Source organism: Mytilus californianus, unplaced genomic scaffold (assembly GCF_021869535.1).
Source record: "Mytilus californianus isolate M0D057914Y unplaced genomic scaffold, xbMytCali1.0.p SCAF_7, whole genome shotgun sequence".
Lineage (NCBI taxonomy): Eukaryota > Metazoa > Mollusca > Bivalvia > Mytilida > Mytilidae > Mytilus > Mytilus californianus.
In genome coordinates, this window is record NW_026262723.1 from 34,072,362 (window position 1) to 34,144,450 (window position 72,089).

At 32.8% G+C, this 72,089-nt stretch overlaps 2 protein-coding genes across 4 annotated transcripts; both read right to left on the reverse strand.

The window, feature by feature from the left end:
• Positions 1-1,154: 1,154 nt before the first annotated feature.
• On the reverse strand, positions 1,155-9,708 carry LOC127708035 (adhesion G protein-coupled receptor B2-like). 3 transcript variants are annotated; one of them, XM_052212833.1, is made up of 4 exons: positions 9,016-9,708; positions 6,969-7,142; positions 6,151-6,324; positions 1,155-1,924 (listed from the first exon to the last, which is right to left on the reverse strand). In XM_052212833.1, exons 1-4 carry the CDS (start codon positions 9,038-9,040, stop codon positions 1,272-1,274), a joined length of 1,026 nt encoding a protein of 341 aa, XP_052068793.1. In that variant the 5' UTR covers positions 9,041-9,708; the 3' UTR covers positions 1,155-1,271. The 3 variants fall into 3 exon arrangements, with proteins under 3 accessions (XP_052068793.1, XP_052068791.1, XP_052068792.1); XM_052212831.1 differs by having other exon boundaries at positions 8,931-9,708; XM_052212832.1 differs by lacking the exon at positions 6,151-6,324 and having other exon boundaries at positions 8,931-9,708.
• A 9,484-nt stretch (positions 9,709-19,192) lies between these two features.
• On the reverse strand, positions 19,193-23,743 carry LOC127708036 (uncharacterized). Its single transcript, XM_052212834.1, has 3 exons — positions 22,963-23,743; positions 21,437-21,610; positions 19,193-20,007 (listed from the first exon to the last, which is right to left on the reverse strand). Exons 1-3 carry the CDS (start codon positions 23,645-23,647, stop codon positions 19,358-19,360), a joined length of 1,509 nt encoding a protein of 502 aa, XP_052068794.1. The 5' UTR covers positions 23,648-23,743; the 3' UTR covers positions 19,193-19,357.
• Between the last annotated feature and the right edge of the window lie 48,346 nt (positions 23,744-72,089).

The window sequence follows — 72,089 nt, forward strand, 5'->3', positions numbered from 1 at the left end:
ACACTTAAAATTGAGGAACTCCTACTCTAGGGGCTTATTGAATTAGAAGTGGATACTAAAAAATTACAAAGATTTGTTAGAGTACATACAATATGGGTGTCTTTCCACTTGCATATGAAATAGTATAGTATAACAAATTTTGTTTCACAAGAAAAAAACCAAAAACAAAACAAAATAAAAAAAAAACCAAAACCAAACAAACGCCAACATAGATATATATTTCTTGTTTTAATAAGGGACATCAATTGTTTTGTAAACCCCACTCTGATTCAAACATCATCAAGATGCTTGACTTTTTTTATTCACAATATATTTGTTACGTTTGGAGGTTTTGTTTTTAACAGACAATTGACATTCCTACGGTAACCGAAGGCGTTTCTCCTCTTTTTGACTTTGTCTTTAATTTATTATGATACAGACTTCATAAAGGAGCTTCCCAGAAGAGTGAAATGAATTTTGCACTACCTTTTAACTTAACGTGCAACGCTTCTAACCAATCGAAGTTGAAATATAAGGAATACCAATAATGACCTTTTTATTTCTGCCTTGTATCTTGACGTACGCCGAACTGGACAATGAGGGTCGGCGTAGATAAAATTGTTTAGGTAAACGGGATAATTTCTGCTTCCTAATTGTAAGCATTCAACTCCTAAGTAGCAAATTCCAACAGCACCTGCATTTGGAAAATATATATCCCAGTTGCTACGATATATTCCAGAGCTCGGTTTCCCATCATGATTTCCTGGATAGATGGTTGCTGCTTACAAGGAAAAGCTATTGAATCAAAAGGTTAATAGCTGAATTGATCCATTTGAATGTGTTACAGACGCCGTCACGATTAGTTATTTTGTTATAAAATACGGATTTGTTCCCATGTCGTAACCACTATCTCGTCCTCTTTTTCTCGATTATTACATCATCGAATGAGCCTTACTGTATCACCAAATTTGTACTTACTATTAACAACATGACGGGTGCCCTAGAAGACCAGGAACGTTTTACCCTTACGGAGCACCACTAATCACCTAGACCTGCAATTTTTTATAAGGTTCGTGTTGCTCAGTCTTTATTTTGTATGTATTGATTTGATAACTTGTTTTCTTTTCTTTTCTTATCTTATTCGTATACGCATAAAATTATGAAAACTGCAATAGTAAATATAGAATAGTTTATTCCCTTCTCATTAAACTATATCATGTTAATTCATGAAAAATACGCAAGAACATTTTCTCTCTCTCTTCCCCCCTCCATTATCTCACCCTCTCTTTGATTTATAGTTCGAACTGTTCTTGTGTTACATCTCTACTTTCTAAGATCATGAGTTGAACATTAACTTTTCGTATATTATGAACTCCGAATACGGGACAAAGATTTTTGTTCGAGGCAACATTTTCAAATGAAGTAGCAGGTTTATGTGTATTTGAATTTTTCAATGAAAACTTATTGTGCTCTCTGTCTATAAGTAATTCAAATGTACCATTTTTCTGCAAGCCTACACTGTTCCCACTGAAAAATTCATTAGTTGTTAAATTTCCCAGATGTTTTGCCCTGAAACAAATACCTTTGTATGACGGCCCGCATTTGGCAAGAGCAAATGACCAACCATATCTCTGTTTCTGTCCAACAAAATCATCATGATCAATTTCGTCACGCTGTGAAAGACCTACTTCTAAAATAAGATTAGTGCCCGACAAAACAGTTTCCAATATATAGTTATAGAAAACACGGTAATATATTTTCTTTCCGTTTCCAAAACACTGGTCTGCAATGACTCCACTATACTTTTGTAGTGCCCCTCTATCAGGAGAACCTTTTTGTGTTTGCCTAGACCACTGGTTGCTCAGAATTCTGTTGTCTCTTGATAAATACCGGTTCGCATTTAGAGTAGATGAGTCGAACCTTATGTCCAGCGGTCGTCCGCTATCTAGGACAAAAATAATACATTCAAAATGATTTAAATATATCGTAAACATTCATGTATAGTGTTTTATAGTAATACATTTTATGCAAGGCCATAATTCAATCAGAATAATTGTGTATTGATACGTTAAAGTTTTATTCCCCTATAACTGCAATAAATCTATATAAGAATGAGAAATTATAAAATAAAACAAAATATTAGAAATATTGAAAATATGCATATTACTACATTCTGCATTGTGTAGTTTTATGTGACTTACCGAATTAGACTATTTACCGGATTTGTAATAACACAAGCAACACGACGGGTGCCAAATGTGGAGTAGGATCTGCTTACCCTTCCGGAGCACCTGAGATCACCCCCAGTATTTGGTGGGGTTCGTGTTGCTTAGTCTTTAGTTTTCTATGTTGTGTCATCTGTACTATTATTTGTCTGTTTGTCTTTTTATTTTTGGCCATGGCGTTGTCAGTTTGTTTTCGATTTATGAGTTTGGCTGTCCCTCTGGTATCTTTCGTCCCTCTTTTATTGAACTCCAATGGACGGAAAAAATACTTTGATTTGGTATACGTAATGCACATAATTAGAAAAGAAACACTTATTGTTCTCAACTCTTAAACCACTGTTTACGAAACTGTAAATTATTTTGGATAGATTCTGAACACCAATCGGCAGTAATTACATTTGAATAACATTTGCAAAAACTTATATCTGGGACAAAGTACTGCTTTACAAGAGACCGACATACTGATTTTGAATATTAGCCTGTTAGCTCCACAGTCAACAGTCGGCAAGGAATCATCGTTTTGTACCAAGTCAGGACTTTGACAGTGGTTTTCCATTCGTTTGATGTGTTTGAGCTTTTGATTGTGCCATTTGATATAGGACTTTCAGATTTGAGTTTTCTTGGAGTTCGGCATTTTTGTTATTTTACATTTTTTCAAAGCCGACCAATATATGATATTAATCGAGATCGACTTTAAAGTGTGGGTACTAATTTGAGAACTTTACAAAAGTAACGAGACGCCTAAGTGACATGAACGAGGCATTGGAAAAATTATATTACGCAATTTCTTGAACATGCATAAATTGAATTGTTATCTTTTCGTGGTTATATATAAATGCCTAAGAATGTAACTCTAACACGCTAATAGTTGTTATATTTTATATATTCACGCAATATTTCGCTAAACAAATTAGCGTCATCACGCGCGTGCAGCCATCCAGGTAAACTCAGATACAACTATTTTCATAACACTCATTAGCGTGTTAAATTTATATTCTTAGGCATTTTATATAATTTAATTTAGTAATTGCATCAGTTTATTTTCAAACTGATCAACGCCTAGAGAGATTGAATGTTATTTTGCTATTTTTAGACATTATATACATAATAATATATATCAGCACAACAATGTTAAATCTGTAAATTTGCGAAGTCAAATTTTTGTTCTTCCCTCGCCGGGATTCGAACTCATGCTATTGGGATATCGAGACATATCCCAATAGCATGAGTTCGAATCCCGGCGAGGGAAGAACAAACATTTGCTTCCGCAAATTTGCAGATTTAACATTGTTGTGCTGATATTTAGAGTAATTATGAATATAATATGTGTTTTCAGCCATGTATCACCTTCACTGGTGATCCAATAGATGGATCTGTCGTAGAGTTGTCACTTGTTAAGACGTACTTATCGATATAAATATATATATATATATATATATACTATATATATATAATTAACCTATACATTTACTATACACAAACATCTATATCTGTAATAACAAAATAAGAAACATAAACCGGATGTTGAGAAGTGATCTACTAACCGGTTTTCCATTGATAATACTTTTAGAAAATAAGGTTAATCAATAAACGATTAATATTCATAGAAAAATGATCAGTTTTATAAGTACGAAATGCTCAGGGCCATTAGGACGAGATGACGTCTATTATCTTCCTTGATGGCAACTTACAGCGAACAGTTTTGTGCAAATTGTGTGAGCAACATAACTGCCATACGTCCGATTTGTGCTGCCCTTGACATGCATTTCTTGATTAACCATATATCTAGCAACGGTTCTTGTGTCCCTCTCACATACTGATATATTATTGATTATTACAGTTTAAGAAAATATCTAATGTGTGGGTATTAATTTACAAAATAAACATTTATGAAACATGGAAAAACCAAAATGACCCAAACATGACTGTCAAAATTAGTTTGAAAAAATAATTTTTCTGTAAATGTTTTTGATACATGAAGATTTTGCATTTGATTGATAAAACAATTATTAAAATCATAAACTAATCATTGCTAATTACAGTTTTATTGCTGCTAAAAATTATGTGCAATTCTTGTCATAACATTAACGGTACCTGTTTTACTGAACAAGATGAACATTTTGACTCGTCAGTGACGATTGAGGCCAAAATATTCAAAATTCCAAAACCTAATACAAATGAAAAAAGATACAAACAAAAAAGGACATAACCTATAGCCAAATCCGGTCAAGGAATCAGAGAAGTGAGATATATTCCTTAATTTAATATAACTTCCAAATTTTAAAACAGGAAACTTTAATCAAACTATATCCTTAATTTCTTGTCAGTACCGAGGTACTTGCTATTGGGATGGTTATACAATTGGGAACTCACAGTCCATTAGTAGAAGTATCGATCCTGTGGTAAAATTACCATTTACTGTACCATTTTTATTGCAGCAGATGCGTATTTTAACAAATAATGAATATTCAGTGATGCTGGAGGCTAAAATATTTAAAAAATTCCAAAACCTAATACAATTATCGAAGAGCTGATCAAACGAAAACAAAAGGACTGCAGTATAGCTAATTTTGAACAAGAAATCAGAGCTTTGAATAAAGAAAATATAATTCTTAAGGTAGTTTCCAAAATTTATAACGGTAATTTCAATCAAAGGGTATCCGTTTTCTAATGCGAATACTGCAGTACTTGCTAGCTGGCTAGTGATAACCTTGGGGACTAACAGTCCACAGCAGAGGTATTGACCAAGTTTTAGTAAAAACATAAACAATACCAATTTTACTGCACCAGATTTGTATTTCGACAATTAATGTCTCTTCAGTGATACAAGAGGCCAACATGTTCAAAATTTTGAAATATACACACGTCAAGGAGCTGATCAAATCAAAAAAGAACCTTCAGTATAGCCAAATCGTAAAAGAGTGGTGCGCAAATGCTTATGTTTTTGCATAACTGGTTTAGATTGTTGCAAGTGAATAAACGTTAAGTACCGTCCAAGTGTTTGAAGAATGTCATGTTCTTTGCATCTTAAAGATCATGATTAACAACCGTTCGAAAAGTAACAGTTCAGGATATATTTCCTATCTACCTTTTTATAAAAGTGTTTATAAGAATTGGTTTCCAATTTGCCAAATATATGCTTTTCATATTTAATGACAAACAAACATATCTGCAATTTATTCCGTGTGTTCTATTATAATGAATATGAGTGAGATATTGAATGTTAACAATGCAATCAACATTCAACCATCATGCAGGCTGTTTACCTTTCAAAAATGTCCCTTTAATTCACATCACTATCTCGAAAAAGCTGTATATGATAGTATGGAAATCTTTTTGTCAGGTTTATTTATATGTATGCCTTATTATTTATGAGATACCTGTATTTTATTTTAAGCTTGGCCTTCGTAAAACTCTGTCGCAAATTGAGTTAACCTAACGACGCGTAGCGGAGATGGATAAACTGTTATTTGCGACAGTAAAACCATGTTTTACGTAGGCCAAGCTTGCAATGCAATACGATTATCTCCAGTAATTGAGCTAATGCAACTTCGACGAAACGTTCCATTTAATTTTTTTGGCTTCAAATTGTCATAAATAAAAAAATCCTCCAAACTTTCTAATTATTGTGACGTCATAGGAACACTCTCGGCATAAAACGTAAACTCCAGACATTTTTAGGTTTTGGTCTACATGATATAAATATTAACAAAAGTTGTTTTTCATGTAAAAAGTGACTCCTTGGTTAATTTTGAAGGTAATCACATACCCAAAAATTTCAGAATTCAAATGGCGGCTTGCCTTCGTGACAGACAGACTGTACACAAACTGTAAAATAAACACCCTCAATATATATGTATACGATCAATAAAATGTATCGTTAAACACTAATCGCCTTAGATTATTTATAATGAAACAACTTAAGCATGTTGAATTTTACATGTACCTTGGCAATGTTTACTAGTGCATGTTCTTGTGTCATTATCAGCTTTACCATTACATGTTTGTATTCTTCTATTTTGTTGTCTTTCTCTATATTGTGTACCAATTCCACATAAAACACTGCATTCTGTCCAGGAAGACCATGTGTCCCACTCGCATACTGATGTGTTATTCAACACTACAATTAGAAGTAGGAAAGTCATTATTAGTGTGGTCCATCATTTGATACATATATATTTAGGGCTTACTATTAGCTATTCGCTTATTGAACACTAAAGTAAGGAGTAGGAAAGTCATTATAAGTGTAATCCATCATTTGATACATGAATATTTACATATATGAAAAGCAGGCCATGTTTTGAGTGCATGTGATAGGCATAAACGTCATGTTTTCAATGGACTAATATTATATTAAATGTCGTCAATATAGCTCCTATATATATAGTTCCAACTTAAACCACATTTTGTCTAGAGGTAATTGATGAGTAAACTGGGGCAATGCACTTACGAACGAAACGAATTTTATGTTTTTGTATGTTTATATCTAATAAGGAGATGTACATGTGGTATGATTGGACAGGAGACAACTAATCAACAGATTCAAAATAAAATGGAAAATGTGACTAATTGGTTTATGTTGAAAAAAATCAAATACCTATAAATTTCGGAATTCGAATGGCGTCTTACCTTAATTCGAAACCGGGAGACTGTGAAATAAACACCCTCAAAATATATGAAGATGACCAATACGATTTGTCGTTAAAAACGAATTGCAATAAATTATTTCTAATGAAGCAAGTTAATCATGTTAACTACATGTACCTTGGCACAATTTATAAGTGCACGTTCTTGTGTCATTTTCAGCTTTACCATTACATGTTAGTAGTTTTCCATCTTGGTGTCTTTCTCTATAGTGTGTACCATTTCCACATGAAACACTGCATTCTGTCCAGGAAGACCATGTGGCCCACTCACATACTGATGTGTTATTCAACACTACAATTAGAAGTAGGAAAGTCATTATTAGTGTGGTCCATCATTTGATACATATATATTTAGGGCTTACTATTAGTGCTATTGATTTTTGATGTTTGTGCATTATTTACCCTCTACTTTAAATGAACAGAAATTAAATAAAGAATACTGACGTATAGTAACTTCATTAAATTTTTGTTTGCGATGTGCATGCTCGATTCCGTCTAATACAAAATACAAAAGTATTGTACTGTCAGTGTATCTGGCGTACGTTTCAATTAAGTTCTTACGAGTTACACTGAATGACCAGTAATATGTTTATAGTTGGATAGGGTATAAGACTTTAGTGAAGTGACAAGTCATACAACCTTTTGTAAAACGCGAAACTTGCTTGGAGTGCATACGATTCTGATAGGTATTATCGTCATGTTTTACATGTGCTTATTTTATTTTAAATGTCGTCAATATAGCTCCTATATATCGAATTCCAACTTTTTCATCACCCGACTACATATGTATGTGTTTTATAATATACATTTCAAAAAATATATTTCCAGAAAATATCAATTATTATTTTCATAAATATCCAATGTGTCCTTAATCACAAAAAACTCCTTTTGAATAATGTCGATTTATAATATCGTACTTTTTTAAACGTACTGTTTCATTGATAAGCAAAATTCTTAATCACTTATTCAAAGTTTCAATAATCCAGCATAATTACTGTCGACTGTTGATAAAATATTTTTAGAGCCGACCATTAAATATTCTTAACTCATGTTGTCATAATTTGCTCTTTGATTTCGTTCGTTATTTTGGCCTGTTAACTTGATTCTAGCGTCACTGATGGGTCTTTTGAAATGCGCGTCTGTTGTACAGACTTTTAAAATTTGTATATTTGAGTTTATTTACATTCATTTCTTATTTGTTTGCTCGATTCGAATTCAGATCTTGAAATGTCTTTAAAATAACACTACTATGCCTTTTTCAATTTTTGCTCTTTAACATGTCACTTGCCTTAACTGGAAAAATATTATCTCACCCGAACACACAAAAAGAACAATTAAATGTTCATAACTAAGTTTGACACAAAGTCGTTTCCGATCATATACAATGATATAATTGACAAGTTTATGAATGTCAAGGAAATCTCAATTTATCTTCCTGCCTCATTTATGTCTAGTGTCAGGGTATATCCTATATCTTGTTAATTATTAAGATTCTTGACTTTTCTACAGATCCCATGTAATAATGCAGCCAGGTTATGTAATATCGATCATGTACATGACAATGAATCATCATGAATATCTACTAGTAGAATACTGATAGTGATAAGTGACCATTTAATCATACATGTATGCTTTAAACAATGAAGAATAACAGAATTAACCTAACGTTAAGGTATCCTAGAAATCAAGTCTAACTACAGCTGCTATTCTGGGGAATAAATCTATTTTAAACAATCCTTATAATCCCTGGTTGAGATACTAGCGGTAGCGTGCTCACTGCGAGGCCTGAACGTCTTGGTTCGATCACCGACTTAGTTAAACAATACACTTCAAATAGTATTGGCTGCTTCTCTGTGGAGTTAAATTTATGCGTTAATGATTTTGACGCGTTTTACGCGATCCGAAAGAGAAATTACAAATTTTTAAGCAAATTGTTCCTAATCAAGTTCAAACTATGATACCATATGTTAGAAACTTACCAAATCCTGATTCAATTCAGTATGAACTAATTAATAAAAAAAACGAGTATGCAACTAATATTTTAGTGGTAAACAGATATATTATCAAAAAGAACAAATACCCTTCTCCGTAATGTTTTGCCTGTCTGGATCCTCAGTATTGATCTTCGTCAACAAAAAAGCAGCTGCAACCGCTATGGCACTTACAAGAAGAAGAACAAAGAAAACACATGCCAACCGTTTTCCTCGCTGACTATCGGAAATTGTCGGATTTTTGCAACTGCTAGCGGCATTTTTACGGGTTAAAATGCTTTGAGTGAGATTCAGTTGCTTCTCATCTACACTCTCATATAATTTAGAATCACAAGAAGTCTGGGTTTGCAGTTCGCTATAATAATCATCTTGCTTAACATCTGTAATATGATAAGCATCACAATAAGTATTATGATTGTAGCTTCTTGATGTTGGTCCTGAATTCACACAATTTTCTGACACATACATGTATTCTGCGTCGCCCTGACACTGTGTGGAATCATATATGTTCTGAGTAAGTCCACGTTCAATAGTCAAGCTTTGATAAGTTTGTTTCTGCTCCATCATACAATCATCTTGTTCCCTGTTTCTATTAGTCGAGTTTTTATAAATTTGTTCTGCATTTTGAATGTTTTGCAAGGTATCATACCTGTAATTCGATGTTTCAAAGTGCTGCGGCTTCAACGGTTCATACGTTTGATTTTCATCAAAACCGGTTTTTGTTGAAGTATTCCAATCATGATTAGAATATGATTTGGCCATCATATCAATGTTTCTCTTCCCTTCCAATCGCAAATTTAAGTTTTAATAAATAACTGTTTGATACATCAACCAACATTTACTCAAACTGACACCTATAACATTACACAGGAACAGATAAAGTAGTTTTATTTTAAACAAAGTAGATTTTCTTCTAAATGTTTTAAATAGGATATTTCAATTGGTATTTTCCTTGGGTTTTTTCTTTACATACAGAGAACGTGAACTATTTTAATATTTACACTATGAAAATCAAGATGACGCATTTTCCCATTAAACATAATTCTTGGTAAATGTATCTACAAGTACATGTATTTAATTGGTGTGAATCGTGGGACGTTAAAATAACTTTACATATCTGTACATATACAATATCAAGTCTATGACAGAAAAATATGATTTGTTTTATATGAGGCTTAAGCTTTAGGAAGGGCGAGCTTTACAATGCCATGACAGTTTCGTGCTGATTACAAACAGTTTGTTTTTTTCTGGCATTGATTTAATATTGTGTTTTATACTGCAGCTAAAGATAGCTACAATGTAACTATTAAATTTGTACACAAAGCAAATGTTTTCCAACCCTAGACGAGCCCCATATTTTGAGGAAAAGCTACGTGAATTAAATTGACTCTTCACTAAATAGAAATTTTAACTATATTTGGTATAAAAAAGACAATAGGAAAGGATTCGAGCCCCTGCTCCTATATATACATATATATGAAAGTTGATTATATATCTCTTCGCATGAAAGTTTCCAAAAGGTAATTAAAACAGTTATCGAACCTTTGCTTTAATGAAACAGTTAACGTCTTCAAATTACCAAACGATGATTTGAAAGCATACAAAATTCATAAATATTTCGATCATCAATAAATTAATTGACATATGCAGTAAATTCATGTCTGTCCGTAAAGAACTCCTTGGAGCTACACATTTTGCCATGCCTATGTTTTAGGCTCAGATTTTATACAATCATTCTATAGATAATATGATATACATTGTACTTACGTTAAATAAATAGAACTGGATATGATTTTAGCAATGAGTAAAAGTTGACATTCGTTTTTGATTAAACATTTTAAAAATATAAATAACACATAATAAATTGCATACGTCCCAGGTGCATTTCTGGGTTTACCTTCATCAAGAACTCTGTTGTTCCTGCTAATATAACGACAATTGAAGATGAACAAGAAGCTGGATAGTTTGATTGACAAGGAACAAGGAATATGGCTTGCAGAATAAACATTGATTTTGACACATGGAACGTGACGACAAACGGGAAAGCTACTTTATTTAACAAGCGAAAGTGCGAAAAAATGGACATTGCTAACTCGAAAATACTTGAAACAGTGTTTTATCCATAATATGTGATATTCGAGACAGATACTGCAAATGAAGTGTCAAAGAAATATATAAAATTGCCATTCATGACTGTTAACATTACCTCTTGATAAGCCGATTTCGCGAGACGCAGGTGACATTATATTTTACAGAATATTATCTCAGATCAAGGGAAACTTTAAAACATAAGTTGTAATGATCCTTTTTATTTATTTTGCCTTAAGAGTTCTCCTTTTTTATTTTGCCTTATCAGTTCTTAAAGTACATATATAATCATTCATATCACGTTGAAATGCATATAAAACATCACATTAAAACACCACTTTGTTGTTGTCTACCAAAGTAAGGCGACAAAAGTTTACCGATGTTTTAAATTCGTTAACCGATTGGGAGGAGCAAAGACATCTCTTGAGAGAAAAATGATTGAGTTGAAAAAATGAAAACAACTCTTTATAAATTTCAGCGTTCGAAGTGCTTGTCTTGATTTAACTTCATCAAGAAAGCTTAAAGCCGAATATTTGAAAGTCAAGGATGTATAATAATCGAAACAGTTGAAGAGCTTTGTGACCAAAAACACATACAATGATACCAAATTCATTCAACTAAGTCAGCTTTACCTGGGGTGAGTTGAAATCTAAGTCTTTGAAAAGTTAGATATAATTAGTTATCAAAGGTACCAGGATTATAATTCAATACGCCAGACGCGCATTTCGTCTTCATAAGACTCATCAGTGACGCTCAGATCTAAATAGTTATAAAGCCAAACAAGTACAAAGTTGAAGAGCATTGAGGACCCAAAATTCCAAAGAGTTGTGCCAAATACGGCTAAGGTAATCTATTCCTTGGATAAGAAAATCCTTAGTTTTACGAAAAATTTAAAAGGAAATTTACTAAAATGACCATATAATTGATATTAGTTTCAACACCGAAGTGCTGACTATTGGGCTGGTGATACCCTCGGGGACGAAACGTCCACCAACAGTGGCATCGACCCAGTGGTGTAAAACGTTAACAAAGGTACCAGGATTATAATTCAATACGCCAGACGCGCGTTTCGTCTTCATAAGACTCATCAGTGACGCTCAGATCTAAATAGTTATACTTATTATATAAAAAAAGTTGTAAAAAGGTCATTACTTTCATTGAGAGAAAACATTAAATATCGTAGTACTTTAAAATAGTATATCTAGCTTCTCTAGCTACTTCGCACGAAATTTTAGGACACATCGTCAAAGACCGTTCTTCTCTGGATCAAAGTGGTTTGTCAGGAATTATGACGGTATGTGCTTAATGGAACTGTACATCGTACTTTAATTAGTCAGAAAAGTCTGACTCAAATTTCGATCTCATTTATTCAAAGAAACAAGGATACGGTATAATGACGCGCGCAGCTATAATTATCACTATCAAAATCAACTTCAAATACAATTTAATGATTAATTTACGATGTACCTGTCATGGTTCAAGTTGGGTTGACTATTTCCAATTACTGTTTTAGTACCAGGAAGAACTATCCACTTCACATTAAACTTGTCATAAGCGTGTACAACAAAATAGATATTTGAATACTTGTCTCTTGTATGTATACTTTTAAAACATCGCCTAAATGTTAAAACTTTGTGAAAATAAGATAAACTCTAATAAGAGACTCGTCTGTGATTGTGTTTAAATCTTGAATATGAGTATAAGAAATATGGAGGGTACATAAATAAATTTCTGCAAAAATGTTAAAACTTTCTGAAAACCAGAAAACTGTAGTGACTCGTCTGTGATTGAGTTTTAACTTAGAATATGATTATAAAAAGTATAGAGCACACATAAATAAAGTATCTATACAAGAGTCAAGTATCTAACACACACTGTTTTGTTCATTAATATAAAGACTAGTGTGATGTATGTTTACACAGTTTTGGCTGCTAAATCCTAATTCTGTCACATTACCCTATTAGGCCTGTGTGGGTTTCTCACACAATTTTGATGTTATAACGGTACTACAAACAACATGAAAACCACACAGTATCTAACAGTAAAAAAGAAAAGTCAGATTACAGAAAATATCTGACAAATCTGTCATTATAACTTATATAATTCCGTAAAAAGAATAATATACGACAAAAAAAAACCAGCTGACGATGCTCTTGGATTTGGATAGGCACAAGTATGTGACGGTATAGATATTGGTTTTTTTGGGATGGAGAAGGGGGGGGGATTAACTTGCTTTAAATCTTGACTGATTCATTTGATTCCCAAACTAGTTGACTGAAATATCAAAAAAGAATATGCCAAAATTGAACAATTAATTAGAAATTTTTCGAAATCTTATTGTGACCCAAAATTAAAATTGCCAGGTGCCAAATAACTAATCGTCCCGCAAAGGTTCTTACAGACACATTATACCCTTTTGTGGAATTATTTAAGTTTTACAAGGAAAACAACTAGTAATTTCATAAATCAATATTTTGAAAAAAGTCGAAACTTAAACTAAATTCAAATCTTTTTTATATAATTTGTCCCTCTAAAATTAAAATGGATCTATCTTGTGAACTGCGAGAAGAGTTTGACAGGTGATTCTTAGGCGTAACTTTGTCCTTATTTCAATCAGACATTTAAACTGTTTTCAACAACATTTGACAGTGACCTGTAACGTCAACATTTTAGATCAGCATATTTACCTTGTTCCTATTATTCTTTTGTGGATTTGTTCAGATTTTTATTATCTTTTGTATTTAGTTGAAGTACCTATAGAATTTTCTTTATTTCATTACCATATAAGCTAGGTGAAAGGACTAACGAATTCAAATGAACGAAATAACAGTTGTATAATTCTTATATGATTTGCATATCTTCAAATACTTAAATAGCATTGGTCCGTTAGAATTTTTTTCTTGGTTTACAATTCGATTTACGATCTTGCCGAAACCACTTTCGGTACCCATCATGCGAAATACAAATGCATTGGATCCTTGAGTTCTACGAAATTAAAATATTTAAACAACAACACTACAGAATTGTTATTCTTGTCCAAATCCATTACAAATAGAAATAATGCAGAAGGGTTTGGAAAAACGTATGAATTCATGATTGAATAAAATTCCGCGAAATTTCATGAATGATCTTGGCACATTAACGTCGAGGCAAAACATGACGTCATGTTAATGAGAACTCTCAAGCTGATGGTTATGCCGTTACTTGTACGCTTCAATTTCGGATATTATCTCATTAAACATGAGTTTTTGAGGTAGGGGTTGTTTCATTTTCGGATTAAACACATTTTTTCTAGAGTTTATTTATATGCAAACTGGGGCGATTAACTCACAAACTTTACATAAAATTCCTTTGGACTTTTATTCAGTTGATGAGTTAATCGTCTCAGTTTACGCATCAATAACCTCTAGAAAAAATGTGTTTAATCCTAAAATATTTACATGCCACCCTCCGACAAAGAGTCGCGGGTATATATAAAAAAGTTTTATAAAAATATTAAAACATCTGTACAGGAAAAGTAAGGTAAATTTAAATAAGGATAAGCAACATAATTGCCGATTAGACAACTATCCATGTACAATTCAAAAGTAACAAGATGAGAATAATTACAGGTCACCGTAGACCTTCAACAATGAGTATAACCCTTACTGTACCATTTGTATGGTTAGTAAAAAGTAAAATAACAAAACTACCAAACTCCAAGGAAAATTCAAATCGGAAAGTCCCTTATAAAATGGCAAAAATAAAAGCTCAAACACATCAAACGAATGGAAAACAACTGTCATATAACTTTATTTTACTGGTAACTATAGCAAAAAAAATACACATTTCAGGAGAAAAACACTATTATGAAAATGTGACCGTAACATAGAATCTTCATAATATTTATACTCATAATATCGGTGACTGAACTTTAGTACATCTTATTAAACAGTTCAGGAAAAAACACAATCTCGTTTAAACAACCGCTAACAACTGGAGTCTATACATGCTATATTGCAATCAACTTGTCCATCCGTTTGTTCTTTAGTCATTATATTTATTCATTCGATAGTCAGACAAGTACTTCAGCTTTTATGAAGAACTGAACATATTTAATTTATATTTTGTCAGCAAGTCGACAATGATGAGCAGTATCATGTAAGAGCTTTTTTTATATCTGTTAGACAGTTTCTTCATGTTTTTCAATACTTTGAATTAAGAATGGGAGTATAATCTCTATCCTTTTCACGGCATCACGTACAACGTCTTATTGCGTTTGCCTACAATAGATTTATACCCTTATTTTTAGCTTATCGTTTCGAAGGAACTGTGAGCTTGACCCATCACTTGGCGTCCGTCGTCGTCCGTCGTCGTCGTCGTCGTCCGTCGTCGTCGTCCGTCTGGTGTAAACTATTTCAAACATCTTCTCCTCTGAAACTACTGAACCAATTCCAACCAAACTTAAGCTGTATGATCCTTAAGGTATCTAAAATCAAGTTTGTGTTTTATTTTTTGTTTCGTCAAAAACCATGGCCGCCAAGGCTAAAAATAGAACATAGGGGTAAAATGCAGTTTTTGGCTTATATCTCAAAAACCAAATCAGTTAGAACAAATCTGACAAGGGGTATAAGTGTTCATTAGGTGAAGTTCTATCAGCCCTGAAATTTTCAGATGAATCTAATAACCCATTGTTGGGTTGCTGCCACTAAATTGGTAATTTTAAGGAAATTTTGCAGTTTTTGGTTATATCTTGAATATTATTAATGATAAAGATAAACTGTGAACAGCAAATATGTTCAGCAAAGTAAGATCTACAAGTAAGTTTATATGACATTAATTGTCAATTGACCCCTTAAGGAGTATTGCCCTTTGAGGACAATTTTACACAATTTGTTTATCATGTTTTTTAACTTTAAAAAATCTTCTCCTCTGAAACTACTGAACCAATTGCAACCAAACTTTAGCTGAATGATCCTAAGGGTATCTAAATCACATTCAAAAAGTTGTTCTAACTTACGCCCTTTTGAATCATTTTACCCATAAACTGGTCCTGACAGTTAACTGGACATGTTAGCCGTAAACTGATCCTGACTGGTTTTCCTAAGAACAAGATTCAACTGCTCTACCTCTAGTAAAAGAATTTTAGCATGAGACGGTCATTATGATTTTAACATCATCTGACAAGTCTGGATAAAAAATAATTTAGTAGTCAGTCTTTCAGTCAATTTTCAGACTATTCCACGGCGATAAATTCAGTACTGGTCAGACAATTCGCTTGCAGTCAATTCAGCACTGTTCTGTAACTTTTCGGACAATTACGTATGCTTTTGTTGTTTGGGGAAAATTAAAATGTTCCTTATAAGAAGAAGAAGAAGAAGAAGAAGAAGAAGAAGAAGAAGAAGAAGAAGAAGAAGAAGAAGAAGAAGAAGAAGAAGAAGAAGAAGCGTGATACATGTAATATCTCTCTTCGTCAAAAGGGAAACAAATCGAAACAAAATTTGTAGATATTCTGTTGTGACAAAAAATAACCATAACATGAATATATACGGTTCTAATATGCTACTTCACAACATCTTTATGTAGTAATGACTATCAAAGTTGATATTTGGATTTAAACTATCAATACTAATAAGAAAAACTTGCAGGTAAAAATCATTCGTGTGAGCTTTTGATATCACTTGACGTTTGTCGTCTGTTTTAGTCCGTTAAATTTTACAAGTTTAATGTTAAGTTAGAATTTCAACAAAAGATGAAGAACTAGTTCTTCTTTTACTGTACTGGATACCTAAACTACATAAGTGTCCTTACAAACAACGTTATAATGCTGGGTCTTCCAAGTGCTATACGAAACCTCTTTCTAAATTATTAACATCAATTTTATCAGCAATCAAATCCGGGCTTCAAAGTTATTGTGCAACTACCTATTTTAGAGATGGCGTGAATCAGATGTGGATATTAAAAAAATCCAAAGATCTTTTAGAGTACATACAATCTAAGACTCTTTCCTCTTGAAGAATATTAAAACCATCTTGTATAAAGAGTTCCCTATTTCAAACTAAAAGACAAGTTGAAAGAGTTGGTCATACTTGCTTTCATAAAGAAGAATGGCCTACGTAGATACAAGTTTCTAGTCTTAGGGAGGGATAAATCGTACTTTGTATAAAATCACTCTGATTCAAACAAAAAATTCTCTGAAACTGACATTATCAAGATGCTGGATTTGTTGATTGACAACATATTTGCCTGCCACGTTTGGAGAACGTTTTTTTTCAACAAAGAATCGGTATTCCAATGGGAACCAACTGTGCTCCTCTTCTTGTCGACTTGTTCCTTATTCATATGGGGCTGATTTCATGCAGAAACTTCTTAAGAAGAAAGAAAAGAAGTTTACATTATTCTTTAACCTCCCTTTTCGCTATATAGATGATGTCCTCTCACTAAATAATTCAAAATTTTGTGACTATGTTGAACGCATATATCCCATTAAATGTGGCCTCATATCTTGCCTTACATCTAAAAATTGACAATGATGGTCGGTTGAAAACAAAACTTCACGACACAACAGATGATTTCAGCTTCCCAACTGTGAACTTCCTATTTCTATGTAGTAACATTCCAACAGCGCCTGCATACGGAGTATATATCTCCCAATTGATACGATATTCCAGGGCTTGTATTTCCTATCATGATTTCCTTGATAGAGGTTTTGCTGCTCACAAGGAAGCTATTAAACGAAGAGTTTTAAGTGGTGAAGTTGAAATCGTCCCTTCGTAAATTTTATGGACGCCATATGATCACGAGTTGGTTGACCGTAATGGAATATACGTTTCACAGATGACAACGGATATATTCCGATTGTCGTCACTACAATTCCGTCCATTTTTCCCCGAATGTGACCCACAGAATTACATTTATCACCGGTTTTGTACTAACATGAGCAACATGTAGGATGAAACATTTAGAGCAGGATCGGTTTACCCTTTCGGAGCACCTGCGATCACCCCCAGGTTTAGGTGGGGTTTGTGTGTGTTGCTCAGTATTTGGTTTTCTATATTGTGTTTTATGAACCTTTGTTTGTTTTCTTTTTTTTAGCCATGGCGTTGTCAGTTTATTTTCGACTTGCGAGTGTGAATGTCCCTTTGGTATCTTTCGCTTCTCTTTTTGTACTTTTACACGAGTAATTATTATCACAGTATTTCTGTTATCCCTCTTTCATGCTAGCCCCCGAGGATATCACCAGCCCAGTAGTCAGTTCTCCGGTACTGGCATGAAAATTTGATATTGTGTTATTAAAAATTTGTTGTTACAAAATATTTGAAATTATTTTAAAATAAATAATATATCTCGCTCATGCAAATTTCTTATTCCTTGCCCGGCTTTGGCTACATTTTTGGTCCTTTATGGTTTTTAAGCACTTCGTTTCTTCATAAAATTAGGATTTTTTAAATTTTGACCTCGAGCATCACTGAAAAGACATTTATTGTTGAAATGCGTATCTGGTGCAGCAAATTTTGCACTGTTAATGTTATCCAAAGGTCACAAGTTTTTAGGGCTATTTTTCAAAAGTTCTAAAAACATAAGATACTATGTGACAATATTGACAAGAATCCATACCATACAGCGTTCATACAGAGATGGATAATGAAGTTTTAATTGTTTAAACCTTTCATGCTTACTTTAGCAATATACACTAAAGGCACAAAACAGCACATCTAAAACGGAAGCAGCAACATTAAGGGACTTTCATAAATTTAAACAAATTATCAAAACGGGTCATTCTGTATGAGCCTGTCTCAAGACAGAAGCATATGATTAATTGCTTGTCGTTTGTTGCTGTATATATTATTCTTTCGTGTATTGTTTTCTATATAAATCGGGCCGTACGTTTTCACATTTGAATTGTTGTACATTTGTCACTTCGAAGCCTATTATAGCTTACTATGCGGTTTGCGTTTTGCTTTTTGCTGAAAGGCTTACGGTGCACTATAGTTGTTAACTTCTATATCATTTGGTCTCTGGTGAAGAGTTGTCTCAATGACAATCATTCCATATCTTCTTATTTTATATATACAGTCTATTTTTGTTTAGTTCTCACAATCAATTTTTATATATCAATATCTCACTTCAAATTGAAACCTTGAAGATGGGGGTTTAATAGATACTGGATGACACCTTTATCAATTTTCTATTCTGCAACATGACGTTAAAATATATAAAATATCAAACCAAATACATGTACGTTGTCTGGAATAGTGCTCAATAAGGAAATGAAATTTCAACGAAATATCAATGGATTTTATATTAGTTATCTATTTATATATTCATCTATATACATGTATGTCTATATAAATATAATTATCTGTCTATTGATCTTTTCATCTATCTTGAATGGTTCTTTATTTTTTATTTCATTTTCTACAACAACAAACAGATAAAAAATTGTTTTTTATAATTCAAACGATTCTTGTGTAACATCTCTACTCTCCAAGATCTTCAGTTGAACATTAACTTTTTGTATATTATGAACTCCGAATACGGGACAAAGTTCTTTGCTCGAGGCAACATTTTCAAATGAAATAACAGGTTTTTGTGTATTTGAAATTTTCAACGAAAACTTATTGTTCTGTCTGTCTAAAAGTAACTCAAATGTACCATTTTTCTGCAAACCTACACTGTTGCCACTAAACAAATCGTTAATTTTTAATGTTCTTAGATGTTTTGCCCTCAAACAAATATTGTTTGAAGTTCCGCATCTTGCAAGAGCAAATGACCAACCCCTTTTCTGTACATTTCCAACAAAATCAGACTGATCAATTTCGTCACGCTGCGAAAGACCTACTTCTAAAATAAGATTAGTGTAAGACAAAACAGTTTTCAAAGTATAGCTATATAAAACACGGTAATATATTTTCTTTCTGTTTCCGAAACACTGGTCTGCGATGACTCCACTATACTTTTGCAGTGCCCCACTACCAGGGGATCCTATGGCTGTTTGATTGGACCTCTGGCTGCTCAGAATTGAATTGTCTCTCGATAAATACCGGTTAGCATTAAGAGTAAATGGGTCGAATCTCATGTCTAACAATTCTCTTCTACCTAGAACAGAAATGATACATTCAAATTTGTTAAATTATCTTTTAAGCATTTATTATTCATTTTTTATATACTTGATATAAGGCATTAGTTCTATAAGAACGTATGAAATACAACTTCTATCAATTTAGTTTCCTATCAGAAATAATATTATAAAGATGTATATAACTACAGGTTGCATATTGTACGCGTGGTTTCAAGTAATTTGAAAAATAAAAATTTAATAACTAACACTGTTGGTTTTTATTAAATCTAATGCCACAGGTCCACACTTTAAAAGATAATACTGAATCGACTCTGAAAAACAACCAGTATACCTTGCATTTGGTTTATATAAAAAATCTAGAATTTATGGATATAACGAAGCATAGTTTTTCAGTAGGTCAACATTCTTTTTATATATTTGTAATAAAATGTTGGCTTAAATCGATACAGTCAGCAGTCAAAAACGTCTCCCTTCTTGTATAGATACTTCTTAGAGCCAATTAGTACCTGCGTTTAATTCTGAACGCTTCTAGAAAAGTTGGTAACTGACCGGAGAAGGAAATGAAAGAAAAATATTAAAATGACAATTGTACAGACTTTAACTTCATAGTCCGAGGATCAAACGTCTTTCTCTCGAAATGAGCAAGCTAAAAGGAGCTCGAAGTGCCAACTGAAGGATTCGAAAAGTTAACATTGCGTAATTGCTTTAAAATACATAAACTTATTTGGATCTGTTTCGTGATAGTATTAAAACATACATTATTTTGTCAAAAAACTCATAAACATTTTTATCAGTAACATTATTAGATATGAAACTGATGTTAAGAAGTGATATTACTACCGTTATTATTTGTATAATGTTTGTATAACTAGTAACAGCTCGTTAATATTTTGTGTAATATATTGCTATTGCTTTTTTAAATTATGTTAATTGTAGCAAGTCAATTCTGATCAAATGTTTGAAAAATGCTACGATCATTGCAACATTCCTGCTTTTCATGATAGTGGTTATAAGACTAAATTATTATTTGGCAAAATATTATTAGTTAAACAGTGTCCTTGTGATCTAATGCGATATAAACGGGGTAAGTTAATTCCATTTTATTTATTAATCCATTTATTAACATATTATTAGTTAAACAGTGTCCTTGTGATCTAATGTGATATAAACGGGGTAAGTAAATTCCATTTTATTTATTAATCCATTTATTAACATATTATTAGTTAAACAGTGTCCTTTTATCTAATGCGATATATACGGGGTCAGTAAATTCCATACTGGGCGAGAGGTGGCTGCTTTCTGACCTAAAATATCGCCTTAATTATCATTACTGTCTCGAATAGAGTTTGTATACAAAAGTTCGTGAACTGCTTTGTCGGGTTTTTTAATAGCTGGTTATGTGTATATTGAATTAAAATCAATAAAAAAAATTCTAACGACATGTACCTTGGCAATGATTATTTGTGCATGTTCTTGTATCATTATCAGCGTTATGGTTACATCTCTGTAATGTTCCATTTTGTTGTATTTCTCTATATTGTATACCGTTTCCACACGAAACACTGCAATCTGTCCAAGAAGACCATGTGTCCAATTCACATTCCGATATGGTATTTGAGACTACAATGATACATGTTTCTCATAATAAAAGTCTATGATGGATTTTCGATTTTTATTACAATGAGCATTTTAAACAAGTGTTTGTGATGAATATGTTTTAATTTTGAAATTGTGTTTTCTTTCTAACCTTTGACCCGTAAAACCCATTAAACGGATATACATACATGCACGTTTTGAATTTAAAGACCAATAATGTAGATGTGACCATGTATAGTCATTATCAATGTGTTCCATCATTTGATACATGTATGTTGGGTGTTTAGTGCCATTGATTTTTAGTAATATAAATTTGAATGTTTGTAATTTTTGTAGTTCCTACCATCAAATGAACTTATAAATTAACTGTTTACAAAACTTTGTATTGTTCGAAATACATAGGATTTTTCTACCCTGGAATAGGTAATCTTAGCTTTAATTGGCAAAAACTATCGGAATTTTGGGTCATCAATGCTCTTCAACTTCGTACTTTATCAAGCATTTTTAACATTTTTTTTTTCATTCGAGCGTTACTAATGAGTCTTTGTTAGACAAAACGCGCGTCTGTCGTACAAAAATTTAAGCCTTGTATACATATGATGAGGTTTTGACCTGTTCTATTAAATTATTACACCTCCTAACAATTGTATATAGGTGTCAATCTCAATACCTTTGCATGCGCAAACATCAGATCGAAGTTTGCAAACAAGCTATTTAAAATTTTGGTTAACATTGAATTTTATTATAGCTCTAATATTTTACAGTCTTTAGCAAATCCTTTACACATTGGATTCCATTATATCGACAACAATGTGTGAGCAATACAAACAGACATAATAGGTAAAAATGTTAAAAATTGGGGTACTGTAGTGAAATGTTTAAATAGTTGTAAAACCAGGTTAAACCCATCATTTTTTCGGAAAATGTTTGTACAAAGTCAGGAATTTGACAGTTGTTTTCCATTAGTTCCGTTTTATAAAGTCAAGCGTTTGATTTTGTCAGGATTTAAGATTTGTGGACTTCCTTAATTTTATAATTTTCGTTGGAGTGCGGTGGTTTTTTTTTTAAGTTTTGTACGTGCTTGATCTAATCGACTGGTTTTCCATAATTTTAAAAGTCATTTTGCAATAATTTGCTTTTGTTTCCTAGTTTGTTTTCAACTCAGACGATCTTTAGTTGTTTTTTCAAAATTCTACTACATCTTTATGGATGTTTATTTTTTGTATATCAATAATTTTAACCTTATAATTAAATCTTATCTGAACACATTTAAACACAGGATGCATTAAGTTTGACACAAAGTTGATTCCGTTCATAGAATTGACATAGGAGAGGAAGAACACATATACATATACTATAAAAAAATGACTAAATACCCTGTGCCTGAATGTTGTACTTTTCGGGATCTTGAGAATTATAATCCAGCAACAGAAAAACAGCCACACCTGCTATGACACCTCCCAAAAGAAAACCAATTACAAAACACACACATCGTTTTCCTCGCTGACCTACGATAGTTGTCTGCTTTTCATCATTGCTAGTCAAATGTTTTCTTGGTATAGTGCAATGAGTTAAGTTCAGTTGCTTTCCATCGGCAATTTTATATAAGTCAGAGCTGCCAGAATTGTCTGTTTGTAATTCGCTGTAATGATTTTCTTGTTCAACTTCTGATGTGTTAGTATAACAATAAGAATAATTTTGATCGTAGCATATTCCCAATGTCGGCGTTGAATTCACCAAATTCCCTGATACACATGCTGTGTCTTTATGTGTTGAATCATAAATGTTTTGATTAAGACAACGTTCACTAGTAAATCTTTCATAAATTTCTTTGAGCTCCATGTTAAAATCCCCTTGTTCTCTGTTTCTACTGAGCTTGTTTTTAAGATTTTTGTTAGCATTTTGAACGTTTTGCAGGGTATCATAACTGCCGTTCGATCTTGCCAAGTAAGTTGGCTTTAAGGGCTCGTACGTTTGGTACTCATCGGAAACTGTTTTTGGTAAACAAGGATTCCCATCACGGTTAGAATGTGTTTTTGCCATCACATCCACGTTTCTCATTCCTTCCAATCTAAATTTTAACTTTGTTTTGATAAATTACATTTGACATTTGAAACAACAATAATTCAAGTGACACTTATAACTTCATACAAGAAACAATCAAATTCAATATTTTTTCTTTAAACAGGAAATTCACTCATGACATCACACAGGAAAACAAAAAGACAATAGCTTTCTCTTTAAAAAGGAAAGTTCAAATTCCATGGGTTATATATAGATATCGTAAATTTTCTTATTGTTCTTATTTCAATGGAAATCCAGAGTGAGTCAAGGTGACATATGCATGCATTTAATGATTTATATGCAATTGATATTCACGTGCATGTATTCATATGTTGTGAATCATTATAAACTGAAACACCTTTGGAATATATATATAAGTCAATGCCATATGATAATGTGAATATATATGGCAGTCAGCAGGGTTAAAGAACATCAGTTGTTCGACCTGCTAGTCAAATGCGTTTTGTTAAAATATACCTTTTCACTCATTTGGTCTTTTGGAAAATGTTGTTTGTGCTGTTTTTAGACCCCTCTACCAAGAAATTTGTTTTGCATGCACACGTATAAAAATTGCGGTTTTTATCCAACGCAATCATAGGTTTGAACGTTGTTTTCAATTTAGACTTGTTTATATTTTTTCGTTTGGGCTTGTATTATATTTGCTTTCGGGTTTATATGATCCGTTCATCCTATTTTGACTCTTTCAAAATTCAAGAGTCTATCCTAAATTGAGGTAAACTATATGGCCTTCCAAATACCGTTTCGATTCCTAACATCACTGAAGAGACATTAATCGTCGAAATCCGGATATGGTGTACAAATTTTTGCACCTCATGTTTGCGGTATACCATCTTTTCCGCAAGTTTACTGTTTTCTGTTTGGTAATAAATTAATAATAAGATCTATTTTGTTACATCTTGTGATCCGTTTATTTGGCATTCGCCAATGGCAGTCAGCAGGGTTAAAGAACATCAGTTGTTCGACCTGCTAGTCAAATGCGTTTTGTTAAAATATACCTTTTCACTCATTTGGTCTTTTGGAAAATGTTGTTTGTGCTGTTTTTAGACCCCTCTACCAAGAAATTTGTTTTGCATGCACACGTATAAAAATTGCGGTTTTTATCCAACGCAATCATAGGTTTGAACGTTGTTTTCAATTTAGACTTGTTTATATTTTTTCGTTTGGGCTTGTATTATATTTGCTTTCGGGTTTATATGATCCGTTCATCCTATTTTGACTCTTTCAAAATTCAAGAGTCTATCCTAAATTGAGGTAAATTATATGGCCTTCCAAATACCGTTTCGATTCCTAACATCACTGAAGAGACATTAATTGTCGAAATCCGGATATGGTGTACAAATTTTTGCACCTCATGTTTGCGGTATACCATCTTTTCCGCAAGTTTATTGTTTTCTGTTTGGTAATAAATTAATAATAAGATCTATTTTGTTACATCTTGTGATCCGTTTATTTGGCATTCGCCAATGGCAGTCAGCAGGGTTAAAGAACATCAGTTGTTCGACCTGCTAGTCAAATGCGTTTTGTTAAAATATACCTTTTCACTCATTTGGTCTTTTGGAAAATGTTGTTTGTGCTGTTGTTAGACCATTCTACCAAGAAATTTGTTTTGCATGCACACGTATAAAAATTGCGGTTTTTATCCAACGCAATCATAGGTTTGAACGTTGTTTTCAATTTAGACTTGTTTATATTTTTTCGTTTGGGCTTGTATTATATTTGCTTTCGGGTTTATATGATCCGTTCATCCTATTTTGACTCTTTCAAAATTCAAGAGTCTATCCTAAATTGAGGTAAATTATATGGCCTTCCAAATACCGTTTCGATTCCTAACATCACTGAAGAGACATTAATTGTCGAAATCCGGATATGGTGTACAAATTTTTGCACCTCATGTTTGCGGTATACCATCTTTTCCGCAAGTTTATTGTTTTCTGTTTGGTAATAAATTAATAATAAGATCTATTTTGTTACATCTTGTGATCCGTTTATTTGGCATTCGCCAATGGCAGTCAGCAGGGTTAAAGAACATCAGTTGTTCGACCTGCTAGTCAAATGCGTTTTGTTAAAATATACCTTTTCACTCATTTGGTCTTTTGGAAAATGTTGTTTGTGCTGTTTTTAGACCCCTCTACCAAGAAATTTGTTTTGCATGCACACGTATAAAAATTGCGGTTTTTATCCAACGCAATCATAGGTTTGAACGTTGTTTTCAATTTAGACTTGTATATATATATATATATATATATATGTACACATTATCATCATATACATGTACCATATTAAGTCAATGTCACAAAAATATCAACTTTTTGCTTTTTGTTTGGGTTATGGAAACTGCAGGCAAGGTTCATCGAGCCTTTCAACAGTTTCATTTCAAGTAAAAAGTTGGTGTTTTTCTGACATTGATCTAATTTTGTTTTAATATAGCAGCTACGATTAAAATAATGAAAACTTATTGTCCATCCATAAACGAGCCCGAAATTGTGATAAAATAAGACGTGAAATGAAATCGACATTGCACGAAATATGACACTTTTCATTGAATTTGGTATATAAAGACAACAGGGAGAATTCTAGCTGCACTATACCATGTATAAATATGTATATCACATGTAGAAAATTCATTTTCAGATAATTATATCAAAATTCCATTCATGACTGTAAATTAACCCTCTGGATTCGCCAAGTATACGAAACTCAGGTGATTAAATGTGAGTTCGTATTTTTTGTCACACGTTTTTATTCCACAAAATATTTTTTTCATTTTAGATGACACTTTAACATAAAAAGGGAAACTTCAAATCAAAGATGTATATTAAAAAAACTTTTCATAGATGTCTTCGTCAGACAGCAGTAACGTGCTGTTTCAATGTGATGATTTATGTTCGATTAAACATAGTATGCATGACTGCATAGCCCCTTCGTTTCTACGAAATGTCTTAATATGAAATGATTTTAGCATTCAATTGTTGGTGTAAAATGCCAACATGAATTCATTAAAACCCAAAAAGAGGTAGACGGGGAAAATCAAATGTATTGTAGTGTAATTGAAAGATGGGATTTTTTTAAATATTTTTAGTATAAATGCTTTTATATCCAATAAACATATTTGAAAATAAAACTCATCCAATTCTCAAATATTCATAAACATGATAAACAAAACAATTTTGTTTAAACCTCTGTGTTACATCTGTTGTTTATTCTACTTTTGGTAAGTTTCAATTACTTTATATACCATATTATGTTTGTCTAATCTAAAATATTCTATTATAGGCTCTGTAGATTATTCCATTTATTTATACAACAGTATGAGTATAATCTATTAACACCAACATCTTCAATGACTAGGTTATATTTTTATAGACATCAATAATATCGTCACACCGTCATTGGATTTTTGGAAAGAAAGAAATTGTTTTATGATAAAAAGATGGTATCCAGGGCAAAGTTGTTTTACCTTTTTTTTCATTTTCTTATTTTTTCAATATTAATGGATTTGTGCAGTTATCAATACGAAACAGTGTAAGGTAAAGTGTTTTAAGGTATCAATTACAAAACTAAACCTGCAATTTTACAAATCTCGATAGAAGCTCCTTCATTATCAAAATCCACCAAAAGTAAACATCCTACTTGAATTAATTAATAAAATAAATCGTGAATCAAAAGAAATATCAATGTATTACTTAGTTAATATTAGTCTTTAGTAAATTTGTATTCGTGTTATAGATTATACCAACTATAGGGGTGAGGGTAAAGTATATGAAATTAAGGACATTTGGTTTCTTCTGGAGAGTTGTCTCATTAGCAATCATGCCGCATCTCGTTGAATTTTATATTGTCTTCAATTTTCTTTGGATATAATACTTACAAGAATGATTTAATAGTTGGTCAGTCGCTTCACAAGGACGAGATGTAACTTGTGAGAATTGTTTAAAATTATTCAACAAATTCTTTCTGTTTAGTGATACTTTGAAGCTTTCAATTTAATTTTTTACATTCTTAAGGAGATCGTATTTTTTTTTATTAAAGTTGTACATTATGGTAATATGTAAAACAAAAGAGGGAATAAAGTGTCAACGTCATAATTTTGTATGCAAACTGTGTATTCAAATTCAATGGTTCGTGTGGTTTTTTTCTACCTATTGAGAACAAGAAAAACTACAAGTAGGAATAGTTGAAATGATGGTGTGTGTCTCCCATGATATTACATATAGTTAGTTTTATACAATTGGACACGCAACATCATTTCAGCTATTCGTACTTGTAGTTTTTCTTGTTCTCAATAGCTTAATACCCATGATTCAATAAATTTAATAGAAATTCAAAAATATGTTGGACATTACACCAACCACTAACTTTACTTAGAAAGTAAAATGCTGCAGAGTCAATCTGCCTGTCTGCCTATCATCCATGGACAACAGCATGAATTTGGAATGCCGGCCAAAATGTGTAATATATCTTATCAATGTACTCTCAACTTCTATTCAACCTTGATTCAACGTTAAATATATGTTGAAACTTCAAAGTTGAATGGATGATGAAATTTCAACGTAGATTCAAATTTTCGAAATCAAATATAAATGACATTGTTTCAACGTAGGATCAACGCGTGATGCCTGCTGGTAACAAAACTTTGGTATATACCCTTTGATCCGAGGTCAACATATATCTTCCACGAAACAATGATGTTCTTTAACATTTTGTTTGATACTAAGATTTTCCTTTGTCATTTTTGTATTGGTAGTACAACTCCAATTCCAATTCTTCTTCTTCTTTTTCTTCATTTCTCGCTTTTCATACCTAACAATGTTAAAGTAAATTTCTGTTTATCGAGTCTGGCCTGACTGATTTTGTTTGACTGTAACGATGATAAATATAAATAAGCATTATGTTTTGTTCTTACACAGTTATAGCAGGTTTTGCTCTGCCTCAAAAACGGGTATAATCCCACCAAAGTCAATATATGTTTTATCCAAAAGCGAGCGATTAATGTAATTATTTCAAATCAGGCCTTTACTTCTCTCTTTTTTATTGTATCTCATTTGCATGATTTGATTATCCAGACATTGTTCATAACTGACTACATGTGACCTTATTATGGCCTGTGAAGTGTAGTTTTTGTTTTAATATGAAATGATTTTAAGTGTTCTTCAAATTTAGGGAAATACGATAGAGAAAATTAAGTTGATTAGCACCTGTTCGTCGAAGGATTTTTGCGCGTATTATAACGAAGGATTTATGGTAAATCTATACATGCCAATAAAAGTACTTTCATTTTCGCAATCTCACAAGCACAGAAAGTCCTTAAAAAGGGGTACGGTTCACTGACGAAAAACACTTAGCAGAGGCTATGCATATGTTAGTAAAAGCGAGGCGAAAGATACCAAAGGGACATTCAAACGCATAAGTCGAAAAAAAAAAAAAACTGACAACGACATGGATAAAAAAGAAAAAGACCAGCACACAAAACATGGTACACAAAACACAACATAGAAAACATTAGTAACTATAGTCATGCAATCTCATAGATCTTATATATTTGTTTGCTCTATTTGATATATAAAAATGTTTAGCTCGATAATTCTAAACAAACAAACAAAAGGCAAATACATATTTTAATTAGACAATTCTTTTGAAATGCATATGATTTAAGTGAGAGCATCCGATGTGTCCGTCCTCAATGTTTCTGCACTGATTGTAATGTGTATCTCTACAAAAAATACAATGTATACTCCAAATGGTATTGTTTGAAGAATTTTTCCTCAATTGGTTTAAACATTTGTCTTACCGTTAATCATGATATATAGTTTCAATTCAAAATGAAGTATCAAGGCTTAGTCATGTTAGCATTAATTTCAATTATCTGCGTAATAAAAAAAAATTCTCAACTAAGTGAAGAGGTTTGTAATAAAAACATATGCTAGTATTTATAGATTTCAAGTGAAATCTTAAAATGTAATTCATCCATAAAGTACGATAACATCTTTAAACGATGTATGTATCTATTAATACTTGGCAAATACTGGGAAAATTAGATATTGACAGGAAGTAATTGATGTTAACAGCTCAAGAGCAGAATAAAATTATCAACTGAAACATCTTTTACAAAATTTCATTTAGCAGAACAAAAAACCAAAAATATAAAGAAGAAAAAGTTAGATCTGGATCAGTTATGTTACTGGAAATGATTTTTTTTATGACAATGACGAGACAAAAAAAATCTCAATACATTATATTTTGGCTTTTACCATATTCTTTATTTGTAAATGCAAACTGAACATTGGCACATTTATTTTCCTTGGTGTTGCATGAAAAGAGAAATCGACAGTTCATGTGTGGATTCAATTGGTATTCGAAAGAAACCTTGAATAGTTCCATCCACAAATTAAGGAATCAAGAAATTGTTTGCATGGCCATATTGTTTAGTATACATATGTGCACACTTTTACATATATTTTATAGGACAATGGTTAAAAGCAGAATAAAATTGTATACTGCAGTCATTTTGTTGGGTCAGGAAAATTGCGCTGACCATTTAATGCATTAAAAACTAAAGTTTTGAATTTGCATTTGCGATGGTTCAGGGACGTCACTTACATATCAAAATATTTCTATTCCATGCAATTTGTTGCAAATTTAACATGAGCAACAATACCATCTTAATCATCATCTTTGTTCAAGACTTCTTCAATATGTATACTACTGTTTCGTATACCTAATTGTCAACGAAATCATATCAAAAGAGGAAGAATTTAACATTTTTTGCATTTTCGCCTTACAGGGTTTTAATATTATGATTATGTGGATAATACGATTATGAATTAGTGGTAAATGTTCAGTGGCAAATAGTTCGTGGGAATATGAAAATGGTAATTGAATGTGGTCCACAGGAAAACATTTCATCCTACTTTGGCAGATCATTCGGACTCCGAGCCAATCAGTCTTTTATGTAACTTCTAAATGTGCATGCTTAACGAGAAAGCAACAGAAAGAAATGTTCAATACTTAAGTTTGACCCTGTCATGATTCAAACTAAGGATCTGTCGAACTATATGTGAACAAGCTACCAAAAAAAAAAACCACAGTGCGGTGGAATGCATGCAATGAAAGCATCATATAATAATATAAAGTATTATTCAAAAATATGTAGATTCATTTCTGACTAAGTAGTCTCTTTTCCATATTCAATATGCTGAAGGACACTTTTGAAAGATTTGTACTGGTGTTCACTTATTCACTGGAGCAAAGACATTGTAATATGCGGTAATAAACTTTAAGGCTTAGACTTCGCATTTCCGCTTGAATGGGCGATTACGTTTTCAAAGGCGGTGCTCATGTTTTTGCAGTCCAGAATTTACTTATAAACAATCATAACAAAATATATTATATATACAAAGTGACATAATAATACGTAATGAACAAGATCTGTTTTTTTTTATTTATACAGCTTCATCATAAACCGAAACCGAAACCGAAATCAAAAACCGAAACTGAGACCAAAACTAAATTAATTTCATTTGCATGATTAAATGTAATTTTGCAAACGCTGTTTGTCATTATCACTTTTTTGTATTGCAGATATGTATTTATATATTATATAGTTTTAATAACGCTACGTAGCATATTTATTTAGAGATTGGCAATTGTGTTATATCATCCATCGAAAATGAAGGACATATTCCTTTAACAGAACAATTGTCATGGTTATTGTTTTTTTTCTTATGCCTTAGTTTTGTCTGTTTCACTCAACGTTTTGGTTTTGATTGTAGGCTAGGTAGTTTCTTTTTCTTTAACAAATTTTACACGGAACATTTCAATATTTCAATGAAAATCACTCATGTACAGACGGGCATATGTTACATTATACTGACTTTCCCCTGACATCAGCATTGTCCGAGCGGAATAAATGTAAGTGTATAGTATTTATTTCATTTCTGAAGTAATTTATAAAACTTCACTGTGCATATGCCATCAATTGTCTTCGTAGTTATAGCAGCAAACCACAAATCTGAAATGTTAAAAAAAATATCAATTGTACACAATAGTGTGGTCATAGTAAAAACAATTTCAAACCGTTCATGAAAAATAATATATACAAAATATATTGCGTTGTATATTTTGTATTGAATGGCTCATAAGTATCTTCCTTCTCCTTTTGTATTTAGTTTAACACCCGATTTAATGTTAAAATAATTGCAAAATATGATTAAATCCATCTCCCCTATAACAACTGGAACTGGATCAGAATCAATCTATTTCAATTTTTTATTTAATAGTTCTAGCAAATGTATACTATGAGTGATACCAATTTATATGCTGTATAACAGAACAACCTATTGCAATAAAATAAAAAAGTAAAATTAGCTTATTTGCTTGATATCAACCTATATTATGAGCAATCTTATCCATAGTGATCTGGCGATTAGTATATCCGTTTTTTTGTGGAATATTTATATAACTTTTCTGTAGAACATACATTATCCTTTAATAGTAATGACAGTAATTGTTAATTCAGGTTTAACTTCAGAGCTATTTTTTGTTAGTTAGCTTTTATGTTTTAGTACTTCACCAAAACGGCATACATGCAATACCTTTTGAAAAGACTATCAATATATATATCACATTCCTAATGTAATAAATAAGCTGTTATAAATAAAAATTGTAATCGATTTGATAACATTATTACCTGATGTCTTTATTAGAAGAAAGACAACTCTTTTTCTTTACGTATTCTTATGTATAAGCAACAGTAGTACATAGATATACGTAGTTTTGAACAAAGATGAAGATGAAGATTAAGATAAAGTGGTTGCTCAAGTAAAAAAAATTGTATGGAATACCCATTGTATATGAAGTATATATTTGTTCACATATAAATGAGGCCACACATCTATCATGAGAGATGTAATATTATTTTATGTATCTATTGAACTATAAAATTCTACTTGAAACTTATAAATACTTACCCTAGGTAAATTTCTCCACTGAGTTCGGAGGATTTTATTTTCCACAAATAAGTTAAATATTACTTATATTACTAAGTCTTGATTTTAAATCGAAAGGGGAAGTTTTTTCTTCATGTATATCAGGGAAACGTATGGAAACCCTCTTTTCTATATATATTCTGAAAGCATTTTATAAGAGCTATCTTCTCATATTTTATTAGAGCTATCTTCTCATATTTTATTTCAAAATTCTGTCATTTAGTTTACCGTCTTTTAACCTAATGCTACTCTTCTCTGTATAGTCAATACAAAATTATTTTTTATATTTTTATGTGTAGCTTGAAAACAAGCTCGCTGACCTATCGTTATATTTTTTGACATTACCATGGCAAAGCATGAAAAAGTTCTATCATTATTGGTTTATACTCCCAAACCTCCCCTTCGTTGTGTATAAAGTACGTTGCAAGTCCGCAATTCTGTAGTTTGTATTACATTTTTTAACATATATGTACAAATATAATGTAATTTCGCAGCCAAAATCATGGCCACATCCTGCATAATACACCATGCTAGTTCCACTTGCTTTGTATATGAAGGGGTAGAGGGTGTTCTACCTATGACTTGTTTCTTCTTGCAAAAAATATTGAATTGGAAACAAATCGGTAATTGAAAAATGCACTGCATGGACTATTTCCAATTTTCGAAAGTGTCGTGCAGGGTGATTTAGACTTTAGAAAAAAACTGTTTAATTTAACTATTTAAGTGCCAGTCTTTGTAAGAATCAGGCAATTTTGAAAAAAAAATCAAAACATGGCCGAAAAAAAAACACCAACCTAACCATCCTATTTTGAAGTTACCTTCATCCTGAGTAGAAATGGTAGGTCTTTCGTTTCTACATGTCGGGTAACCCGAAATATCTCTAGATACATTTTTGTTAGAATTATAGCAATGTACAGAGTTAGTTCCCCTTAATTGTTAATTTCTAGTGCATTTCAACCAAATCATTTCTTGAATTACCAGAACAGGAAAAGGAAACGAATGTTTTATTCGTGCAATATTTTACATTTTGAACATAAATTAATGTCAACTTGAGTGGATTTTTGTTTTTCATGTTTTCACCGCTGCCTGATTCTTAGGCAGATTGGCATTTAATTACTTTTGTATACAACACATGTACTGTTCTTATGTTTTTATTGCAACTGTGTTCTGTCATCTGTTACGCCAATATTTTAGAGAAAATCTTTTTTGTTTCAAATTATTCAATTTTAAGTATTTCTTTTTATTGATTGAGATAAAAACACAAGAACTTCTCACAAAAGTGTTATAGCCATACCATTAGTCAGGAATATTGCCTGTATTTATTTCCGTTTCTATATTAGCGCGTTTGTCTATTTAGGAATTTAATGCTCAGTGCAGACCTAAGTTGCTATCTGTAATGTATTGTTTCATAAATTGTTTCGAGGCAAGACTATCTCTAGTTAAACATAATAGTTATTAATATATATCTGTGGCATTAACCTTTTTTTACAACTTTCTGTATTGACACAAGTATCAAAATGCGATAAGAAAGTTTGCAGGTCACGTGACGTTAAATGTTTAAACATAAAAAATGTTAAAGCTGATGTTTGTAAAAAAAAAAAATCTCAATTTAAACAAACAAAAACACTAATTAATTTTAGTCTTTCGCCAATTCAGACTTTGATGAACAGTTTTACTAAATGTCATGCTGCAAAAAAATATGCACAGAAGGTTTAAGTCAGAATTTATGATCATTCAGTTCGATGTTTGAGGTATGCATGTATACACTTTACTCCAATTTCAGATAGCCGGAAGGCGGAGCCAAGTTTCTGTAGATTCTCTGAATTTGTAATATCACAGATATGTCTATACTGAATGACCTTTTTGTTAGGTTGCCGACCAGATGACTTGTTTCAAATATTTTTTATCTTTTAAAGATTGATTTTATGCTCACTAATTTTTTTTTTTTTTTTTTTTGGTTTTGTTTATTCATTTGAATTATGTTCTTGATGATCTGATTTTTATGGTATTTTCTTTTTCACCCATTCATGTACTTTTACACATTGTGACTTGGATGGAGAGTTGTCTCATTGGCACTCATACCACATCTTCTTATTTCTACAGTTGATCAAAATATGATAAAGAAGTGCACACACAAATAAATTAAACCCCATCATATATGCCTGTGTCTGTATAAAATCAGGAATCTAGTGACTGATTGTCTTTCAATATACTTTAAAACTGACTGACTTTTAGGTATTAGATGTTGATGGCTGAAGGTGTGATAGTTTCGATTAGATTTAACCGCCATTTGTCTTGGCATAATTCACAATCACATGTTGTTCAGAGCGGCATATTCACATGTAGACATCTTTTTGTTTGTATGTTTGGTTTGTTTTTCTGTTTCTCTCATCGACGTTTTTTCAACATCTTTTTTTTTAATTTAATTTGTTAACAAGAAGAGTCTGAAGTTTGGAAAAAAATAATTTGATTGCCATTTTTATTAATCTTTTAAAAAAAAGTAAAGTAAAGATATTAATTTTATTCATTACAGACAATACTCCGTTTTTAAGGTTGCAATTCATTTTCTCCCATTCTATCTCAAATTCGAGACCTAATTGCTTACTTGTTGAAGGTACTTTGTGATGTTACCCATTGTCTATTCAAAACATTCGACTCGATAGTTCTATTTAAAACAATCGTATACAAAAAAACTTTAAAAGAAGATAAATCATTTCTAATCTAAAATGGTTTGATAACGTTTTTGTTTAATACAAAATGTGTTCCATTCTCAAAATGTTATAACTTTGTTTGTAAAGTTAAATTAATTGCCCCTTTATTCAGTAGACTGCATCTTGATACGATTTTTGTTTTGTATTGAGTGTTTTTAAACTGATATTTCATCAGAACAATGATTAGTATCAGTTATCAGCTTGGGTGATTTGATCTTTATGATTTCTATTCAATTGAAGCCTGTACGTCGATCAAATCCAGGTAAATACATACATAGTTCTACCTGAGTTGTATGTGTTAAATTCAAAAGATATTACAATTATAGCATTATTGAGACGACACACAGTGGAACACCCTTTGTAAAAAAGAGGATAATGGAGAATAAATCATGCTAACAAGTCCGTATACACTCTTAACAACAATGAAAAGCATAGGTTCAGAACTTTCATACACTGGTTGTATTCACAAAACATTGTAAGGCCCTCACAAATACTCACACATCATTGCAGAAAATACGTCCTAAGCACCGGCTAGGGTTAATTCATTCACAGATGTCATGCAATTTTATGCACACTCATTTTGACGTCATTTATTATTCAAAAATATTAGCTAAAGGTCTGAAAAATAAATGGAGATTTTAATAATTTAAAAGAATAACATTTTTTGCAATGCAAGGAATGGCAGTGGCAGCGTCCGTTGTGTTAGGTCCTCAATGTGACCTCATCAATTTTTATGGGTAATAGTACATGATAAATCATGAAGTATACTTTAAATAGCAATGTTCCAAGAATTCTTCCTCAATTGTTATATTATAAATTATAAATATTTATCGACGAACACTCCCGTATATCAATGTTTCTCATTTCGAATAAAAATGAAGTATCAAGTGATCTTTTTAGTTTGTTGTGGAATAAGGAATTTCTCTCAATCAGATGCTAGTATTTGTGTTAATAAAAGAACAGGGTAAGTGTTAATGATTTTAAGGGACATTTTCATTCGACATCCACTTAGTCCTGTAAGTACAAATGTGTCTCAATACAATTACAAATATATCACTTAGTGTTTGTCAATATCTGACAATTCAAATGGTGCAAAATGATAAAATCAAAATGAAAACCAATCATTTATAAAACTAAGAAGATATGTATGATTACAAATGAGACAACTCTCCACAAGAGACCAAAAGACACAGAAATTAACAACTATAGGTCACCTATAAGATATGCGAACATTGTCGAAAATTCAACACATGTGGAAATAAATTGGGCAAGATGATTAATATGGAGTGAAATGGTACTTTTCTAACATACTTTCTGGGTTTCTTTCGAAAACAAAACTGAATATTATTATTATTATCAAAACCTTGCACTTTATATATATTTGTTTAACAGTTACTATACTATTGAGTAACGACTATCAAAATGGTATCTTTTGTCGTTGTCATTGACCCTTTATATAACAAACAATTGACATTGTCTGGACGATATATAAGTGATTTGTAGACATATTTAAGTAGTATCACACATTATCAATATAAGCAGGACATCATGAGGAAGATTCAATTTATCCATCTCAACATTTAGTTTTATAGCAAACTGGTTAAATGCAGAACAAAATATTCTATTACAATCATTTGATTGGAGAGGACAATTTCTGTTTACCATTTACATTATTTCGCTTGAAAGTTTGGAAATACCGTTTGTGATTTCACTGTGACATCATGAACATGTACAAAAATAGGTATTTAATATAATTGGCCATTCCATGCAGGATTGTTTTAAAATGCAATATGTTCAACAACTTTACCTTAATCAACATTCTATAGACATCTTGAACATGTGTATGTCTGATGCTTTCAAAATAATAACCAACGACAAAAATCACTATGAGGGTATATTTTTCAGTTTTGATAATTTCCCAATAAAAGGAAATCTTTTATATATGCAGGGAACTATTTAACGTATTAGGCAACTTTAAAAAATATAAACTGTTACATTGATTTCTGACTGATGTCTTATATTTTCAAGTCTTATTGAAATACATAAGGTGCACGCTTCAAAACCATTTTGAAAAAAAAAATCTTAAAGGACAGTCTTTAAAGCAGTAAATATAGAAGATAGCAGTTTGACGATTTTCAAATCTCGCCAATTAACAAGAAAGAGCCAAATCAAGGTAACATACAGACACTAAGGAATTATAATAGTGCATTAACGTGAAGGGTAAATACACTAGCATTGAGTCTTTACGGGAACATTTTTTCAAACAGATTAAACTTACCAAAACTTATATCTTTCTAAGTACATCTAACACCACGATCGCCTACCACAAAACATTTTTTGTGACATTGAATCCTATTTGTTTACGTATTAATTTATCGAACTTTGAAACAACTACCAAGTTCATTGCTTTGTATGTTGATGTGCGGGATCTACAATCTTACCTTACGCCATTAACAGTCTAATGCCTCTCTAGATGTCCATGCAGTATATGTAACAAAGAAATAAATAAAATAAAAAAACACATAAACTTTGATATAAGTCAAAGCAATTCACACGTGAAGTTGGAAACATTCTTATTGCCACAGCTAATCTATTAATAAATTGAGGAATGGATTGTGTCTGGCTTAATCCGTTATGCAAGATAAAAAATTGTACAGAAATAGGCAACAACCCACGATTACTATCGTATGAATTAAATTTATTAACAAAATATAGTATGCACGTTTCATTGAAATTTGGTATTGTACGTGTTGAAAATACATTTTTTGGTCTTTTATTAAAGTTTTGAATATTTCAGACGTCGTGACGTATGCTGCTATAACTTTGAATATATCAACGGAAATTGCATCAGTAAGTTTTGTTTAAATATTTTCGCTCTAAAATCTTGCATTTACAGTGATACGGCTCGGGAAAAGGCTTCTGTTGTAAACAGCAGGTTCTTTTGAAATCAGCACATCAATATGCCCATCTAAACTAGAAATAAAGCCAAGACTATTTCATAATTTATTGTACAAATTTTGTTTTAAAGGAAAAAGTTAGCAAGATTGTAATTAAAAACCAGAATGCTAAGACAATCATGCAACACAAAGACTAAACGGAAATGAAAAGGACAAACAGACAGTTATGAATGCTATTGTTTTCAATTTCCCCTCATAGATGATTTACTTGAAAAAAGTAATTGCAATTGAATTATATGCGCTTACAAACATGTTTAATTTCCTAGATAACTTTGTTGTGCCTGTTCAGGACAAATGTAGTCCAAAGGTTTTGGTTTTTGGACTGTGAGTCTTATTTGTTTTCGTTCATTGTTTGTATATAGATTAGCCCGCCTGTTTCCCTTTAGATTGTGCCAAACTTGTCGAAGCTGTGCCTTTTAAAGTTTACATTATCATATGGGTTCTGCAAATTGATGTATACTGTAAGTTTACTGTTCATATCTTATTCCGTTTGTCTTGGTGGAAATTTTCTGCATTGTCAATCATACCACTTGTCGTTATCTATTTCTTTGTTACATCTTAAAACTTTTGTATATCCTTGATGACGAAGGATTGATACGGTGTATAAATTCATCACACAAATTACTACACGCCCATAAAACAACATCATAGGAACAGAATTTATAATTTGTTCTTTATCTAAAAGTCACATTGAGGTTCAATATGCAGCAAACACCAAAGTAACCATGGACGAATGTTATATCAATACTCACAATGTAAATTTACCGACTAAAATATTTAAAGTTATCTAATCTGCACCGAGGTTAATCTGAAAACAAATTTTGATATGATTGCTTTGAATGATTTGAAATTGTTTAGAATACCTTACTTAGCATGCTTAGTCTTACTATTGTCTGAGGTATTTTTTAACCTAAAGATTTAACGTGGAGAATTGAGCAAGTCTGAAATATCCCGTTTACGAACTTTCAGTTTTATGTTTCAGTATATCTATATTCCTACAAAATGTATTCGTTAGCAACTATAATTCGTGTGATAAATGTTAATTGAAAAGCAACCGCTTGTTATCTCATTGTATTTTAATGACATAAATTTTAAAATACTAGCTACAATTTACAAATGCATAAGATAAAAATTATTTGGCCTTCAAATTGAGAGCATAATATTATTGATACTATCTCAAGGTGAGACTACTTTGGCAGTAATTGCTCTTTTGTTTAGATGTTTGAGGTCAACGTGTATATGCTTATGGACTATGATTATCTCATATAAGCAGTGAAATCAATTACTAGTGTACTCATGTCACTGCAAGGGTTATTTTGGAAAACTCATTTTATCTTAAAATTAAAAATGTTTCTATATCACAAATCTGTATGACTGTGTACTCCGGGGTTGACAATATCGTGGGAGATTTGTAAATATTGCTCAACTAATAAATGTTTTGAGTAGATTATAGTTTTCATAAAAAATGTATGGGATATTACCATTTTCAAAGTTCCGTTTTATATCTACATGTATGTAAAAGAAATTGTTCCTACTTTATATCAAACAATGCACACTCTTCCGGAATTACTCAATGGTCGCACAACATTATAACCATTTAACTATTTTTTGTAAATTGTTAACATGGCGTACTCTGTATTACGGAAACTTGCTTTTTTATGAACATTGAATATGCACAAAAAATCTTCATGGTGCCAACAAAATATGATTATATAAATTGTGTTTGGTGACGTTTTCAATGTTTTAAGATAAAATATTTATAAAACGAATAGCTTTTGTTTCAGATCATTATTTACTGAATAACATGAAATTATTTAAGTTTTTTTTTGGAATGAAATAAGTGAGAATAAATAGTAGTTAAAATTAACGCAAGGTCACTTTAGCCATGATGCCATACGCATGCTTTCAAAACGATGAACATGTGTACATATAATGTAGATATGTTTAATAGATCCATAATGTTTTGAACATCTAAATCACTTGCAGTATTGCATAAACTTAAAATCGATCTGCATTGAACATTTAGTTGATAGATAATTGGTTTAAACTACCGAAAGCAAAGGTGACCCTACATAGACTTGGTAATTCATTCATTGACTAGCTCAAGATACATCTTTTGTTAAAGAGCTCCCAAATGAAGTAGTTATACAATCTTGGCTTTTCATTTATTGGGTTCCAGATGGAGGTAAATCCCGAAAAGCCCTTTGGACGAACCAAATTTTTATAGTGATATTTAACATATTTTATACAAATCTAGGTATCGTTTTCACATTGCTTTTTCATTTCAAATTTTCATATTTGGTCATACATAAATATGCATGATTATCAAATGAATAATCAGTACTGGATATGAAAACATTTGGCAATGTATAAGAACTATACAAGAGATTTTTGAAAATACTCTAATGTGCAATGGCTCATCATACCTAATCCACATGATTAAATGGTAAACTTTTGTAACTTAAACGAAGTGGACACCCATATGAGTTCACCGCGGTGTTTAGTTGGATTCGTTTTTCTGAATATTTTTTTCTGTAGAATGTTGGGGTAGACTGTTTGTCTGTTTATCTTTCTATTTTTTACTCCGATGTCTGTTTTTTAATTCCGACGTTTTTGTTATTTTAGTTATCATTTTAGCATCGTCTATTTTCACGGCACGTATTTATTACATTTAGTAAAAATCGTATGCATGGCTTTTGGCGGTACTTATTGAAATGGTTTATACACTGTTATAACAATATATCCAGAAGACACATAAATTCCATTATATCCAGCTTCCAGCAGAATGTATCGAAGTTTCGTACACATACCGTCATAAATAGAGAAGAAGAGGACTAAGGGGCAATCAAAGACATCAAAGTCGAAGAAAAAACATTAAATTTAATAGCCAGTATATTGAAATTCAAAATGGCAAACAACAGTCAATAAAATAACATATCTGGTCGAAGTCAAAACACAATCACATATTTGTCAAACAAACACACGTCCACAGTAAACTAAACAGAAAATTAAAAATTGAACAGCACGAACATTTTTTGCATTTTATTTCTCTTGTCAAATTGTAGTTCTTCATATTTTTCACATCCATTTTTAAGAATTTATAGCATATACAATCTTATATCATTATTATAATAAAATTGTTATTTCATACATTTTATGTAATTTGCATGTGCTCAACTTATAACATTATATTTCAATTTCAAGCAAGTTAGGCAGATTAGCGATACTATGTTTTCACAAATTCGTATATGTAACGATATACATTATACTTTGTGTAAACTTTGTTTTTATGGAATAATAACTCTTTAAGGGACTGAAAAAATGTCTGCTTTTTTCGATTAGAGTGCAAAATTGGAAAAACTACAGAAGCTGGTAGTCGATGTATGTCGTGTCAAAATGACACATATGGTGAGAGGTGTGGTAAGAAGTGTGTTTGCGAGCAGTCACACAGGTATATGTTTCTATTTAAAGTTGAAAACTAACATCGCGACTTCAATAAAATATCCAATAATTTTTAAAAATCACACTTTCTAATAAGTCACTCTTGCTTTAATTGTTAGACGGCAATTAGTATGTATTTCAGTTAACGATTGTTAAAGTACGGCAAATCCAGGTATTGCCAAATATCCATGCAGTTAGAAACAAACTGTTTTAACCGCTTAAATAGTAGCTTATTGTTAGTTTTTTTCTTCACAAGACAGTCATGTAATAGCTGAATCATGTAATCCTACAGAAGTGAATCTTGTATAATGCAAACTTGTTGTTTTTCATAATTCTTTTTTTTGTGACGCTTCCTTAACATAACAGTGGATGTGAAGGTTATAACAATCAAGTAATAAATTATTTATACTACAGGTGTGATGCTAAAGTGGGATGTATTCCAAACACAAGCATCACAACGATACATACTACATATACAGGTAAACACTACCGTCATCCAGTTTTGTCTTTACTATTGGCTTATTTTCTTTTTTCCTTTTCTTTTTTGGGGAGACATCATTATCAAAAACAGTTATCATCATCAATCATCTTTATCATATATTGATATAACTTAGGTCTAGCAAAGCCGATACGAATCTAAGGCATCTAAGAACAAAATGTATGTTATAATAATTAAATAGTTTTTTCTGTTAACTAAGATGCATTCTGAAATACCATATGTTGCTGTTTGAATTAGTTTCTTTAAAACTGCAATGTAACTTACTTATTTTTAAGGCAGTTTGCTAACATGTATTATATAGATATAAGAAGATGTGGTATGAGTGCCAATGAGACGACTTTCCATCCAAGTCACAATTTGTAAAAGTAAACCAATATAGGTTAAAGTACGGCCTTCAACACGGAGCCTTGGCTCACACCGAACAGCAAGCTTTAAAGGGCCCCAAAAATTACTAGTGTAAAACCATTCAAATAGGAAAAAACCAACGGTCTAATCAATATAAAAAACGAGAAACGAGAAACACTTATGAACCTCATCAACAAACGACAACCACTGAACATCGGGTTGTTTTGTTCTACAATTGTATTATCGAACATAAAGTAAAAGACGTGGCACAAGTATATTTGATCTTTACAGAATCCTCAACCAAACGATTTTCAACAGTCAAACCTTAGTTTTTCTCTTATTAAGATAAGCCAATCAAACTAGATAAAAGAACCAAGGCCTGTGTAACGTTATACCTTTAGTGGAAAATAAACAAATTTACGGAAAATATAAGAAAGAATAACATAACAACAGTCCATAAACCACTTCTCCAAAAACAAACGAAATTGTAAGACAGTTCCCATCAAACTTGGTGTTGAAACAGGTGCTCATGACACATTATCAGTTTATTCTAATATGACAGCCGTCGGATACTCAAACTCATCAGTCGAAAACAAATTGACAATGCCATGGCAAAAAACGAAAGACGAAGGAATGACAAATAACAGTACAAAAACACAGCATAAATGTATTTTCCATAAAAAGTAAAATTTGATCGATGTCGCATTCACTGATGTCAAAGAAGGAAAGAAAGAAAGGAGTGTAAGTATATATTACACTTACTTTCCAGTATGTTCTTTTTTGACCGGGCCTGATTTTGTGGTGTTACATATAAAATAGTTTATCCGATTCATTTTGCAAAGAATTTCGATAAAACCGGTGCTAGGGATCGTCTTAAACTTGCAGTGAGGTGAAAGTTTTTTTTGTTTTTGGCTCCGTGTTGAAAGCCTCATTGTGACTTTGAAATGAAGAACAGCAGTACAAGCGCTGTTCCATGCTTTTTGTGTGTTTTTTGCTGTCCATGTACTGATTTGGTGTCAAGGATAAATACCTTATATCCTTTGTTTATCTGTAGTATCAAGGATTTAACTTCAGCAAACAATTACTCAATAAGATTGTAATGGAAGGTATATTGATGTCATGTTTTTTGCTATCTTGACCGCACATGCTAACTTACTGACAATTTGCAGTCAACATCGTCAAAACCCTTTTTTTAAACATTCGTAGTTACGCGTTCGTTACTGCAAAGATGGAACACTCAAGAACTTAATAACTCTCTTAAACTCAGTCATAACGTCTGTCCAATAAACCAATGATTGTTTTCGCTTTAAAACCAGGTTTAAGCCACCATTGTCAAATGAGAAAATGCCTGTACCAAGTCAGGAATATGACAGTTGTTTTCCATTTGTTTGATGTGTTTGAGTTTTTGATTTTGCCAATTATTAAGGGACTTTCCGAATTTTGAATTTTCTTTAGAGTTCGGTATTTTGTTGTTTTACTTTTTACAATGTTTACGTAATGTTAGTAGACAGACTTATATGGAATAATGACAGTACCGGCCAGACGTACACCTGTTTATCGATATCGGCACACACTTTGTGACAGAAAAATACAAAGTTATACCATTTTAAGTGTGCAAGTTATGATTATATGAAATCGACTTTATCGAAAAAGTTAAATGCAAAAAAAAAAAAAAAAAAGGGTATGTAAGCATTAAATGATTTCTCTGTAGGAACTACTGTACAAGTATCTCCAGATGAAAGAGTCACTGCAAAATCAGCAACTCTGAAGAATGGTAAGTAGAACCGTAAAAAAAGGTCATAGTATTTATATATTTAAAGTCTAAACTTTGCACTCCTTAAATATACACCTCCGCTTTTTTGAAAAAAAAATCAAGTTTTGCATAAGAATTGATATAAGCCATATTCATTGATAGATGATAGACGGAAAGAAAACTTCTGGGATCGTTGTATCTTTTAATGAACCAACGCTTATCCAGTGCATCTACATTATTTTTAGCGGCGCAAAACCGGTGATAGTAAAGTAAAAAAATGCGAGCGTAAGATATGGTTATGTAGAATTTGTTTCTTAAATAATATATCTGCAAGACCCACTGAACCAGCTATAAATCCAACTGAAAAAGTCACTACAAACAAATCAACAATTATAAGGAATGGTAAGTAAAAACACATGATTATTCATTGTTGCCTCTCGATTTTCCAAAAACTGCGATTAAACTTGCATATTATAAACCTACGAGTATACTATTAGCTAAAAGCAAACGGTCATAATATCTTTAGATTTAAAGCTACAGTCCGCTGTATAAATGTACCTCTGTGATTTCTTGCAAATTGAAATAAAATCAAAAGTCTTGAATGAGGAAATTTATGTAAACTTATGTCATTTTTAAATGAAACATCCTTAAATTAATAAATGATAGTTCGAACTGGAGACTGCTTAGAAAAGTGACAAACATCTTTGGTCTTACTAGAGACGTATGACGACAAAACGTAGTGCATATAGAACAAATTGAAGTTTTGATCCTTATTTAGGATTGCAAGTTACTGTCCATACATCTTAATAGACCCATTGTCAAGCAGATAAACCATATAGCATTCGCTTCTTCGTTCCTTTCCCACCACGAGTATGTACATTGCTATATATGTTTGGCATTCACATGTTTTGGTTTGGTTTGAGCGTTACTGATGAAAGTTTATGCAGAGCGCTTCGGATGCACCAAATTAATAAAGTGCTATTTTCAGACTTTTCACCAACTACTACCATGTATTACAAACGAAAGTATTAGAGGTCAGACGTCAGAACAATACCGGACTGAAAAAGTGGTTGCCTTTTTTTTTTTATAACTGAATACGAACACAGTATGAGGGACTAAGCAATGGCAGATTATTGATATTATAATTGTCTAACAGCTTCAGACTGTAATTATTCAGTAAGATAATTCACACACACCGTGTGCACCCTTTATTGGAAGTCATGTCATTGAAAACTATGTAGTAGTATAGGGCAGTTTCCTGACAAAAGAGGAAATATAGAACAGCGACTCTTTTCACAAAAAATCTTACGACTAAAATTGATCGTAAGTTATACTGAAATGTGTATGACTTACGAGTATATTTACTGTTAAGATTTTTTGTGAAAATAGCCGCAGATCTTTTAACTTACAATAAAATAGAAAGATACCCGATGATAAATCAAAGAACCCATTAGTGTCTTAAGAAAAATACACGTTTCGATTTTTTTGCTGTTGACGTCTCTGTACTAACATTGTGATATAGATTGACATCGTGTCTCATATCTCAACATTATCCCGAGGTAAAAGTGATGTTAAAGAGAAAAGTAAATGTGTATGAGTTTGTATTTGCATGTGAAATATGGTACAATTTTTCTATTTTTGAATAATCATATTATTTCTTGTTTTAATACTCATTATTTCAGGAACTTCAAACGCTGACTGGATAATTTATACACTTTGTATTTCTAGTTGTTTCTTTCTTACTGGCTTTGGTCACTTGTTTCGTACATACAGAAAGCGACGATCACTTAAAGTAAGAATCATCAATGAAAAGGTTGTCCCAGAACCTTTAATTGCAATACTCATAGAAGAAGACCCTATATTAATACTGAACGAATAACAATGAGATGAAGAACAACGATCAAGAGTTGTTGACGTATTTTCTAAACTATGTTGAAGTTCTTCCTTTAATCACAAAGTGATTACAAATTGTTCTAGAGTTGTCTCTCTTTGTCTGTTGTTAATTGTAATTCACAAATACCAAAATTAAAATACTACAGACTTTCTGTATATTATACTCATTTGTGTAGAGGTTCCATCCTCTGTTTTTCCTTTATAACTTTTACAACTTATACAAAAACAATCATTCTAATTACACATACATTTTATTACACCAACTTGTATTTACATTTCCATGACTAGAATATACATTTTTACTTTGTGGCATTACTTTGGCTACAGAGTATTCTATAATATTTTGTTGAGGCGCCAGGGTGACTACCGATTACCTATACACAATGGCTATCAGCTGACCTATGTTGACATAGTGTCATAAAACCCCTGGTAGTTAAACACGGTTACACCACCACCTACCATGGGGAGTGACCGGGGAAAACACTCGTATTACCAATGCTCCAGTTATTAGTGCCCCACCTGTTGGCAGGTGTAGGCCTCCCCTCTATAAGATGAGGTGGATGAGGTCCCAGAGTTACCCATCTGTAGACCCCACCGTTACCACTAACCACATTTTCCAAACCTGCAAATTGTAGAACTTGTCAGGCCCAGAGCAAGGGCCGAGTGAAATAATCCCCCAATCACTACCAGTCTCCCTGGACCGCCACATGAGAGCCCAAGTCAGCTACCAAATCTGACTTGGGTTCTCACCTCCACAAATTTACATTATTGAAGCATTGGAAAAGTTGTTGTGCGTAGGAAAGACTCAACCCCTCCTTGTATATTATTTAAGAAAACCTGATTTCCAGTTTGTGATAAATGAGTTCCATCTGTTCTGTATAAAGACCCTTCACTTGCCCTAATGTTCTCATGTAAAATAGCTTTCCCCCCATTTTCTATTACAAAGTTTTTGACCACTGAATTCACTCTTTTTCTCTTCTGTTCGATTATTGCACCCGCATTCAAGGGTGCAAAATGCCAGTATCTGCGCTGTAGCATTGAAGACCATATTATAATAACATTTTTAAATAAAGCCTGGTAACGTAGGATAGAACATTTTACATTTTCAATTAAACTATTCCCTGTCAATTCTAAATCTGTCAAATCATTAGCTCCACAGTGAATAATAATAAAATTAGGAGAAGGTAAAAATTTTCTTTTTGCATCCAGTACGGAGTCTAAATCTTTAATCTGTAAACCAGGTTGCCCAATCCAGTATGTTGTAACACCTTTGGACTCCCAGGTTGGTCCTTCCATATTTCTTCGCCTCTACATTGGCCCAATGAACAAGGGAACTTCCAACAATCCATAAAATCTTGGGACCTGTTAAAACTTGTAGCTTGTTAGCCTTTTGAAACTAGAAAAATTGCAACCTAATATAGCGAGAATAAGCATGCGATTTCCATCTGCCTAATTTCATAATTACCTCCTCTGAGACCCCCTGCCTGGCTAGTTCCGTGGCTCCCTCAATTCTAAAACTATGTGACCTAAAATGACCTTTACTAATATGAAGAAAATGTGAAGCCTTTTCCAGTATACTGCTGAATTGGTATCTAGTTAAAGGCATACCATTATAATGAATAAAGAAATCTTTATTATTACAGGTAGGTCGTACCTTTAAGTATTCGTTCGTGAGTTGTATCGGACAGTAGTTTTTTCTGTTCTCAGGTATCAATAAAGTAACGGACTTTCCCTTTTGGTCAGTTTTTGACCACCTTACCCTTAGCTCCAGGACTTTTTTCTTAACTAAAATATCAGAAATTGTTAAGTTGGAGCCATTTATAACAGACTTAGTTTTTGAAGTAGTGATTTCCCCTACCCTTAGCAAACCAAAGAAGGCAACTGAAAAAACTACTGAAAATAAAGCAGCTTCATATTTATTCTTACATACTTTATCTAAACAACCTATCATATCTGCTAACAATTGCACTGTAATTGGTGCTCTAATGTCATTACGTTTCCCTCCTTGAATTCTTTTTATTCCTTCTAATGCCTTGCCAATTATAAAGAATTTTGTAGTATCCTGTATGCCTTGTATTTTATGATGGTATGAAACTCCTGATATATAAGATGATATGGTACCCCCAGAAAGGCCTTGTACTGACAAAAAAGCTATGAAATTTAGCAAATCATTGACTGGCACTGGCCAATGCTGTTTCAATTTGTAAGATGATCTAAAATTACAAAGTTTCGACAGAGCCAAATTGTATGATTTTTGTGTATTTTTGGACACACCTTGATTGACAATATAATCCGCCTCCTGACTTAAATGTTCCAGATCTGTGTTGGAATTTTGGTTGGCCACTGGTCTGCTTCTGGAGCTAGGCTTCTGAACTTCCCCCACTGAGAACGAGAAAGACAATCAGCAATTTGGTTTTGTTTTGAAGGGATATAAATTGCCTTAACTAACGTATTGTTTTTTAAGTTCATTAAAACCATTTGTCTTACTGAAGTCATAACTCTACTTGATTTGCTAGTTTTCATATTAATGATTTGAACAACCGCCTGATTATCAACATGAAAAATAACTTTTTTGTTAACAAAATATGATTCCCAGGACATAAGTGCTGCTACAACTGGAAACAACTCTAACAATGTCATATCTCTGGTGATTCCAGTTTCAACCCAATGTTTTGGCCATATGCCTTGGGCCCACTGACCTGCAAAATAGATCCCATACCCACCTTTGGACCCCCTGCACTATCTGTGAACAACTCTAATTTTTCATTTGAAACCCATACATTGTCGGTTATTACAGTGACACCATTGTATTGTTTTAAAAAGTCTAACCAAACTTCTAAATCTGCTTTCATCTGCTTGTTTACTCGAATTTTGTAATATGATTTTCTTACCCCGATTGTTGAATTTACGAGTCTGCGACAGAAGGTGCGGCCTGGAGCAACCACCTTACAAGCAAAATTCAGGAGCCCAAGAAGAGATTGCATATCTTTAAGAGTTATTTTAGAACTGTCTAAGGTATCTCTGATTTTTTGTGAGAGTTTGACAAGTTTTTCATTTGGAAGCCGCATGATTAAATTCTGTGTATCAAATTCTATACCCAAAAAAATGAGTAATGTAGTAGGCAAAGTAGTCTTGTCACTAGCAAGAGGAATACCTATTTTATCGCATACCTCTTGGAATATCTTCAAAGTATTGCCAACTTTTGATGTTTGGCTCGACTCGACAAAAAGAAAATCATCTAAATAATGGAGGATATGATCATTTCCGCTTTTTTGCTGTATTATCCAATGCAAAGCTTTTGCAAATTTCTCCCACAGGGCACAACTTATTGAGGCCCCCATTGGCATCATTTTATTAAGATAACAATCGCCCTGAAATTTTATCCCTAACAAGTCAAAATCCTGCGGGGCAATTGGCAACAAGCGAAAAGCCGCTTTTACATCACACTGACTTAAACGGGCAAATGTTTTGTGTCTATTAATCAAACATGCTGCTTCGTCCACTGAACTGTACTGCACTGAACAATGATCTTTATCAATACAATCATTTATTGAATTATTCTCAGGATAGGATAAATGTTGAATAAGTCTAAAATCCCCATCCTTTTTTGGCACTAGCCCCATTGGTGATACCTGAAGTGTGGGAAAAGGCGGGTATCTGAAAGGACCAGCAATGCGACCAAGTTTAACTTCCTTCATTAATTTTTCTTTAAAAATGTTGGGTAGCTGTAATGCACATTTTAAATTGGAAATCTCCCTTGGTTCCCTAGAGCCAAAATATTTTAATGAAAAACCATATTTGAAACCAGATATAATTTCATGTGCTACATTGTTATGTGGGTAAAATTCTAAATAATTTTTCAAGACCGATACTTTAACAGGAGTATTTCCTAATGAATAAAAATTAATACTTTTTGTTACTTCTTCCTTGGGCCCGGTTATTACATTGGGCCTTTCTGTGTTTGCCACTGCATATTTCACATACATGTTTAAACCTACAACGAGGGAAGTAGGGACAGTCATTACCATTATTATAGTATTTACATGACATATTTACACTTCCACTAGTTACCTGTGATTGTTGATGTGTTCTCGTGTTAGTGTTTGAAAGTGTAGCTGCATTTGAGTTATAATGACCACGATTTTGTGTATTTGTTCTATAACCCTGTGATTGCACTGACACATTGTTTTGTACTGTGGGAGATGTGATGTGTAATAGCCAATATTCACCGTGTATATTTCCCCAAGATAAATTTGGATTCTTTTCTATTTTTAGCCTAAATTGCTCGTCATAGGTGGCCCAGTTTTCTGACCTCGTTGCCGCTAATCTTATATCGCGCATATATTTTAACAATTCCTGTGCCCGTGTCCTGTATTTCTTAATGTAGACATTCATAAAAACCATAAATGCTGAAGTCCATTCATTTATGGACAAATAAACACCCGACGATCTTTTTTCAATGCAAATTTTCCCCCTTTTTAATTTCAAATCGCCCTCGTCAACCTCCTCAATTTCTTTTTGCGTTCTCAAAAGATAATGAAGCTCTATAAACTTTCCCTCCCAAATCTTTTCCTTAATTTTAAAAGGCACGTGTTCCCCTACTGTGTCATGAATGCTAGACTCTTGTGTCGGAGTGAAATCAATGGAAATATTTGCCATTTCAAAATTTTTGTGTGACGGGCGTGCCTAAAAAAGGGGAATGCCCGTGCATCCTCCTCCGACTCATTACCTGATGATATTTCAGCATTTTCTTCTGGTCCTTGGGTCTCGACGTGTCCCACCTCCTGTGTTTTCCTGACCATTCTTTTCCGTCCAACTCCGTCCTTCTTTTGAATGATTTCTTCGTTCCGCACTCCCTGTCCTTCTTTCCTGCTGGTCGTCCTCCTCTTCTTTCCAATGGCTCTTGATGGCGATCCCCTGGCATTTCTTTTGTTTGGCATCTTTTCGTTTAAATAATTTAACTAATTTCTGCAGCACCTGCTTTGTTGTCGACAGCAAATTAACAAGTGCCCGATACGGGAATTCCAAAATTCAGATTCCACCTGAGAGCGCCATCTATGGCCATGCCAAATATGGCAATGAGCTAAAGGCTGCAACACCCACACACCCACACAAATATTTGATTGAATTAAACCAGATTATTGAAAATATAAAATTTTGATAATCTCTATTAACGCCAAATATGGGCGACTTTAGTGAAGTAGACAAAACGCCAATAACATTTGTCATTACGGGTTCAAATGTTACACCCAAAGCATCTCATAATGAAACTATTAACTTTGTTTTTCATGAAAGACAATCTAATACAACATGTAATGAGGATGATGAAGCTGGTTATTTTGATCTGTATTTCGCGATGAACGAAGACGTCAATCACCAAGTAGAAAATCATCCATTGCGAAAGGAAAGCCTTTCAACTAGTTCTTTCAATACAAGCGTTGTTAGTCAAGATAATACAGAATTTCTTAAACCGCTTCAGGAATACTGCCACGAAGATTCACATGCGTGTGAAGTATCCGTTACGGTTCATGAAAGACAATCTAATATAGCATGTAAGGAAGATGATAAAGATGATGAAGCTGGATATTTTGATCTTTATTTCGCCATGAAAGAAGACGTCAATCACCAAGTAGAAAATCATGCATTGCGAAAGGAAAGCCTTTCAACTAGTTCTTTCAACTCAAACGTTGTTTGTCAAGATAATACAGAATTTCATAAACCGCTTCAGGGATACTGCCGAGAAGATTCACATGCGTGTGAAGTATCCGTTACGATTCATGAAAGACAATCTAATACAGTTTATGATAAAACACTGCAGACCTCTATTCCATCGACATATCGAACTGGCAATTTACAGGATTGCACAAACAAGTATGCTGAATCGGAAAAATAATTGATGCTTGTGGTTCAATTGAATTTAACAAAGTCAAATCGATTAGTGAGGAAAAGTCGAAGACACTTCAACAGGAACCAATTCAAAGATGAGTCAGTGGAAGAGCTTTTGAACATCCTTTTTTTGTTGTTTTTTTTTATCCAAAACGAGATGCTAGTAGTAATTTAAATGTCAGTGATTTTAAAAAATGTAAATAAGTTATTGTGTTTATATTTAAGACTGTCTAGTTAACGTGCAATTCGATTGTGGTTATATGTTATGAAATATTTCTATAAAATAATTTGTTGTATATCGGATGTAGATCTTGTAATCGAGGTTGAAATTGTGACACAGACTGATTCAAAAGGACATTAAACTTATCATTCATTGTTTTTACAAATTATGTGTACAAAGTTGAAATTAGCGTTCCAGTATTCTATAAATAAAGTTAACTATAACATGCTTAATCTCTTACTTTGTTCTATCAAATATCGAGAATTCAATAGATTTAATAGACAATTTGAAAACAAGCCAAATGTTATCACCATCATGTGTGAGGCTATAATTGTGGGATGCCGAGATCTTGTTGATAAATATTCCGTATCGGCTTCACAAATTATACATGATGGTCTTGGGGTGTAGATTCTAGGTGCTGACGTTGTTTATCGTCTTGATTGTGTGTTGAGGTCCCCCTTTTTGGTCCTAGTATATTTTTAACCTTTGCTGTTTATCCGTTTTTGATTGTATACCTGTGGCGTGGATAGGTACTTATGAATCCCGCCATTGTGTTACTGTGCTATGGTCAATTATGAGTTCTTGTCTTTCATTTTTGAATGTGTACTTTGTCTGTATGCCATTTTGTGTTTCTTTGTTGGAACAGTTGTTTGTTTTTGTAGTGATTAGGGTTGTTTTGCAATGTCGACTGTTGTGCTCCGGGTTTTGACGTTTTTACCTATTGTGTCTGTTTTTTTGTTTTTTTTTTTTTGCTCACACGTTGTTGTCAATATGGTGGAATTCTATGCGACTGTCATACAAGTGAAAGGTTTAGCTGGCTATAAAACCAGGTTTGAGCCACCATTTTCTACATAAGGAAATGCCTGTACCAAGTCATGAATATGTAAGGTTGTTTTCCATTCGTTGGATGTGTTTGAGCTTTTTATTTTGCCATTTCATAAAGGACTTTTCGTTTAGAATTTCCTATACAGTTCGGTATTTTTGTTATTTTACTTTTTAAAACAATAGTGCGTTAAAATCATATTGATTCACATCGGATCTATGACCTACATGTATGGATACTTTTTTCACGTGTAACATTTACATTCCGATTTTGTACCTTATAAAAAACACATTTATGTACACCTTTTACATAATTCAATAACCAAATAAAGTCGTTTTCTATAGGGGAATAGTCACGTAGTTTAATGGATAGGGGGGAGGGTATTATATGGTATTCTGATTCTCATGTTTTTAAAAGAGAAATTATTGTAACATGTGTTATGCTAAGTCGAAAGAAAAAATATATCGGTTAATTTATTGAAAGTTTCGGCTTTTCTGAGGTAAAAGTGTCATGAAACGAGGGGGAAAACATAGAAAATTCTTTTATAAAGTTAATATGAAAATTACATACCGAAGTGACTTGTATTTTTCATACACCGTAACATTTCATTTGCTTCCTGCTTGGAATTTAATACAGCAACAATTTAAATGTAACTGTACAGTGATTACTAACAATTATATCTAGATAAGTGAGCTTCATTCCACCTTAAAAGTGACCTGTTGGGCGTGGTTATATCGTACCGGAGAGATAAAGAGTCTCCCTATTTAATACAATCGGTAAACTGTGAAACAATTTCCTGCAAATCATTTAAAATATAATATTTGTTGACGTTACATAAGTCAGATAATGCATATTTCAAGGCTTTTCGTGTCGTTTAACACATCTTGAAGTGAAGTGTCATGATTGCCAAAGAAAGAACTTTTAAACACTAAAGAACACTAAATCCATTGGATGATGGATGTGTACTGATTGATATTTTAGTCTTAGATGCATGATTTTCTTTATTAGTTGTTATTGGCTTTGAACTATCTGTCAGTAACTGCGAGTACTTTCAGATCTGTACTTAGTGTCTTATTGTTGTGGGGATGTATAAGTACCCTGCCATGTCCACTCTGTGTTTTTGTTAGATGTATTTCTGCTTGTATCGATCTGATGAGTTAAGCCTTTTTCAACTGATTTTTATAGTTTGTAGTTCTGTTGTACTGTTACCCCACTGTCCCAGGTCAGGCGGAGGGTTGGCGAGCATTCAAACTAGTTTAACCCCGCCACATTATGTATGTGCCTGTTCCATGTCAGGAGCCTGTAATTCAGTGGTTGTCGTTGTAGATCATATTTGTTTTTCGTTCATTATTTTATACATACATCAGTCCTTTAGTTTGAATTGTTTTACATATGTAATTTCGGGACCTTTTATAGCTGACTATGCGGTATGCGTTTTACTCATTGTTGAAGGCCGTACGGTGCCCTATAGTTGTTAATTTCTGCGTCAATTGGTCTCTTGTGGAGAGTTGTCTCATTGGCAATCACACTACATCTTCTTATTTTTTTATATTTTGAGTGTCCGTCTTTCATTAAACCAATTCTGAAACCACTCGGTCCGTTATACGACAAGAAAGACCGTCTTACACGGAATAATGATGGGACAAACAAAAATTCAAGCCAGCATTGCATTTGTCGAACGATAGCGGCGATAGTAAAACTAAATAAATTGATTGATTAATTGTTGGTTGCTTAACGTCCAGTGGCAAATATTTCATGCATATTCAGGACGAGAACAAATTAACAATTAATACAATAGGTAGGTTCTGTAAGAGGGACGTCCGGGATTAAGGTCGGAGTAATTTAGACTGCCACGGGAAATGAGGGTATATTGGATAGGGACAGAAATTTAGCCTTGCAACAGGTCACCTACAGACCCCTCAAAGAGTTGTTGCAGGGGTTCTTAACGTGCAAAGAGCGTGGCACTCTCTTTACACGAGGCATCGGATTTAACGTCCCCATTCTGACCGGACGTGGCTGCAAATTTGTACATACCGCACAGCCAAACGGACACCCCACTTTAGCAAGGGTTTTACCAATTAACTTTTGGTTGCTCCATTTTTGATTATATAGTATATTACTGCATTCCAAGATGAATAAGATAAAAATACGAGAATTTCATTGGTTAACAGGACACATTCTTAAAGTTTCTACATTAAAAAGTGTATGCATTGCGCTCTATTAATAACTTTTCGTAATATAAATTGAATTAGAAGTTTTACAAAAGAGGCGAAAGATACTAAGATACTAAAAGACTATTTAAGCTTATAAGTCGAAAATTAACTGACAACGACATGATAAAAAACTACAACAGGCGAAAAGACAAATAACAGTTTACAAAACACAACATAGAAAACTAGACTGAGGAACACGAACCCCAACAAAACCGAAGTGATCTTATGTGGTCCGGAAGTGTTATCAGATCCTGATCCAAGTGGCAACCCGTTGTGTTGCTCATTTAAGTTCAAATCCGATGGTTAAGTCTAATTCGTTATTTAATATTCGAGGACGAGACTGTTGTTATGATAATTGGAACATATCCGTCGTCATCTGTGAAACAGATATTCCATAACGGCCAACCAACGGTGTCCGTAAACTCTTGGAATGATGATTTCAACTTCATCACTTGGAACTCTTGGGTTAAAAGATTATTTGCTGGCAGCAACCCTCTATCAAGGACATTTTGATGGGAAATGGAAGCTCTGGAATATCGTATCAACTGGGATACTTCATATGCAGGCGCTGCTGGAATGGTGCTGTATAGAATAGATAATTTCCAATTTGGAAGCTGAAGTCATCTTTTGTTTTGTAAATATATGTTTTCAACCGACCATCATTGTCAAGTTCTAGATATAAGTCAAGATATGAGGCAGACTTAACTTTATCTCTTGTATCCTTTATGTCAAGTTCAATGGAATATATGCGTTCAACATAGTCACCAAACTATTTATTATTAAGTACAAGAACATCATTTTATAACGGAAGCTCATGTATCAATTCAGCCTCATAAGGAACAAGTCTGCAAAAAAAGAAGCACAGTTGGTTCCCACGGGAATGCTGATTGTTTGTTGAAAAATACGTCCTCCAAACGTAACAAATATGTTGTCAATCAAGAAAAAAGCATCTTGATAATATTTTGTTTGAATCAGTTTGATTTTTTCAAAGTTCGGTTTATCCCTCCCTAAGACAAGATACTTGTATCTGTGTTGGCCATTTTTCTTTTATGAAACAAAGCAGGACACATACTTTCAATTTGTCTTTTAGTTTAGAATGACGACATTCGTGAAAATAAAGAAGAAATTATTGTACAGATAATAGTCTGATATTGCTTTGACGCTGATGGCATTTTTTAGTAATTACTGGGACCGTTAGATGTCAGAACGCAGTACATAAATAATGCGAAAATTGTCGATCCAGACTGAAGTTGGCCAGTTTCTGTCTTGAGATCGTGAGATATCCATTGTCAAGCAAATAACTCATATATCATTCGCTTCCTATAATAATTTTACTCCACGAATATGTTCATTTTATTCACCGACTACCATCCTGTAGCACAGACAAACGTTTTATTCCGATACACCTTTAGTTTCTGGATCTATCCTTTCATTAATACTGCGTTATGTTATGTCATTCCTTGCACATGTATTTGCTGATGTAACTGTATCCAAAGCAGTCGTTTGTGCTAATGGGTGGTAGTCCGGGAATAAAAGTACATATTTTTGGAGAAAAATGACTGAGATAGCGAATTATCATAAACGGTTTATCTGCTTAACCAAGAATCTTTTAAGTTATCTAGACATCTACTTGTTACTGCAAGTGTCTGGCAATTACCATGCTTTTTATGCACTGCGTTTTGACATCCAACGGTCCAAGCGATCCCTAAAAAGGCCGGCAGCTGTTTCGGACTGAAAAAAGATACCACTTTTTGGTCAATTGTGTTGTAAAAACTAAACGATATGGGAAGACTAGGCAATATCATTTTTTTTTAGATTGACCCTCTCTCACAATATAAAATATAGTTTTAAACATTGTGTAATGTAATTTACCAACAGTGTTATTATTCAGTCAAACATTATCCACCAAGAGAAATGATGTGAAGGAAAATAAATTTGAAAAAAAATGTGCATAAGTGTGTTTTTGCATGTTAAATTAGGTACATCTTACTGTTTTAACTAATTATACATGTTACAACAGTTCTTGGTTTTTTTGTCATTATTGTAGGAACGTCAATATCGGAATGGATAATTTTGACACTATGTATAACTGGTTGTTTCATTGTGACTGGTGTTGGTTATTTGATTCGTACATACAAAAAACGACTATCTTTTAAATTAAGAATCACAAATGAAGGAATGATGTTAGAACCCTTAGAACCTTCTCCGTATATTGGCGTCTATGATGAGGTCGATGAGAATCCATTAACATTTAATAGGACAGGTTTAAACCTTACATTACAAGAATCTCATTACGAAACTATTGACTTGGTATCTCAAGAGAGACTATCTATTACAACCAGATCTGAACATGGTGACACAGGAAACCTCGATCCATATTTCGCAAAAGAAGAGGATGAAAATCACCAATTACACGATCGAACATCACAAACAGAATGTAGTTCAACTAATTCGTCCAACTCAGACGCTGGGGATCAAGATAATACAGCATATAACAATCTATATCAACCACTTCAGGAGAATTGGCAAGACGATTCACATGGTTATGAAGTCCCTGTGATGGTTCATAAGTGTATAGAAAGTTCTTCAGAATTTGATGAAAATGCCACAAGTAATTCATATTATAATGTGTTTAAACCGTTGCCGAACGACTGGCATTTAAAAAGTCCAACATATGAAAACCAGAAGTCCTCAGAAACAAAAGCAGGAAATGATGAGCGATTACTGGTAGATGATTCTTCGTCTGTATTCAAAACTGGCAATATACATGATTACATTAACATGAATGCCGAATCTAATATATCAATGAACAATTGTGATGCAATGGAATCCTGCAAACCATTTGATCAAGACAAGATGAAGACAATTGAACAGAAATCGTTTCGTGGTGACTTTGATTCTAAGGAAGAATCAGTGAACACATGTTCAAACAATATATGTTGTTCTCAGGACGATAACCCTAGTAACTCTAATGCTTGTGATGACGCAAAATCATGTATTTAAATGGTGGTTAGCTATATAGATTATATACACTTATAAACATAAATTAACCAGTCGGTGTATAGTATTTACATGTCAACTACTTTTTAGGTTAAATTACGTTTAAGGCATACTTAAGGTATCACCATTATAAGTAATGCCTAGCATTTTGACATTTGAACATAACTGAAATAACTTATATCTTGAATTTAGAGCATTTCCGACTTCTTTTGTATATACATATTTGTATTTGTATATTTTGTCATACAAGTAGTGTCCTTGTTCTCAACTATGAATATCGTGTAGACTAGAAACCACTCGGGAAAATCAAATCTAGAAAATGTTTGTAAATTTACTGATAGAGATTTGAAAAAAGTGGGTACATCTCCTTGTAAACGTCTATACAACATTACACACTAGCTTTATTAAGACACAATAAAGACGGGATATAAAATTAAATAATTCATACCACAAAATATGACGTTCTCTACAAAAGCAACTGCAAAAGATAGGCGCTTTTGTCTGCTGTTCTTAATCTCAGTGCAACAGAAAGGCATTCACATTTGAACAAAAGCTCATACAGGGCAAGTTTAAGATGCCCTCAGTATTGGTTACTTATATGTTAATAATGCTAATTACAGTTGTCATGTAATATCATGTAAATTTGTTTCAGCTCTGTTCGATATGTAAATCCACTCGATTTTAAGCAACGATATAAATAATTCAAAAGTACGATGTATAAATTAGGATATCTGGTAAAATTACCAATGTTATAAATTTTAACTAGAAGATTAGGACAAGAATGTTTACAACTACAGGTTACCATCAGGCATTCAACAATTAGAAAACAATTACCATTCAGTAATTTGAAATATGATCTGCATAACGACATGTTAAACAATCTAACAGAGGAAACTAAGGGCCTGAATTAAGCAAATGACATCGTTAAACTATTATGACAGACGGCAATAAATGACAACCACTAAACCGCACCCTACTGACTTTGGATATTATTAGAACACCTGTGAAAAAATGTTGGAAAGGGCATGATTGATCAGATCAGTCTTAAACACAAAAACAACCAACAAACAGAAAAGAAACAGATCCAATAGTTCAGCTAATTAAAACGTCGAATTTATTTTTAAACAACATAAACATGTTTTCTCTATCAAACGGAAAAACACTATTTTAATACACTCACATACGAGAGTATTTGTTATATCTTTCCGTACCCTGTGTATTATTCTTTTCAAAGAAACCAATCTTTTTTTGGAAATCTAAACTGCAACGTTAGAAGATCTTTGATTACTGCCATTATCTCATAAAGGAAACATGTCACCAGCAGACGATATTTGTATACATATAAAGCATGAGTTACTTTCATTTAACATTTTACCTTTCAACTTATGTTATCCGATATCCACTGATGAGTCTTATTCCTTTCATGATTTAATTGATAGAGGGTTGCTGTTTATTAGTAAAATATTTTCACCCTAGGGTTCCACGTTGTTTCTTCGAAATTTTCACGGACGCCTTAACAGACGGGTTGGTTGACTGTTACAGATTATGTGTGTCACAGATGACCACGGATATTTTCAAATAGTCGTAACCACATTCCTGACACCTTTTTCTCGATTGTGACATCCCCGAATGAGACTGATTTCCAAATTCTTATAAACCATGCAAACCATGAGCAACACAACTGGTGCCACATGTGAAGCAGAATCTGCTTACCCTTCCAGAGCACCCAAGATAATCCCCGGTTTTTGTGGGATTCGTGGTGCTCAGCATTTAGTTTTTTGGGTAGAGTTTTGTAGAAATGATTTTGTATTTTCGTCGTTTTTTTCTTTTTTGGCAGACTTGTGATATTCGAATATCACTGTTATCTTCTGCCTGTTTTTTTAATGTGAACGAAACGCAAGTCTGGCATACTAAATTATAAACCTAGTATATCTAATGAGCTTTTTCAACCACATGCGGAACGTTTTGTTTCGAGGGTATCAAAGGCCAAGTAGTCAGCGATTCTCCACGTGCATGAAATATCATTGGAACGTCCTTTTTCGCAATTTTATTAATGATAAAATGTTAACAGTATGGAAAGCACTTAAGCTTTTTATTTTGGGGCCACTGAGTCCTATTTAGACGAATCGCACGTCTGGCTTTCTCCATAATATTTTGCGTATATTTGGTGAGGTTTTGGTTTTATTTGTACATTTTTACTGTTAAGCAACATGTATGATTGTGGGTTTTGATATTACGCTTAGATGAGTCGACTGAAGCAGCATGATAACGTGTTCCTTTCCCCGAGAAAAGGGGTAAAAGTTTACATGATCAACAACCTTAATCATCAATTCCCTAGTCTAATTGTGAGACAACAATTTACACTATGCATGTTATACACTAGGGGTCTGTTGTTCAACTTGTCGTTAGTACTAACGAGTCGTTAAAAATGCTAAAACTGTCGTTAAAATTAATCCACATCTTTTGAGGTGTATTAAATTTTAATCATATGATTAAAATATCCAAAATTGCTGCCATTGCAATGTTTCATCTGCCTAGAGTTAGGAGAGAAGGACATCGAGGTTTTAATCCATTAAATAAAGATTTTAGTGATGAGCAACTACGACAAAGGTACAGGTTCGGTAGGGAAACCATTGAATTTCTTCCAAATGAGTTGAGAGGCGATTTAGAGAGAATTAGGAGTAAAAAGACAGCTTTGACAGTTGAACAGCAAGTCTTGATTGCCCTTCGTTTTTATGGCAGTGGAAGTCAGATTCAAGTAGTCTGGGACACTATGGGTTTTGATAAATCAACTGTGCAAGAGTAGTAAGCGATGTTACTGACGCCTTGGTAGCTAGAAAAGAACAATACATCAAATGGCCTACAGATGAACAGAAAAATGTCAACAAACATGCTTTTTATGACAAAGCTGGATTTCCAAATATAATTGGCTGTATAGATTGGACACATGTTCATATTAAAGCACCTACCGAAGATGACCCTGCTTATGTAAACAGAAAAGGCTTCCACAGTGTCAATGTCCATGCTATTTGTGATCATCAAGGTATGTATGTTTTTTTCCCGTTCATATTCCAGGACGATAGAAAATCTGGTTCCCTCAGCTATTTTTTTTTCTTGCTCGATCGGCGAAGTACAGAGTATGAGTTATAAGAACTCAGAAGAAGCAAGACCAAATCGTGCAATCCCCTCCTCCCCCCCCCCCCTCCTTAATTCACCCACCAACTCGCCCCGCTCAATTACTGACATGGTTTAATCAGAACATATATAATTTCTTTTGAATGGTATGTACGTTTGTATAAGCAGTTGACATTTAAAAAAATTGTACTAGGTGACCCTCCCCTTTTTATTGTAAAGTCACATATTAGGTATAAGCTACATCTACAAACTATTGATAATTACCGAAATTACTGACCTTTTTATTTACAAAAACCGCACAGTTTGAGAGAGGAAATTTTAAGAATCCGAAATCGGTAGTACCGCTAAGCTAAAATGAAAACCTGTCCATATAGACAAACAAGCAAGTTTTCTGCAATGAAAACGGCACTGACAGATGTTTCACACTTAACTTTTAGACCATTTCATTTTTACATGCCAACTATTCAAAGTGTACAGAGACACATGATAAACATGATACACTTGTACAAATTATACCTTTAGCAGATGCGTGAAATAACCCTTTAGTACATGGCTGTAAATCGCCGCCTGTACTATCAAACCTAAACATTTGAAAATTGCTTTAGCAACCTCACTTCCCTAACAAAAAGTAGTGAAGCCCCACTGAAACAAGATTCAGTTCGCCCTAACAAACAATACAATACAGAAAGAATATAAAATTGAGAATGGAAATGGGGAATGTGTCAAAGAGACAACACCCGACCAAGAAAAGATATACGTTGTACTGACTTTTCACACACTAGAGCTCTTCACTTAATCCTCCAAAATAACACGCTCTTCCAAATAGCTGAAAACTCGCTCAACCTATAACTTATTCAATATATATAATTATGCAATATGCATGTTTACGTTTTTCATACGTCTTACCCATATTTCAAAATGACATGCTTACAAGAAAATATGCAAACACATGTACACCCCTCCGGTATTTTACAATTTATGTCAAATTTTTGTATGCTTCTTTCCACTAGTCCCATCGATAATATGGTGTATTAGTTGTTTAGGATCCAATGAAAATATTTAGAATCAGTGACGACATTATAAAAAAGTAATACAGAAGTTGTGAAACAAAAGTTACTTCTGATATCAATACATGGCGATCGACTTCAGAGAGAAAAACGTTCACAACAACTGAAATAAAGAACTTGTTAGTGCAGTACCCCATAAAAATACCATACATTTGGTTTTTTTACCGACACTTTGTGTATTTTTTTTTAGAAATTGTTCACCTTTAACCATGTAAATGTATGTTTATAGGATTAATAGTGAATGTTAATGCAAAAATGGACTGGATCTGCACATGATGCCAATGTTTTTAGAACATCAGCTATTAGAAAGCACCTTGAAGATAACTATCGGGACATTGAACAAGGAATGTTGTTGGGTGATAGTGGATATCAATGTAGATCCTTCCTGCTTACACCATACAGGCAGCCAGCAAACAGAATGTAGGAACGCTTTAACAGAAGTCATTGCTCTACTAGGTCCACAGTAAAGAGAGTATTTGGAATTTGGAAGAAAAGGTTACATGTGTTAGGGTCAGGGGTAATTTATTTCTTTTGTTCTTCAATGGCGTTTGAAATTTGTTCACAGATCAATAATATAGGTGTATGCCCAAAAATTGCCATAGTAATTTGAAAAATTTAAAGGAACACCTTCAATGCTACCACAAGTAAACGTCAGTAAAGGGATGATGGATAAATGTATAAGATTGTATAGGATTTTGCAATCATAACATGTTAGATATGATGTTTGAAAGGAACAATAAGCTGCCATATATATTATATTTTTTTTTGTCAATTGTTTATTCTGCAGAGTTTAAAACTTATTTTTGAAATATTTGTGTCTATTACAGATAAGAATGAAACCAGGAAAGGCCTGCATGATCATCATTGTATGTGCAGTATTGCATACCATTGCAATTCTTAGAGTTGAGCCAGATGTAGACAGTGAACAGGAGGGTGACATCCAACCTGTAATACCTCCTTATGTTGGAAGACAAGATGGACAAGGGATTAGAGATCATCTTGCAATAAATTTCTTCTCCTAAATTATGTGTTTATGTAATAGTTGTAATGAGCTTTGAACTAGCTATCTTTAACTGCGAATACAGTCCCATATTTTGGTGATTTTTGTCTTTTTTTAAATGTTTGTTATTTTTGTGCAAGGTATCAATCTTTTAAGTCAAGCTCATTGAAACTGATTTTTATAGTTTGTTTTCATGTTGTGCTGTAACACCACTGTCCCATTTAGGTGGAGGGTTGAGGGCTCACAAACATTTAAACCCCACCACATTCTCTACTTGTTTTCTCATATCAGAAGCCTGCAGTTCAATGGTTGTCGTTAGTTCATGTCTGTCATAAAATTATGTTTTTCGTAAAAATTTTTGTTATAGTTTAAGCCTTCAGTTTTGTCAGTTGAATTGTTTCACATTTATCATGTTCGGGCCTTAAAGAGCTGACTATACGGTATGTTTTTTTTCTCACTGTTGAAGGCCGTACGTTTGCCTATAATTGCTTACATCCACTTCATTTGAACTTTGCTGGATAGAAGACCCTCCCTTCCAAATTATTCAATCACAGATTATACATTAAAGGAGGTGTATAAAGCATGCAGACTAATACTCGCATATGCGTTATACTGTACAATATCCCAATTTCAGATAAATAAACCAGATATAAGAGCAAAACCACTAGAATGAGAATAAAGACCATTTAACAATACATTTCTTTCATTGAATATTTCTTATCTAATGGGAACAAAAAGAAACGAATAAATGTCGTTGGTTGCTGTCTGTCATTATTGTTTTTATACATCCGTTTTTGGGACGCATTGTGGTATACCGTTGTCCGTCTGTCGTCACATGTCGGACAATAACTCAAAAACACTTAAAGCAATTTTCATATTGAATTGTTTATATATATTGACAAAACCCAAAAGAACACAACAATGTAAAGTAAGGAATTAAAACATACCAGTCTGATGCATATTCATGTTTGGCACAGGTGTATAAAAATAAAAATTATTTGTAATTTACTTAAGAAATAATTCATGGAAGCCATAGATTTGTTGGAAATTTACTCATGGCCTGGGCCGTGAAATTCGAATTTTATCCTGAGCGTTAGCGAGGGATAAAATTAACGAATATCACGGCCCAGGCCATGTGTAAATTTACAACAAATCTATGGCTTCCATGAATTATTTCGTTTCTAATAGGACAAATACGGTCATTAAAAAACTGAAGCGAGGGTGGGTATGCCGTGTGTGTCGCTATTCTTTTTTACTCCCTGTTAGATAAAGCTTAAACCTTCTAATAAATATGTAGCTTACAGCAAATATTTCGCAAATAACTGCTAGAAAAATGTGTTTAATTTTTTAACTCTCTAACCCAACATCTGCCATTTGTAATTTACATGTTTTTCTCGTAAGCAACCGTAAAATCCAAAGTTGACATTTCGTAACTAAGGAGCCGCCATGTTGACTTGCTGAAATCAGTAAATATGCGAATAATGCAATAGAATAGAAAATAAAACAAACCCTACCTCAAAAATTCATTTTAATGCAATATTATACGAACTTCCATGGTTCACGTAACGGAAAAAACCTTCAGCTTTAGCGTTTTCTTTTGTATGACGTCATGTTTTGAAATGACTAAAATGCGCCAAAAGCATTAACGGACTTTCGCGGAATTTTAATTTATTTTGATTCTGTAGATTTCTCCGAGCTATTGTGCATTTATTTTTTTTTGTTATGCATCCGAATAAGAATAGAAGTTCTGTGGTCTTTTTTCAATTATAATTTTTAAAACAATAAAATCGGCATAGCGTTTGCAAATAAGTTCCGATACATGTGGATTTACGTAGGAGGTATTTTGTAACATCCATTATTATGTATATCTCTGAGTCTGCGCTAAGTATAGATATATCGAGTATTTTATCATGGTGTTGTTTACAAAGCGAAAGAAGCACGTCATATTAGAATAGTTATTAAACAACAACATTTCATTTTGATCAACAATTAACTTTAAAACATGAAGTCTTTAAACACATTTATAAATAACCATTTCAAGATTCAAACCAAAGATGTAAGCAAAGCCGTCTGAGATGATGAGAGACTGTAATCTTGGCCATTGGAAACTTTTCTTAGCAACTCAATTTGCAATTGCAATTTTTGTTTGTTTAGTTTTTATTCTTCAAGTTGTCCTTTAAGCACTAGCACTTGCAGTTCCATTACGTCCTCACTTGTTGTTTTACGTTTTCTGCTTGCTGGTTTAAGAATGCCGCTAGGTTTAACGACCAGTTGTTCTGTGTTTGATATTTCTGCTGGACTGGCAAATGCACTCGAAACACAACTAGCTGATGTTCATGCTGTAGGTAATGGGCTTGGTTTTGCAGCGGTGTCAGTAGTTGGACTGGCCAATGGGGTACTGGATTAATCATCTTCACTGACATTGTGATTTCCTGAAAATGATATACATATACATAAAAATGACACAAGGAATTAGACATTTCGATAGATAAAGAACGACTATGTCCATAGGAGAACGATAATGCCTCTTAATTTTTGTGTACATGTTTAGATACACATCTTATCTTCAGAGAGAAAATGAACGAATAATTGGGTTAAGTTTCGACATACATAAATGATTAGGCATGGCTTGCACTGTTTTCTTTTAACACATCCGGCCTTTCATAGTTAATTTTACGATATCAGTTTCCTCATTGTTGATGGCCGTGTTGTGAACACATAATAAATTACAAATCAATTTGGTTTTATTAAAGACTTTTATGTGACCGAGAAAAAATACGACTAAAAATTATGTACGAGTTGGCAGATATTCGTAAAAGTGCGGGTTCGTAAAAATCGGGTACGAGTTGGTTGAGTACGAGTTGGCAAAGGTACAAGTTGACAATTGACATGAATTCGATTAGTCCAAGCATCCCAGGTTACAGATTGCAGAACAACAGAAGGAGACATCGAACGCCGCACGATTGAAAGCTAAAAACAAATATGAGGAAACTGAGGATTCCTGACAAATTCACTTCACTGAAGTATGTTGGTGGCCCATTAAAAATATGCATAGTTTGTAGTCATGATAATAACGCCCAGTACAGGTTCCGCGACCATGCATGCGTTATATAGATAGAAATTTCAGATTGGGTGAAGGTCGTACATTTATAAAAATAGACACGGGGTTTTCCGATAGAAGACGTTTGCAGACGGCAAAATATCGATGTTTATTTGTTGAAAAGTTAAGCAAAAATACGATTAAAATTCAATAATCTAGTACCAAATAAATTTATTTACAAGAAACAAAAATGTCTGTTTCGATTCCTCCTTGAGCTGTCCTTCATCATTTCTATAAGGGCCCCATATTGTGTTGGTACTGGCCTGGGTGGAGGACCCCTCTAGTTTTTGTTGACTCCCTCCTTTGATCTATATAGGCATTTTTAGCTTTCGAAACAGCATTCCTCAATTTATCTCTAATCTCATTTGCAATTCTGTAGGCTATGCCTAGGGAGTTTATTTTTATTTCTTCTTAAATCTTTTTGCTTTTTTTGTTTGTGACCTCAGGTTTTTTTTTAAGGAAATTCTGGTCAAAGAGTTTTTTCTAACCTTAAGCTTATTCTGTATATTATTGTTATATTTCAAAAGTTTCTACATGTTTTGTACTCGTCGTATCGTCTTGTTTTTGGGTTTATTATTCAGGATATCAATTTTAAATGATTTTTTTTTCAACTGATATCGTACATGTCTTTTTTTTTTTTTTTAATTAAAAACAAATGTCCAGCATTAAAATATAGAAAATGCAAAGTCGTATCAATCTTGAGACAAATTTTAATTAATATATCTAATATGCGATAGTATATATAAGCATTTGTTTAGTTTTTTCTTCAACATTCATATTTAACTAATTCTAATTAAATACAGCTATCTAAATATCATTTCTTTTTTATTCAATGTAAATAATTTTTCCTGGAAATATGATTATGTCTAAGGTCAGTTTTCCCTGTACACTTTTAATATGCAGGGTTTTTTTTCACAACGTGTGTGTATCATTATAAGATAATAATGTTAGGTGACAGGATTGTGCTTTTGTGCTCAAGAAAATATTTGTCTTGTATTTTTGCGTTCCATCGTAGAAAAGGGTGTGTTTTTTTCCACTTAAGATGCTTCTTCATTATTGAAACTAAACAAATAACCAAAAGAGTACTTGTTAACTTCTACGTAGTTTGGTCTCTTGTTGAGAGTTGTCTGATCGGCAATCATATCAGATCTTCCTTTTTTTATTCATACTCTTCGAGTCCATAGATTAATTCCTCACTTCACATTTATCAGGCATTTACAATCTTGAACTCACACCTATATATCCAATTTACCATTATTTAGAAAAAAATTAGGGAACATTTCCATGATCACTCGACGTTATTTTTATTTTTTTTTGTTTTTTTCGAAACGTCATTCTCTCACTGGCGTATACCCATATTCTCCTTTTTTGATAAATGTTTTTTTAACGTGAAAAGTTTAAACTTTGAAAAAAATATATAATTATGATTTATATTTTTCTTTAAAGAACAAGAAAGTAAAACTATACTTTTCTGATAATATCTGAACTTCCAAATTTCGTTTTAACTCATTACTGAAAAATTGTTCGCTACAGATGTTATAAATCTATTTCTTCCGATTCTTTCCCAAATCTTAAATTAATAGCTGCTCAATTACCCAAGTTCGGTGCAATTTTTTTTGTTATCCTCCCTACTGACAACATTCAAACTAGAAATTTTAAGTACAATTGCAAACAATGTCACATTTATAAATACGAAAACTATGTACAAACCTATAATCTTCATCATTTCTTATCTTTGAAAGGTCATGTTTAAGGCAAAATTGTTACCCTTCCCAAGATGTTAGAATATTCATTTCAAACAGTAACACCACTTTTTAACATAAATCGAGCCCTTTGTAGATACATTGCAGACTGAAAGGCAGTTTCGCCGAGTCTTATATATTTGACTTAGTTTTTTTCAGTAAATATGAACAATATCAATTAAAGTAATCATCATTGACCTTCAATGTGTGCGATTTCATCATTCAATTAAAGGCATTACAATATGCCAGTCATTTCAGAAGCAATCAATCATTGTTTTTGTATTTAAACATGTAACGTCAAATCTACGAAAATACATTAACAAAATATACCGGTATTTTCATGTGTACAAATCAAATTATTGACAATGTCTACAAATTTAGCAGCTTTTTAGACGATAATAAGCGGCATACTCAAGGAATGATAGGTGGATTACATTTCACTTGAGCCACAAATCCCATTACGCGTTCTATACTGAATGCAAGACACAATTCTCTCTAATGGTGTTGTTCATCTCATATCAAACCGAGTCCTTTACATGGAGAAAAGATTTCAATGTATGATAAATACGCCTGTACCATGGTTATGAATATTATGGTAACAGATGCATTTTTTTTATGTTCCTAATAAATATATTAAAATATTTACTCAAGGTTTGAAACATTGAAAGGTGATTTTAATGATTTAATAATATACACTTTTTAAAATACAAGTGATGTTAAAGTGATATCATCCGTTATGTCCGGTATTCAATCTGTCTACTATACTTTTGGGTAATCCAACATAAAGTATATTTAAATTGAAATTGTTTGACGAATTCTTCCTGACTTTTTTTACAATTTTTCTTCGACCACTTCCGTAAATGGTTTGTTCAATTCTCGATTTAAAATGAAGTATCAATTAATCGTTTTACTTTACTGTGGAATAAGAAATTATTCTCAAATAAATATAGAAGGTGATTGTACAACATACAAAGGGTAAGTTTCAATTATCGTAATTTAAAATTTAAATTCAACGCATTCCACAATGTTCGACTACTTTTAAACGCAATAAAGATACCACTTAATAACACATTTTTATTCACAAAAATGTGTTTTTCATGAACAATCTATGCAAATTTGGGCACTTTTGCACGACTTGTAGCTTGAAAAATAGCACAATGACCCATATTTTTTATTATATTAAAAAAACAAAACATAGTAAAATCTTCATTTTGGCAAAGTATAAGACAATTCTATCTGAGGAAATATATACCTATGATCTACTTTAAGCCGTCGATCATGTAGTTCATGACAAGTTAAAAAAAAAACAGTGTAAAGTTTTGATTTGGTGATGTATTAAACAAAGAAAACAGGAATAAGTTCATGGAAATGACAAGTGGAATGGTGGTCATTCGTGGAACAAATATTATGTAATGCCAAACTAAAAAGAAAAAAGATTGCGTAAATTATACAAGTGTAGTAATTATTTGATTTCAAATTAATCATGAAATACCAAAATGGCCACTCTTTAGTTCCTAAATGGGTCATATGTTTTAGCAACAATGTTTAGTAAAACAAATACCTTCACAAGAATATACAATATGATCCAAAGTAAGCATCTTTTGAATAGGTTGTCAAAAAGGCCGATTTTCTGTAATTGGACCTAACAGCTAAAGAAAAACCAGGGCCTTCACCTATGATCCAAATCGTACAGTTACAAGAATGCGCAAATGATTATATTGAATCCCTCGACACAATATTTTTTTAGAAAAGGAGACACAGTTATGTATGCAAAAGCTGTTACAAATTAATAAAAATTAAACCAAGGCTGACGATACAACACAAAAACATGCATCATCCAGGGACCATTTAAAATATGACATACCTAACGGTATTTACTGTGTATTACTAGTCAAATCACAGCTATTTTCTTATTGACATATTGACAATACTACCATAATGAGCTGACTTTAGAGCTTATACTGTACTGTAATAATGATAGTTGTTTTCTCTGGCATTGCATTAAATTCGTTTAAGAACGAGATTGTGGCCATTTGACATTTTATGACAAAGTTGAAAATTAAAGCTTTAGCTATAAAACCAGGTTTAATCCACCGTTATCTGCTTTAACTTAGAGAAATGCCTGTACCAAGTCAGGAATATGACAGGAGTTTTTCATTCGTTTGATGTGTTTGAGCTTTTAGTTTTGCCATTTGGTAAGGGACTTTCCATTTTGAATTTTCCTTGGAGTTTGGTATTTTTGTTATTTTACTTTTTGCTAGCAGAGAATCTTATTAATTTGTCTTTTGTAGAATTTTTGCCTGGTTAAAAAAAAACATCAAAACCTGAGGCCCAATTTAACCCTAAGTGATCAATGCCTTTCAACATAAAATGGTAGCATACGCTATAAATTTATATTTTGGGATATCATAAGGCATATTTTGTTAATAGTGAAAAAAAGGTAAACCATGTTACACAGAGGAACAAGCGAGCAGTATGCTGGAGTTTCTTATCGACAACATATTTGTTGAATTTGGAGGTAGACTTTTTCAACAAATTGTCGGCATTCCTATGGGAACGAACTGTGCGCCTCTCCTTGCCGACCTCTTCTTATTTTCATATGAATCTGAGTTCCGTCAGACACTTGTCAAAAACAAGAAGATCAAAGAAGCCAGATTATTTAATTTCACTTTCAGATATATCGATAATGTTCTTTCCATTAACAATCCGAACTTTTCTGATTGGGTTCTATTAATATATCCCCCAGAACTAGAAATTAAAGAAACAACAGACACGGCTTCCTCCGCCTCATGTTTAGACTTATACCTAGAATTTGACATACACAGTCATCTCAGTACCAGAATCTTTGACAAACGAGACGATTTTAATTTTGAAATTATCAATTTCCCCCACCTTAGTAGCAATATACCAACTTCACCTTCATATGGGATATACATTTCCCAACTTATTCGATATTCAAGAAATTGCAGCTCCTACTCAGACTTTGTAAAACGTTACCAGTGTCTGAGCAGAGAGTTGATGAACCAGGGGTATGTCAAAGAACGTCTCGTCCTTTTTCTAAAAAAGTTCATCGGAAGGTACCAAGATCTTGTTGATAAATATTCCGTATCAACTTCACAAATAATACATGATGGTCTTGATGTATAGATTCTGCGTACTGACGTTGCTTATCATCTTAATAACGTGTTATATTGTTCTTTTATTTGTCTTTGTTCTATTATTAGTATTACTTTTACTGTTTGGTCTGTTTTCTGTGATATCCATTTGACGTGGCTCGGTACTTATACATCCCGTCAATATGTTTGTATTATCTTTCATTTTTGTTGGTGTGTTTTGTACGTGTGACTTTATGTGTTTCTTTGGTACATATGACATGGCTCTGTACTTTTAAAGATCCCACCATTTTGTTATTGTTCTATTATAATACCATTATGTTATTGTTCTATTATAATTTTGAAAATACTTTGAACGACAACATTATTTTACTGGCGTAGTGGTATTAACCATATGTGGATTCTTAAAAATTCTAAAGAACTTCTGGATAATTTTTAATCTCGGTCTTTTTCTGAAATTAGTCCAAACAAAAACTTTTGATTTTTCAACCCTGTATACCACCATTCCCATGTGAAATTATGATTTGGAAAAAAGT

What these genes read in the sequence shown, in the direction of transcription:
- LOC127708035 (XM_052212831.1), bottom strand. Translation starts at nt 9,606, where the DNA reads ATGATGGCCAAATCATATTCTAATCATGATTGGAATACTTCAACAAAA. An exon ending in GCAAAACATTACGGAGAAGG is followed by an intron (nt 7,143 to 8,930) that starts GTATTTGTTCTT and finishes TTCTAATTGTAG; the next exon opens with TGTTGAATAACACATCAGTA. An exon ending in CACTAGTAAACATTGCCAAG is followed by an intron (nt 1,925 to 6,150) that starts GTACATGTAAAA and finishes TTTTTGTCCTAG; the next exon opens with ATAGCGGACGACCGCTGGAC.
- LOC127708036 (XM_052212834.1), bottom strand. Translation starts at nt 23,647, where the DNA reads ATGAGAAACGTGGATGTGATGGCAAAAACACATTCTAACCGTGATGGG. An exon ending in GTACAACATTCAGGCACAGG is followed by an intron (nt 21,611 to 22,962) that starts GTATTTAGTCAT and finishes GTATCATTGTAG; the next exon opens with TCTCAAATACCATATCGGAA. An exon ending in CACAAATAATCATTGCCAAG is followed by an intron (nt 20,008 to 21,436) that starts GTACATGTCGTT and finishes TTTCTGTTCTAG; the next exon opens with GTAGAAGAGAATTGTTAGAC.